A 72089-nucleotide genomic window follows, 5' to 3' on the forward strand; every position below is an offset into this window, starting at 1 on the left:
ATACTTCAAATTGGGGGAAATAAATACTGTTAATGGGCAAAAGTATAAAGAACATGCATCACCTCATGTTACACAGCTGACAGCTCACATTAACTTCCACATTGGCAAGAGGTTGTGTGCACTAACATCTGCCCTACTTACAACTCCCACTTCACATATTAAACTCTCACTTTCATCTGAGACTCAGGAAATACCATGACAGGAAAAGATGCCACCATTGGGGGTAGCAACGGAACTGATGATTCAACGTATTAGAGAAGAAACTAACTTTTTAAAAATAACAACAACAACAACAATTTCTTCTCCCATTAGATTCACAAAATGTTTAGGGGCATGCATACACCTGTGTCCTCCCAGAAAAAAAGCACTGGATATAGATGAATGAATTTGCAAGAATAAATAAAAACAGGTTGCTATATGGAATTTAGTGGGACAACATCAAAATTTCATATCTGGGGCTCTGGGTGGGTGATGGCAGCATGGCGCAGCCATGGTGGGTTCAGAGAGGCCACCATCTTCTGGCATGTCCAGGGGAGGGGTTGGTCACCTGGTGCCACCCCACTGCTGGCCACAACAGTTCTGCCAATATGGGTGGGCAGTGCCCACAAGGCCAATCAGTGGCAGGGGCTTGGGAGCTGCACCCAGCCCGCCCCTGGCCTATTTAAGGGAGCAGCCAGATGTAGGGCACCCTCTTGGCTGATCGTCTCTGGATTTTTCACCTACCTAGTCTGTTAGGGGTTCACTGTGTGGGTGAGCAGGAGAGTTGCATATGGACCTTGCTATGGTTTACTCAATCACCATATTGAAGGCTATGGAGGAGTTTCCCCTGCCAGCAAATTGGCCAGCTTGCAGGATTTCACCTACTTCATAACAATCATCACAACTTTGGCAGAGAAGGCACTGGGCTGGATTCTTAGTCACAGGGATACCCCATTAGAGGGGTCTAGGAGTGGTGACTCTGTCCGGGAGTCCACTGGGAGACTGATGGGCCAATACACCTCTCCCAATGGCAGTCTATGTGGGGTTGTGGCACCTAATCCATGTTGCAATCGACTCCCCAACACAAGGTCAATGCCACCAGATTCATATCAGGTAGCAGGTGGACTGCCTGATGCTGGACACATGCCCAATGCCTTAGCCAAACCTACTCTGTCCTGGAATCAATAAAGCTGTGGCCTAATGCAACCCAATACCAGTCTACAGTGTCCATTCTTGTGGCTCTCCCTGGAGCTGCCACAACTGTTATGTGCCTGTAACAGCAAACCATTGTGGAATTGTTTCATGCTAGATCTACATGTTTAGTCCATATAATGTCTCCACAGTTCATATGATTCTTCATTATAATGTTCAGTGAGGAATGATTCCATATGTTCTGTCTACGTGGGGATGCTTCTGTATTTGCATGTCCTTCAATAATTTATGGAGCCAAGTTAGAAAAATCTCCCACTGCCTATTTTTTGCCTGTACTCTGACTTTTGCCAATTTCTCTTGCAACAAATCGGAAGCTGCGCCTCGGCTTTCAAACGTTTCGGAAGCTGAACGGGCTTCCAGAATGGATTATGGTTGACAACTGAGGTTTGACTGTGCCTTCATTTGCTGGTCCTCTAAATCTCAAACATGGTGAATCACTCGTTCATTCAAGTACCCACATTCAGTCTGATTATATTTGTAATTGGCTTGCTTATGACCCATCAGTAATAAACCCAAGTACACATCTTACTTGTGGCATCTTGTAGATGCAGAGGATTGTTGCCATGTCAAGGCCTACTTCAGAGTTCGATCCTCCAATGACTGCAACTGGGGTGTCCACCACATCGCACTTGTAGTTAGGGATGAGTCGTCCTTGTCTAGAGAGAAGTTCCATGGAGGCTTGATAGGTCCAGCTTGCACTGAAATGGCTATTATAAATGTGAAATCCTAGAGTGACGTTGGGTAAGATTTGGGGATTTCCACTGATCTCTTTTACAGCAAATGCCATGGCCAGGATATGCTGGTAGAGATGTGTCATTGGCCTGCAATGAGAACTACATATTAAACAACAGCGCATCTTCACGAATCGTAGAATTGTAGAGTTGGAAGGGACCCTGAGAATCATTCAGCCCAGTGCTTCTCAAACTTGAGTCTCCATCTGTTTCTGAACTACAATTCCCATCATCCCTGAAAACTGGTCCTGCTAGCTAGGGATGGTGGGTGTTGTAGCCCAAAAACAGATGGAGACGATTGTCTGAGAACCATTCATTTAGCCCAACCCCCTGCAATGCAGGAATATGAAGCTGTCCTATAAAGGGATCAAACCTGCCACTTTGGCATTATCAGCATCACACTCTATTATTTGTCCATAGTATAGGGAGGTATGTGAGAATATATTGAAACACAAACCTGCACATTTGGCTTTCCTGAACAGCCAGCTCATGGCATTACTTTTAATTCTGATAACTAGAACCATCCCTCACTATCAGCTTCCAGAAAACTCAGAAAGGGGAATGTATTTTTTACAGGTTGAACATCAAAATAAACTTAGGTTGTATCCAGGGAAGATTCCCCTGATGGAAGAATCTGTGCCAGATCCTTTGGAATATTTTGTAGGTGTAAGGGACACTATAATTATCATTATCAAATTAGAAGGCAAATAAGCCACTGAGATATTATGTTGGTGATTAGAAGTTCCACAGATTTCTCACACAACTGAATTTGCCATATAGCCCTATTTTGTGCTTCTCTTTGCAAAATGTAAGCAGTTGTTAACAGTACTGCTGCTATTATATTTGCTGCCACTACTACTAATGTCAGATTTTTGAAATGAGTTAGAAAGTGTCAGATTATCCAGTCTTCTGAGTATTGTTCAAAGCTGATAATGAAATCACCTCCAGGTTTGAGTGGTTAATCGCTTTGCAATGATAAAAGTTAAGTGTGAAATCTAGAAATACAAATATTATCACGGCAAATCACAAGAAAGCCTTAAGAAACTGGATGTGGGTGTTATGGTTTTTTCTGCCTCATGGTCATTTAATGATGATGAAATGCTAGTTTTAGATCTCATTATAATCAGAAATTCTTAAACTAAGATGAACAGACCCTGCCTAAATTCCACCCCCACCCTTCATAAAAATCAGGACTGAAGGAAAAGGGTCTTGGTAATTATCATAATGAACATCACCCTCATCATATGGCAAATGCAGATATATATTCATTACAGAAAGATCCTATGGTTTTAAACTCACATGCTCACACAAACAATTCCTTACATAATGTCCTCAAGGAACGCAGAAGAGGGTGGTATATTGAAGGCTACACTTGAAGTTATATAGATTTGAGAAATAATGCCAGCAACAACGATGTCTCCGGACTGATAATATTCATGAAGAATAGGAAGAGGATGCCTGATGGAACATTGAGCAATCGGAATGTTGCCCTCATTTAGAGAAAATAGCACTAATTTCAATACTGCATAGAGTACCAGCTTGCAGGATTTTGGGGGGAAATAATTCCTCTCTTTGCACACTGCCATTTGAGTGTTCCTGAGCAGCAACAAGTCACTAGAATGGCCACAAAAGCCAGATCTCCAGAGTGTAAAGATTCATTGATCAGACTGACAGAGCACTGAGTGTCTGTCTGCCTAAGCTTGAATATAACAGGGCATATTAATCTTCCAGTCTTAGCTCATAGTTTTCCATGTTGGTACTGGAACCCTCTAGAGATACAGAGAAGTAGTGATTGTGATTAATTTGACAATTACAGAAAATATAATCCCTTGTAATTACTCTCTATAACATGGCAAAATAAAAATGTTTGTCACATCCCAGCAAAAATTTCAGCTGGTTCTGGAGAAAGCTCTAATGAGCATCAGCACACAAACTAGAAAATAACTCAGAAAGCTGATCTCTTAGAAAGGAAATATACCTTATAGAATAGCCACTTCGCTGGTAACTATTGATGTAAAACCTTGTGCGCAATTTATGAACATTGCCAGTTTATCAAGACTGAAAATACATCAGCTATTCAAACGAAAACTTCTGTTGTTTATGACTGGACCTAATGGTCAGGGGTCCCTTTACCTTTACCTTTAATCGGTTTCCCAGTATGCTACATTTCAGAAATTCATTGTTTTCTGTGTCCTGTTTTTTTTTTTTAATATAGTAAAATAATTGTAATTATTTTTACATACCCATCACAAAAATTTTGGCCCAGAAAAATAAAAACTCTCAAAAATGAGCACAAGAGGGGCAGTTCAGTGAAGAGTGTACATAAAAGTTTTCTAATGCATTTTAAGCTCACAGGAATCATTAAATTTCAATGACTTTTTTACCCCATCCCCCAAATTTATGATACCACATTCAAGACCAAGTATTGGCTAGGATACTAATATACATTTCTCCATATTTGATGTTAAAAACTCAGTTCTGCTCCCCTGCATTGCTTGGATCATCTTTCCCCTAATAAAGTATTTATAGAAGAATATCAGCAAATTTCAGGGTATAAGGAAATTATAAGGGAAAAGCTTTTGGGTGAGCAATCTGTTTTTCATTAAAGATAAGATGTATCCTAAGTCATTCACAGACCCACTGATGATCAATGGACAATACTCAATTAAAAGTCTATTGACCAGCTCTAGAATACCCTGATAAAACCCCAAATAATCTCCAAGTGTTTTGAAGGAAGGGAAGGGAAGGGAAGGGAAGGGAAGGGAAGGGAAGGGAAGGGAAGGGAAGGGCTGCTGGATAAGACCAAGGGCCTATGTTGTCCAACATTTTGTTTTCAGAGTAGCCAACCAGTTGCTCCTCAAAAGCCTTCAAGGAGGACATATTGCCTCTCATATTGGAAAAAATATAGAAAATGCCAGGGTAGGAAAACTGCAATGTAGCTCACAGGTTAGGCTTGTAATCAGAGAGAATATAATACTTTCAGGGAGGATGTTGACATAAATGGACAGACAAGCTCTTATGATTATTTATTTGTTTGTTTATTTAATAATAAATTGTTTATTTTCTACAGAACAGTATGTGTGTGATATCCTTATATGTATCACTCATTATTAATTGCATACTTTTGAGTGGAAAAATATTAAGTTAACATTGGAACCATTGATTCTCTAGTCATTTCTTCTAATTAGCTGCCCCTTGTTGTTCAACTCAGGTCTCATCAAAATGACATAGCATTTAGGAGAAAATATGCAGCCCAGTAACCCAAAACTGGAGGACAAGATGGAGAAGATCTCCACTGCCACCATGTATTTTCCCTTTGTGCTCAAGTAGGTTGGAACAAAGGATAACCACACACTGCAAAAGACCAACATGCTGAAGGTGATGAACTTGGCTTCATTAAAACTGTCCGGCAGCTTCCTAGCTGAAAAGGCCACTGTGAAACTGACAGCGGCAAGGACACCCATAAATCCCAAGACACAGTAAAACATGATAGTTGAACCCTCATTACATTCAAGCACAATTTCTTCAGTCATCGAGTGCATGTCAAGGACTGGAAATGGAGGAGAGGTTGTCAGCCACACACTACAAATTGTAGCTTGAATAAGGGAGCAGGAAAGAACAATGGAGGTAGCCAATCGTTTCCCCACCAATTTCCTTACCCTAGATCCTGGTTTGTTGGCCATGAAAGCTAGAACCACTGTGGTGGTTTTGGCCAGAATAGAAGAAACGGCCACTGAGAAAATCATGCCAAAAGCAATTTGTCGAAAGAGGCATGTAAACTTCTCAGGCTGACCTATGAAAAGCAAAGGGCAAAGGAATGAGAGCAGGAGTGAGATGAGGAGAGTATGGGTGAGGTTCCGGTTATTGGCTTTGACTATGGGAGTTTCTTTGTGCTTAATGAAGATCCAGAGCACCCAAGCAGTGACGAATGACAAGAGTAGAGTACAAACAGCCAAACTAATCCCCAAAGGTTCTCCATAAGACAAGAAGGTTATTGCTTTCACAATGCATTCATACTGGCCATTGTTTGGATATTGATCTTCAGGGCATTCAAAACAGTCATCTATATCTGGAAAAGAAAAGAGTCATTTTTATGCATGGAAACTCTGGTTAAAAGCAAGCATAACATTATGACAGCTTTAAATGACTGCTTCTATGGTGCTATTGAAATACATGACTGATTTCTTCTGAGGACATTGTGTTCAAGAGAACCTTAACAAAATGCAGCCCTTACAGTAATGCACCTATTGGGACCAACTGATCTTACAATAAAGATTCTTTCCCAAGATATAACCAAACAAAAGGTATCAATTCCTTTCTCATCTCTAGTTTTGCTGAAATCCTTCCCCCAGACCTATCATGAAATTGAAAACTTCTGCACCAAAGTGGACCCATGTCAACAGTAATATGAGACAACAACATATTATCTACCCTGTTCTTACACTTAAAACATCAAGGAAACTAGTTTCTGGTGTAAATTTACTAGATCATATCTGGCATAAATTATAAATAGTGTACACAACAAATCTTACCCTTCTGGTTAGAAATTCTCCCTTCTGGACATGGAAGGCAACCATAGCAGCAAAATGGCTCTCCTTCCTTTTTGGTCCGACTATAACCTAAAAGGCAATTCTCATTACACACAGAAAGGGGTTGTACCTGTCCATAAATGAAAGAGGAAATAATGTTGAAGTGTGTCACTCACTGACCCATCTTTAGATAACTACAGTTTATTGGTTGATACTGTGGAGGCTAGAGTTATTGCTTTTATTTGTTATTGTGTTCTGTGTTTTGTTGTAGACTGCCCTGTGATCCCTTTCACCTCCAGTAAAATCTGCCGTATTGGAATCTTTGTCATTTCTCCAGCAACTGTGCCTTCATAAAAACCTTTATCATAATCATATTGATTATACAACAACTCCCTCAAAGCTACTACAGTGTATTATCAATCACATCTGAATGATATTTTCCAAAATTCTCTGCCCTTCATGCAATCTCTCCATATTGCATCCTTGCAGAGTTAGCCTTTGCTTTACTATCTTTATATTTTTTAATTTAATTTTATTTTCAGCTACGACCGTTGCTTGGTCAGTTTCTCAACATATTAGTTTGCAACTAGGGGTCCTGATATTATCGACTTAGAATGTTATTAGTTCAGAGACCAAAACAGTGGGAAACAATGTTGCTTGCACCCTTTCCATAATACAGTGGAACCTGGGTTTTCGAGCATCTTGGAAGCCGAACGTTTCAGAAGCTGAATGCCGAAAACCTGAAAGTAATTACATCCGTTTTCGAACGCGTCTCGGAAGTCAAACAGCTTCCACTGCATGTTTTTCTTTTTTCTCAATGGATTTTGCCAACCACAGATTGCTCCTCAGTTTTCAAACATTTCAGAAGTCGAACGGTCTTCCAGAACGTATTATGGTCAAAAACCGAGCTTCCACTGTACTGGAAATGACTGATATGGATCTACTGTAGTCTTCATTATTTCTTAAGATAATTGTAATGAACTAATGGTTGACCTATAGAACTTTTTTGAATGTTACCTTTTCCCCAGTCTAAATCTTCTACCACCTTAGTTGTCTATAACTGAATATTTGCCCCTATATGTTCCCATCACCGAAAGAAATAGCTTCTTTTGCTCTACATCAAGGCAGGCCTGGGATCATGCCTTTAACATCATATATATATATATATATATATATATATATATATATATATATATCACTGAAGCAGTTTTGCATACACGTCTGAAGTTCACATGAAGCAGACCTTACCTGGTTGAACCTGCTAGGCCACACTATGGCATTATCATAAATGGTCAACCCTTTTTGGAGAGGAGCCAGTGGGTCCATCATTCCAACTTTGACTCTAAGAAATGATTCATTTGGGAAGGTGACCCAGTTGATAATATCAAATTCAGTTTTTAATTCCCCATTCTGGTCAAAAGAAACCTCTTTCCCCACACTATTGTTAAAGGAGACCCTTCTCAGAAATCCGTGGAGCTAAATTGTGGGAGGAGGGAAGGAATTAATATAGTATCCAAAGAATTGAAATATTACAAAATGGTGGTTGTTGGTTACATTTGAAGATTTTGGATTATCACCTATGGTACTTAAAAGCAGTATGTGTCAAGGAGGGGGTCGCTTTCCAAAGTCCTCCCTCCAAGCTTCTAATAACTCACACGTAAGCACTGAACGGCTTTATTGGCGTCTCCTCTGGCACCAGCTACAGACATCAAACAGCAGTCTAATCTATGGCTTGTTCTCTCCCCCTCTTAGCAGGTTAACTCAAAGATTTATAGGGGCTGAGAAATTTAGTCCTCCCCCTTTGAGGACTAAATAACACCTGCCTGAGGGGCCTTACCCAGCAATACTTGCTTACAGAATTTACAGAAATTCTGTCAATACAGAATTTACAGAAATACATACTTCATAACAGTATGAAGTTTTATTTTTGTACTTTTTGAATTAGGTACTGGGTAGAACCAAATATTATCTTTTCCCCTAAGGATGAATAAAGAAATGCAAGTATGGGACAGGGTGATAGTGTATCATAGTGAGGAATTGTTGCTTTTAATACTTATGGAGAATGTCACAGGAGGTTAAAGTCCCTTAGTGGCGTTCAAGTTGCACTAGTGAGATGGCTGGTGCTGGTGGAGTGGCTCACGTGAGAAAAGGGCAGGAAGTCGGCATGGTTCTTGTCAGGAATGGCACATCCCATTTTGCTGTTTGAGGAGAAATGAGAATGCCACTGTGTCCTGTTGTTGCTGCTGCGGTTGCTGCTGCTGCCACTGCCAGCACAACATAACTACTCCTGCTGCTGTTGCTGCCTGCTCTGCTATCACATACCCTGTATTATTATTATTATTATTATTATTATTAACAAAATAATTATACAAAATTCAAAATGAGAACACAAAAGACATAATAAAAACATGTCAAAAACAAATCTGTAACCCCCCTCCCACAAACACATTTAAAAGGACATAGAAAGGCCTAGAGAAATGAAAGACTGTTTCGTAGATGTTTCTCTGATCTGACTATGGTCCACCATTTATTTTAATTTGCTGTTTTGTGATCTTCCCTGCTCTGAACCCCACTGGATAATCATATTTCCTCCAAAAAAATGTGTTGTCAGGAGCTATTCCCCTTTCACTCAGTTTCAGAGTTTATTGCAAACTTCTGCATTAGAGCTCAACAACTCTGGGGAATTCTCCCCTTCCACCCACCCACCCCACACACGCTTCTCCTCCCTCCAACGGCAATGGGTAGATCACTGCCAGTTTTTTTCATACAGGGAGTAGATCACAGTCTCTTGGGAGGCGAATGTGCCTGGATTAGAACATTACCTGCCATGGCTGCTGGTCCACGTAAGCTGATCTTATTCCATCTTGCATAGTCCCATGTTTGAATTTGGAGGAATGCATGGAATGCACAGCATGTGCCACAGCATATAGAGCGTTGTAGATGCTATAGCTGTGGGCAGTCATGCTCATTTCAAAAACAGACGCAGGAAGCATGTCAACCCTCTCCTCCCCAGTGCAGGAGTCCTCATGTCTCTTATCTAAAGATGATTTGTGAAAAGAACAGTTAAATGCCTCTTCCCAGAAAACTCTGATGAAGCCATCTCCTTTTTCTGAGGCAGGGCGTCTTCTCTGAATAAATTTCTGGAATCCTAGGATACCCTCTGAGTAAATGGCAAAAGATAGAGCACCATGGAGGAAACCTATGTCCCAACAGCTTTGAAAGGGATATGAAGTGAAATCCATCTGGGCTGTCATAATCCAAACCTTTCCTAAGCTTTGCCTTGGCATATCCTGTGTCCCTTGCATCTTGAAGTACACTCTCATTTCCATTATCGTAAGAATTTCACCATGCACAATCACAACATTGGCCGTGCTTCGCACAATAACATTGATTATTTCAAGTCCTGCAGCCATCATTGCAGCGATCCCTCGAAAAACATTCAATTTAGTGAATCTCTTTACAAAATCAAAGCAGATACCCTTCTGCTCAAACATGGGTAGAACATTATGTACAAATCTCTCTGAACTGTCATCATCCTGACAAATCACCCCAATCCATATCCAATTGAAATGCTGCAGTAATTGAAGAATCCCCTCATATTGCTGAGCCTGGTTTGGGAACATTCGGTGAATGAAAACAGCTTGCATATTTATATTCAGCATGGGAGAAGAGCCAAAGACAAGCTGCGGGTAATAATTTACAAAAAAAGGAAGAGGAAAAACGGAATCCCTTTACTGATTTTGAACAACAGTTAAACTCAGATCAGGATTTGATTGATTGATGGATTGAATTATTAGTTAATTTTAATATCGCTTAGGATCAGGGTCGGATTTAGGTTTGATGAGGCCCTAAGCTACTGAAGGTAATGGGGCCCATTATATGTCCAGCTGTCCTTTGTCAACAACAAATTGTATATATGCTATATGGTAATTAATGGACCTAATAGGTATCTAAAGCCATTTGCACATAACAAAATATGTATTTTATCAAAGTAATTGTTGAACTGAAATACAGTTAAGAAGAAGTATATTAATAATCAGATACAATAAAGAAGAAGTATATTTTGGGGGACCCCCAAGAGAGTGGGGCCCTAAGCTATAGTTTGTTTAGTTTTTACATAAATCCAGCACTGCTTAGGATATTAAAACTATCTCTAAGTGACATGCAAAAAACTGAAGCAACGAAACACAACTTAAAATATTACAAAAAATACAGTTATGTAAAAAACTGTTACACCAATACAGTTACTAATATATATATAAACCAAGAGAAGAAAAGGCTAAGGAGTAAACCCAACACAAATCCAACCCAACTGGTGCCAGATATATTGCTCTGCTTTCCTTTGGACCATAGCAGTGAGGCCGAGAGGTCTTGTCACCTGGGCAACCCAGGATTTCCACGTACACTGCCCAGGTTTGTGCCCCAGAGCGGTCACTTTGTTGCTGCTAACACAGCAAAAACAATGCAGTTTGACTTCACCCCCTTTGTCTCTCAAGACAGATGGATGCCAACAACCATCAAGAGGGGACCATGCACCTGTGTGCATATCACATCCTGTGTTGATGATGCTCCATAGGACCAAACAAGTCTAGTGAATCAACAAGAATCCATACAGTTCAACATGTTTCCCACCCTCCAGAGAGTCAGTTAGAAATACACAAATGCGCTGGACATATACAAAAGAAACAGTCTAATCTTACCTCAAATTTCTATTTGATCAAATAACAGTTGTCACAGTTTTGTTTTGTTTTGTTTTGTTTACATTAAATTTAGTGGATTCTGAGATTTGGAACTGGTTTGACTATATGGGGAGGGGCAATAACATTATCTGAAGCCTGGTCTATGTTTTCAGCTGATGGGAATATTTTGCCATTTATATTCATTTAAAATACATTATCTGATAAAAAAAGTTTGTCCTTTCTACATGAGAAATAATAAAAAAGTTTTGTGTCTTAGAGACATGCTTAGCATTTATTATAAGTATATGCCCCCATTGCTCTCCTAAGCTTCCCCTGTCAACTTTTCTCTGTTGGAAAAAAAAGAGAGAGGGAGTCAAAAAAAAGAGAGAGGGAGTCAAAGGTAAGCAAATGGCTTGTTAATCACCCATGTTCCATGCTCCTCCAGTTCTTAAAGATGGTGAAATACACCAATATTCAAGCACCAATTCTCAGCCTGAATGGATATACAGGCACTTGCTTGCAGCTGGACACCGTGGCTCTACCTCTCCCAGACCTTGCTTGGGTTTGGGTTTGGGTAGGGGTAAGGACGGAAAGGAAGGACAGGAAGGTCAACATGCCTAGACCATCCTTGTCCCCCTGACACTTGCCTGGTCCACCTCACATCCCCAACCCCCACCCCACCACTGCTTCTCCACACTCTGGGGGAGAGATGCCCACCCTATTCCAGTGCCATCTCTCTCTCTCTCTCTCTCTCCCTCCACATGCCCTCCCTATAAAGTGGTGTGTTCCCCACTTTACACCCTTTTACTTATACACACGGGCCACAGAACGCAACCCCCATCTAAGTGGGGAGACGTCTGTATTCAAAAACAAATGTAAATATTTTCATAATAATCCAGGCTTCATGCACATGTCTTACTTGTGGCATCTTGTATGTGCACAGGATTGTTGCCATGTCGAGACATAAACCAGAGTTTGGTCCCCCAATGACTGCTGTTGGAATGTTCTTGACACCACACGTGTAATTTGGAATGAATCTGCCTCTCCTGGAGAGAAGTTCCATGGAGGCTTGGTAGGTCCATCTTGCACTGAAATGGCTATTATAGATGTGGAATCCCAGAGTGACATTGGGTAAGATTTGGGATTTTTCATTTATCTCTTTTACAGCAAATGCCATGGCCAGGATATGCTGGTAGAGTTGTGTCATTGGCCTGCAAAGAGAGTTATATATTGGATAATAGTGCACCCTCATAAAAATAAAAATAAAAAGATTGTATACCCAGAGTCCAGGGAAATGTGTGCATATATTGTCACACAAACCTGGGCATTTGTCTTCCTTGAAGAGTCAATTCCTTCCCTGGTTTTGAATGATGTTATTAACTAATACCATTTACACGCAGATACATGTATAATGTTTATAGAAGTTCCATGTAAAGTTGAGGTTCCTAATTTCTTCCAGTGGTTGAGATTTGAGTGATCAGATAAGACCCAAGAGACTACAATCAATTATTTTAAATACATTGGTATAAGGCAAGTGAAACATTTTAGTTTATCAAAGAGAAACCAAAAGCAAAAAACAATTCTTGTGGAAAGACAAATCTAAGAAACAATAAGGTTGTTATCATATGCAAGGGTTTCTGTATGCAAGATTTACTATTATTCAATTTAACTTTACTTGAATGCAACACTCAGCTCTCTAGTTAAAAAGTTTGCTACACAACTGTATCATGGCATTTTAGTTTAAGAGAAGAAGAGAGCTAATGATACAAAGTGATGCTCCTGTGACTTTAGATGTATGTTGCTAGATATCAATATGGTGTCTACCATATAGGAAACAGAATTGTCAGTAATGCTAGGAAAATTGTTATTTTCTTACAAAGGGGGAAAAAAACCCATGCTATTCTACTTTTATAATGATGAGTTTAACAGAAACCACCCCCTGCCCCCCTTGGCCATTTATTAATTGTGATTTATTAATTGTGAATTATTATTTTTTGTAATCTTACTTTGCCTCATAATGGTTTTGTCGTGACTATATGTTGGTTTAATGCTGATTAAAACTACAGTGGAAAGACCAGTCACTGGCAGTAGATCAGACTTCATTCCTATGAACAGAAGTCTGAAACCATCTATTTTCTCATATATAACTTCTGGAGAACTGGGGTTGAATATGAACATCCTGCTTAAACTGTTGCTAGAATCTCAAGTCATGCATATTGTAGAATACTTGTTACTATGAGCTACAGGAATTGATAAAATATTCTGAAGCAAAAGAAACTGGAAATGGGTGTGCTAAATGGTAAACCATTAAATGTAATTATTAAATATTAAATTTAACTGTAAACCATGGAATACACCATACCTTATAACAATAAATACTGAAAGTATAAATGACACTCCCTTCAGAAAGCAATGTAAGTCTCCCAGTCCCCCATAAACATATCGACTCAAAAGAAGAACAGTAGAGTAAAAATAGTAATGCAAAAACAAGCAAAAATTCTGCTAATGTCTCTTTGAACAAGGGGCAATAGAAAACAATGACTTAGAAGACAGAGAAATGGATTTCAGGATTAGATCTGTTCCCCTAGAAAAAGAGAAATTTTGAGAAGGTAAAGGGTGATGGTGACGATGATACACCAAATATAGCTAAATATTCAGTACAGATGCACATTATGATTCAAAGAAATACAGCTCCTTACAGAATTTCTCCAAAGAGGTCAGAAGAGGGAAGTCTATGGAAAGTTAGTATATTAGAAGTTATATACACCTGTGACATAATGCCAGCAATGATGACGTCTCCTGACCGATCATATTTGTGAAGAAAGGGAAGGGGGTCTCTGATGGAACATTGAGCAATAGGAACCTTGCATACAGCCCAGGGCAACAGCACTAATACCAACATTGCAAATACTGCCATCTTGCAGGAAATTCTGAAGTTCAGACCACAGTTCAGATCTTCAAACATTGCCATTCAAGAATTCCTAATTTCTACTGCCTAACCTGAATGACAACTCATTCAACACCAGATTTGTAACAAAAAAGGAATCATTGATCCAGATGGGCAGAGTTCTCTGTTATCTATAGCCCGAGCTCTGAATATCGCAGGGGATGTTAACAACATCTTCCAAACTTGGTTCATCATTTTGCAAGTGGCGCCTTCTGGAACACCACCCACCCCCAAGGATGGGAAGCAGAAGCAGAAGCAGAAGAGATTGTGGTTAATTTGGTAATTACATGTGACATAATTGACTTATTTGGGTTTAAGTTTTCAACAACACTTCAAAAGGAAAAAAAACACATGTGTGTCATATTGCTAACTTCTTTTAAATACACACCTCTCAGAAAAGAACAGAAAAGTTTTGATGTTCCATTATTATTTTTATTATTAAATTTCTACACCACAGAGGCCAGTTTACAATATAAAAACACCAAAATACATAGCATAGTAGTAAGCAAAAACAATACCCCCCACCCCAGTTTAAAGGCCTTAGATAGCTTAATTAGCCGAAGGCTTGTAGAGGCGGAATATATTTTTGCACAACTTCTAAAAGGGGAATAGGTGTTGTTTTTCCTGAAGCTAGAATACTTCACAATCCAAATGAAAACTTCAGTTGCAAAGGGGTAATCAAAGCTAAATATGAATTTCATGGCGTTGTCATATGCTATCAGGATAATTCAGCATTTTTGGATATAAAGAAAGCTAGCTGCCACATAAATCTCAAAGGAGTTGACATCAAGTGAAAGATAGTTTAGGGAGCTGTTTCTTTCCCTTTTTGACTGCAACCATTGCAGTTCTTTCTCTTAAAATGCCACCCCCCCCCCCGTAAACTCTGCACTTGCTTTTTTATCCTCTGTAGTCTAATTAAAAATAAAAATAAAAATAAAAATAAATTTATTTATACCCCGCTCATCTGGCTGGGTTCCCCCAGCCACTCTGAGTGGCTCCCAACAGAATATAAAAAAACACAAAAACATCAAATATTAAAAACTTCCCTAAACAGGGCTGCCTTCAGATGTCTTCTAAAAGTCAGATAGTTGTTTATTTCTTGATATCTGATGGGAAGGCGTTCCACAGGGTGGGCACCACTACCACTACTCTGCCTGGTTCCCTTTAACCTCACTTCTTGTAGGGAGGGAACCGTCAGAAGGCCCTCAGCGCTGGACCTCAATGTCTAGGCTGAACAATGGGAGTGGAGATGCTCCTTCAGGTATACTGAGCTGAGGCTGTTTAGGGCTTTAAATGTCAGCACCAACACTTTGATTTGTGCTTGGAAACATACTGGGAGAAAATGTAGGTCTTTCAGGAAGGTTGTTATATGGTCTTGGTGGCCACTCCCAGTCATCTGTCTAGCTGCCGCATTCTGGATTAACACTCTCATACCTAGAAGCAATAAATTTCACCACTTGTAAAAATAATGTCTCCGCTTTATCTGGTTGCTGTAAATTCATTAACAGGAGTGGAGGGGGTTCGTGCTGAGGGGTTTGTTCTGTTTGGCCAGATCTTCTCCCTGTTTGGCACCAGACAAAGGGTGGGGACGTCTTTTCCTGGCAACTCATTTTCATGAGTCCATTGCTTGTTGCATGACACGTCTTGTGCAGCACTAACTCCCTGCTCTTGGGTCGGGGAAAATATACACCCAACTATTCCAGCTGAACTATTTAAAATTTTAAAAGATGATGCTGCTAAGGTGCTACACTCAATATGCCAGCAAGTTTGGAAAACTCAGCAGTGGCCAGAGGATTGGAGAAGATCAGTCTACATCCCAATCCCAAAGAAGGGCAGTGCCAAAGAATGCTCCAACTACTGCACAATTGCACTCATTTCACACGCTAGCAAGGTTATGCTTAAAATTCTACAAGGAAGGCTCAAGCAGTATGTGGACCGAGAACTCCCAGAAGTGCAAGCTGGATTTAGAAGAGGCAGAGGAACCAGAGACCAAATTGCAAACATGCGCTGGATTATGGAGAAAGCTAGAGAGTTCCAGAAAGACATCTACTTCTGCTTCATTGACTATGCAAAAGCCTTTGACTGTGTTGACCACAGCAAACTATGGCAAGTTCTTAAAGGAATGGGAGTGCCTGATCACCTCATCTGTCTCCTGAGAAATCTCTATGTGGGTCAAGAAGCTACAGTTAGAACTGGATATGGAACAACTGATTGGTTCAAAATTGGGAAAGGAGTACGACAAGGCTGTATTTTGTCTCCCTGTTTATTTAACTTATATGCAGGATTCATCATGCAAAAGGCTGGGCTGGATGAATCCGAAGCCGGAATTAAGATTGCTGGAAGAAATATCAACAACCTCAGATATGCAGATGACACAACCTTGATGGCAGAAAGTGAGGAGGAATTAAAGAACCTTTTATTGAGGGTGAAAGAGGAGAGTGCAAAATATGGTCTGAAGCTCAACATCAAAAAAACAAAGATCATGGCCACTGGTGCCATCATCTCCTGGCAAATAGAAGGGGAAGAAATGGAGGCAGTGAGAGATTTTACTTTCTTGGGCTCCATGATCACTGCAGATGGTGACAGCAGTCACGAAATTAAGAGACGCCTGCTTCTTGGGAGGAAAGCAATGACAAACCTAGACAGCATCTTAAAAAGTAGAGACATCACCTTGCCAACAAAGGTCCGTATAGTGAAAGCTATGGTTTTCCCAGTAGTGATGTATGGAAGTGAGAGCTGGACCATAAAGAAGGCTGATCGCCGAAGAATTGATGCTTTTGAATTATGGTGCTGGAGGAGACTCTTGAGAGTCCCATGGACTGCAAGAAGATCAAACCTATCCATTCTTAAGGAAATCAGCCCTGAGTGCTCACTGGAAGGACAGATCGTGAAGCTGAGGCTCCAATACTTTGGCCACCTCATGAGAAGAGAAGACTCCCTGGAAAAGACCCTGATGTTGGGAAAGATGGAGGGCACAAGGAGAAGGGGAGGACAGAGGACGAGATGGTTGGATAGTGTCTTCGAAGCTACAAACATGAGTCTGACCAAACTGCGGGAGGCAGTGGAAGACAGAAGTGCCTGGCGTGCTCTGGTCCATGGGGTCACGAAGAGTCGGACACGACTAGACGACTAAACAACAACAAAAGTTTGGTGACAATATTCACTGAAGAGCATTCTGCTGCTGCATATCTTGGTAAAACATTCTTGTATTGAGGCTACCACTGCAGAATGAAAACACTCGACCCTCTGAAAAAACACACACTAGGACTATGGTATGAATAAGTACCCTTTATCATTAGAGTTCAGATGCTACCAATCAATCAGTAACCCATTCATTTAGCAAAAATGTATTTACTGATTGTTCACTAACATTTCTAAGCAGTTTGCATATAATATAAAATTTGCATTAAAAACTACACCAAAAAACCACATTAAAAGCCAATTGACAGGAAATTTATCAAGATATGAACAAAAACAGCATTTTTAGAATAAACATAAAACCTTAAAATTCCATGTCTGAGTAGGCTTCAGGATACAAAACATTGTTTACTGGTCACCGAACTCAAGATGGTGAAGATGCCTGACTATTCAACATGTCCCAGATGGAGTTATCATCTAAACATAATTTAGTATTTTGCTGAGGTAGATGGAGAAAAAGGTTTGGAATGAGCAAAGTAAAGAATAAGACAAAATAAGTTCCTTCAGTTTGGCCTCTTTATCAGCTGTTCTCTTTTGTTCAAGTCAGGCCTCATCAAAATAATGTAGCATTTGGGGGAAAAGATGCAGATCAGTAACCCAGCACCAGAAGTCAAAATAGAGAAGATCTCCACAGCCACCATGTATTTCCCTTTTGTGCTCAGGTAGGTTGGGATAAAGGTCAACCATACACTGCAGAAGACCAACATGCTGAAGGTGATGAACTTGGCTTCATTGAATGTGTCAGGCAACCTCCTAGCCAGGAAAGCCACAATGAAGCAGATTATGGCCTGGAAGCCCATGAAGCCCAGGACACAGTAGAACATGGTGACGGAACCTTCGTTGCATACAAGCACGATCTCTTCAGTCATCGTGTGCATGTCTAGATCTGGGAAAGGGGGAGATGTTGCCAGCCACACACAACAAAGACTGGCCTGAATTAGGGAGCAGGAAAGAACAACGGTAATGGCCAATTTATTCCCCACCCATCTCCTGATACTGGACTCTGGCCTGGTAGCCATGAAAGCTAAAATCACTATGGTGGTTTTGGCCAATATGCAAGAAACCGCCACTGAGAAGATGAGACCAAAAGTAATTTGTCGAAGGAGGCAGGTCACCTTATTAGGCTTGCCAATGAAGAGCAGAGCACAAAGGAAAGAGAGCAGGAGGGATATTAGGAGTGCAAAGGTGAGGTCCCTGTTGTTGGCTTTGACTATGGGAGTGTGCCAGTACTTAATGAAGACTCTGAGTACAAAGAACGTGATAACAGATAAAGAATGAGCAGAAACAGCAAAACATATTCCCAAAGGTTCTTCATAAGATAAGTAACTTATATATTTTGGAATGCAGGAATCACGTTGGTCATTTGGATACTGGTCTTCTGGACATTGAAAACACTCATCCATGTCTGGAAAGGAAAACATGGTTTTCTTTAAAATAAAAACGGCAATACATAGTGCACTAAAGTATTTAAGCAGTAATAGTATAAATCCTGAATCAAGGAAGCTCACATAAATCTAAAATCCATGCTTTTTTCTTCAAAAAATTAAGTGTTACATTGAGTGGAGTTTCCTCCAAACAGCCCCACTATCTACCTTGGAGGAAGCTGTTTCATTTGGTGGAAGAAGCATCTTCCTTGTACTAAGAAAGTGTCTTTATATTGGGGAAATCTTCTCAAAGGAACACAGGAGGCTGCCTTACACCAGATTAGACTATTGATCTCTCTGGCTCATAATTCTCTCTGCAGACTGTCCTTGGCTCTCCAGCATTTCAGACAGATGATGCTGGGATTGAATCTGGGACCTTCTGTATGCAGATCAGTTGCCATAACACTGAGTTATGGATGATCGCATTACCCAGAATTATGTCTGACAAAAACCTCAAATTAGCAGTGATCGAGGAATGCCCTCAGTCACCAGATTGGATATGATTAAATCCACCATATTTATCTAAAATCATGTGCTATATTAGATTTGATTAGTTTTATTTCACTTTATTACCAACTCTTCCCCCTAAGTTTCAGATGCCATACAACTAATTAAAGTACAACATTTAAAAACGTTTCTAAAAGTTAACACCTTTTATAAAAAAAACCCACCCACATAAAGCCCTTACAAAAATTGTTAGAAAAAGATGCAGTGCCGTGACTTGTTATATCAGCAATGGTTATATCACCTTTGAATTAGCAAAAATAAACAAATAAATAAATAATCAATCAATGCCAACGGAGCCTGATATATACATCAATATTTTGGATTAATTCCAATGGGCAGTCAGCATCAAATTAGATGCAGTGGCACAAGAATTTCTGGTTGTGCAATGAAATGCAAGGATCTCTTCTCTCTGTGTGCTCTCTCCACATCTACCTCTTACCTGCTCTGGAGAGCAGAGGGGAAAACCCAGAATAGATTTAGGAGGTTCCAGGGCTGTTCTTGAACAGATCTACGGGTATAGGGCAGTATAGAAATAATAATAATAATAATAATAATAATAATAATAATAATAATAATAATAGAGAGAAGAGGCAGGGCTAGGTTAAAAGTCATTGTCCTGGCACATCTAAATAGTTGGATACTGCCCATTACATTTGAACAAATGCTCTACATTGCATTTCTTACCACTCTGATTTGAAATCTTCCCTTCAGGACATGGGAGGCAACCATAGCAGCAAAATGGCTTCCCTTCCAACTTTATCTTACTATACCCTGGATGGCAATTGTCATTACACACAGAAAGGGGTTGTGCCTGTCAATAAATAAAAGCAGAAATGTTCTCACGTCCAGAAATTCTATTTGGGGAGTTTTATATTTCGGTGGTTTCTTCACAGTTACAAATGGTTTGACCAAATATTTTATTACTGATTTGCTTTACTAAAGAAGCTCTGCATCCTGTTTCTCACTATTTCTCATCCCAGGACAGCTAACACCTCTTAATACGCACCAGTGCAGATAAAGACACAATGAATTGTCATTATTTATTTATCTTTTTTATTTATGAATTGCTTCTCATGAGGCTTCATGGAGAAATTTGCTATACTATAAAAACAGATCAAGAACCACTGGATCTATAATAAAAGCAAGAGAGTTGTATAAATAAAATAACAAATTACCATTTAAAATCATTTTCAAATGCATTGCTCTCATAACACTAGAGCTCAGGAATATTCAATGGAGCTGAATGTTGAAACATTCAGGACACAGAGAAGGAAGTCTGTCTATCTGCATTGCTAGCTAAACATGTGACACTCATTTGTACAGGACACAATGATGGCTTTAAAAGAGGATAAGACAAATTAATGGAGGATAAAGCTAGCAGTGACTACTAGCCATGATTCCTGTGCTTTGACTCCACTGTTAAAGCCACAGTTAGACCCATGTATTTCCCCCCCAAAAAAGTGATCCTGGTTCTTTTACCCCAGGTTGAGGAAATGTTTCTGACGTACCTGGTTAAACATGCTTGGCCAAACAATGTCATCTGCAGAAATTGTGAACCCTTTGTCCTTGGCAGACAATGAGTCTACTTTTCCAACTTTGACTCTGAGAAAGGACTGGTTTGGGAATGTGATCCAGTTTACAATATCAAACCCAGCGACAGCTTGCCCACTTTGATCAAAAGCGACTTGTTCCCCAGCACTGTTGTTAAACGAGGCACTTCTCAGATAGTGGTGGATCTAAATGGAAGCACAGGAACACCATCAAGAATGCACAATGATAGGCAAATATACTGATGACAGATGACCTTTTGGAAACTATGGTTAGTGGTCTTGCCAATAGAAAACAAATCTAAGGAACAAGCAAAGTGAATTGGAAGAATGGAAAATACAGCTCTCTTTTACACATCCCTGGCAAATAAGATTATAAGTCTGACAATGGTGATTGGTTTCATAGTCTTCACTAGGAACTGAATGCAGGGGAGCAGTATCAAATTGGCTCAGAAGGAAAACTATGGCATAAAAAATAGCATTTAGATGTCAACAGTCTAGCTTTAAAACGTAGATAGACATTTAATGGCCTTCTGTTGAACATGGATTTATGATGGATTCCTCTGTAGTAATGTACTCAAGACATTAGCTGCCATGGGTGTAGAGTCAGAAGTATCCACCTCTTCCCATCCATTACTGTTCTTTAGAATTTTGATAAATAAAGGTATGGCTGTCAAATCATGTGCCTGGGTGTAGACAGCATTGCTGACATTGTGGCTTTGCCCAGTCATCCTCATTTCAAACAGTATGCCGATTCTCAAGCTGAACCTTCCCAGTGCTGACTTCTGTATTTTTTTTAACAAATATTGTGGAGTTGGGGAACAACACTGAAAGGCTGTCAGAATATTAGAATCATAGAATCATAGAGTTGGAAGAGACCACAAGGGCCATCGAGTCCAACCCCCTGCCAAGCAGGAATATTACCTGCCCCAACTGCTGCTTCAGAAGAATCCCTCTCCCATCATATGCCATTGCTCTGTGTCCAAATTTGGATGAATGCATGGCTTGCAAAGCATGCGCCACAGCAAAGACAGCATTGTAGACACTGTAGCTATGCCCAGTCATGCTCATTTCAAAAACAGAGGTAGGAAGAGTCTCCAACTTCTCTTCTCCAGTACACATTTCTTTATCTGTGGTGTCATTCATGGGGAAAGAACATTCAAATGCATTTTCCCAAAAGACCCTGATAAAACCATCTTCCTTTTCCAAGGTAGGGTTTTTCATCTGAAGATATTCAAGGAATCCTAATACCATCTTGGAAGGAACTGCAAAGCATAAAGCTCCATGGAAGGCCTCTAAGCCCATCGTTTTTTGAAAGGGAACTGATGTAAATTCCATCTGGGCTGTCATGATCCACACTTTACCTTTACTATTCATTTGTATACCCTCACATTCAGCAAACATTAGACTTGGTCTAAGAATTACTATGAGCTGAACATCACCATGTGCGATTACAATGCTGGCACTGCTCCTCAGCATAATTCTGAGTACTCGAAAAAAGCCATTCATTATTTCATCAAACTCACTGGAAAAGGATTCTTTCGGCAGTTCTTCTATGAAATCAAAGCATATACCTCTTTGTGAAAACATGGGGAGCACACTCTGTATAAATTTCTCTCCACTGTCAGTGCTTATATAAGCCACCCCAATCCATGTCCACTTAAAATGCAACAGCAACTGAAGAATTCCCCAGGTTTGATGGTCCTCATTTGGGAAAATCTGGTTGAAGAAAACAGCTTCAGGGTTGCCATTGGTCATTGGAGCAGAGCCATATACAAGCTTAGAACAATAAAGAAAATTGGGAGATAGGAGCGTTTGTGTCTAATATACAATTTCAGTATCACAACTGCATCTGAACCCTTAACTAAGATCTAGAAAATTAATCATATCCACGAGTGTCTGGAGCTGGTTAGGAACTACCTAATCAAGAGGAATAAATATTCATCAATTATAATATCAACACACACACACACACACCAATGAAATAATGAGAAGAATCATTTTCCTTGATTACATTCATTTTGACCTCTGAACAGCTGGCAAGGTTATGTCTTTGTTCCCTTCAATCCTGGTGCTTTCTATCTGCAAACACAAAAAATCATGTACAAGAGCACTGAGGAGTAAATTATTCATAAATCCTAGTTTTATATGCATATCCTACCTGTGGCATCTTGTAGATGTTAAGAATGTGCGCCATGAAATGACAGATGTGAGAATTTGGTCCTGTGATAACAGCTATTGCATTGTCTTGGGCATCACACTTGAAGTTAGGGATAAATCTTCCCTGTGTGGAGAGAAGGTCCATTGAAGCAAGGTAGGTCCAGCTTGCTCTGAAATAGCTATTATAGATGTGCGTGCCCAGGGTAATATTAGGCAACATTTGTGGATTTTCATTGATCTCCTTTACAGCATATACCAAAGCCATGATATGCTGATAGTTTTGGAAGAAGGGTCTGCAATGAGATTTGTATGCTGTGTCAAAGTGCGTCTGCTTCTGAATATGAAACGTGTAACATTCAGTTTCAATATATGCTTGCTAATAACATTGCTTGCATGTTCAGACACAAAGAAACACAAACAAAGATAATATATTTCCAGTGAAGAGAATTGTGAAGATACCATTCGTGATCAATCCTGTATTGGAGATTCATCTTGCTGTAATTTTAGAAAGTGCTATTCATATATACATATATATTTATATAGTTGCCTACCTACTGTACATATAGGGTTTACATATGCTGTATATCACACAATTCATTAACTATAAGGAACACAGTACACTCTTTGTGAAAAATATTGGGTAAAATGCAAACAAGCCTGAAAATTCCAGTTTACTGGAACAGGTAATGTTTTAATAATTTTAATTCGCTAGCACCTGTACTTTTTTTTACTTTAAATATTTAATTTGGTACAAGGGTAGCTTATTGCATCCAGATTTTTCTAAAAGTTTGAGAAGGATTTATAGCATATTGTACAGCAAAGGACAGCACTCCAGCAGAAAGCAAGAAAACTGTCATTGGTAATGGAATGATGAGCCGTCAGAGTTCCTGTGCTGGGAAGAGCCTTGGGGTAAGGGTAGATGGCTAGTAAGAATTTTTGCTTTTGCTTTTGCTATCAAATTGAATATTATATCAGCTGTTGCTGCTGCTGAACTACTGCTACTCCTATTACTACTACTACTACTAATACCGCTGGGTATAGGGCGGTGTATAAATTAATTTAACAACAACAACAGCAGAATTCCATTGTTAAATTAAATACTTCAAACAGCAATAAAACCTGATCAAAGTTTTGCCTATCTACACCTCACTAATGTATCATCCCAGTCAACCTCCATCAACTATAACATGTGGCATGGAAATCCTGAGTTCTACAATGAAATTGCATGGAAAGAGCTAACATAAAAAACTGAGATACAGCCTCATCCAAGAAGACTCTAAGAGCAGATTGGCTGTCTTTTCAACAATCACTTTCCACCCATTTAACCCAAAGACATCAGATCACCATGCCTGTGGATATTACAATAGGATTAAAAACAGCTACTTCATACAAGAGAGCAGCAATCAGCGTCTCAGATGGATGTCCTGTGAAATCCATTTCATCAAATGTCTTGTAGATCTGAGAAATAATTCCAGCAATGATGAGATCTCCTGAATGATAATACTTGTGCGTAATAGGAAGAGGAGTACCAATGGTGCATGTGGCAATAGGAGTGTCACATACCAAATCGGGGAGGAATATAAATACGGAGAGCACAAATAGTACCACATTGAATGAAAATCTACCTTCCAGCCACCAATCTGATTCTTCTAACATGATTACTGAAGTGGCAGGAACAATCACACCATAGGTTGACTTGGAAGCACCTGTCAGTGAAAAAAATCAGGTGGGTGGAAGGCTATAAATCTGTCTCAAGACCCAGCTCCAAATTGAGCAAGGAATATTAACAACATTATTCAGACTTCATTGTTTTTCCGTGTTCACAGGAAATCTATAGGGACTTGAGAAGAAGTAGAATTAACCATGGCAATTTTGATGATTATGGGCTGCATGAGTCAATACTGTTGTGGTTTCTCTGTGCTAGTACAGAGGAAAATGTAGTTATTACAGCTCAATAGAAGCCACCTGTGGTCATTTATGGGACTGCAAGAGGCAGGTGAGCTAAGAAAAAGCAAGATGAGGCCAACAGAAAAATAAGGCAAGAAGGAAGGGAGGGAGGGAAAGAAAGAAAGATTGTTAGTTTTTTTCAAACTTGGGCTGAATTTAAAAAGTGAGAAAGAATCCAAATCCAAATGGGAACTTCAATTGCCATGGAGCAGGGGCAGCTATCCCCTTGTATAAGAGTATGCAGAATCAGGCAGGGGCATTTTGCCACTTGAGACAAAACTTGTGGCAGTGCCCCCAACCCCTGATCCTGCTGCCATGTCTTCTTCCTTGCCTCCACCAGACACCTGCTTCAGAGCATCCAACACCCACCACTACTGGGTGTTTGCCTCTACCTAGTGCTTGCCACCTCTTTCTGCTCTTCGGCCATTGTGGACCCCCACACCCACTGCTTCTAGGCCCTATCACTCCTGCAGGCTGCACCATGGCCTGCCTGTTGTCGCCAATTTGCTACAGGCAACAGTCAAGCAACAGGCAAGCTGCAATGGAAGACATGGCAAGGCCATGGTAGTGGGGCACCACTGCACTAGCAGAGGAACAAAGCACCTGGCATATTTGGGAGCCTGCTGCCCTGAGGCAACCACTTCACAGTGCCTCATAGACGAGCTGGTCCTGGGAGCTCATAATACAGGAGAAGAGAGTGATGAACAGAGTGGCTTACAAGCATGGCCCTTTCTTCCTGATCTTTCTTACATTGTTAGCTCAGTACCTGCCTACCCAGCCCACAGTGTTTTAATCCCCCCCCCCTCTTCCAAGAACCCACCATTTTGACACCAGCTTAAATAAGACAACCCTGGGATGCACACAGCTTTTCAATCTGTTGGGGGTTCAGCTTCTCCCTCCCCAGTCATCTGGTCAGTCATTTGATGAATGGAGAGGGATAAATAATCTTCTTCAATTGATCCGCATGAATCAGAGAAGAGGGACCTCTGTCAAATAGTTTTTGTTTGGTCAAGGAACTCTCCAGTGTGGTGTAGTGGTTAAGAGCAGTGGACTTGTAATCTGCTGAACTGGGTTTGATTCCCTGCTTCTCCACATGCAGCTGCTGGGTGACCTTGGGCTAGTCACACTTCTTTGAAGTCTCTCAGCCTCACTCACCTCACAGAGTGTTTGTTGTGGGGGAGGAAGGGAAAAGGAGATTGTTAGCCGCTTTGAGACTCCTTAGGGTAGTGATAAAGTGGGGTATCAAATCCAAACTCCTCCTCCTCCCCTTCTTTTTCTTCTTCTTCTTCCTCCTCCTCCTCCTCCTGGTGGATCTGAATAAGTTTTGGGATTTAATAAAAGAAAAGAAAAGTATATCCATTGACTGGTTTAGGTCACAGCCTGATGGTACTTATTTCAGGGCATAGTGAGGTACAGGATTGCAGGGCATACTTCCAGGCCAGGGGTGTACAACCTGTGGCCATGGAGTCAGAAAATCTAAGTAACTACCAGCCAGTTGCCAATCTCCATTTCTTGGGCAAGGTTCTTGAGTCGGTGGTCATGGACCAGATCCAGGTGACTTGAAGGAAACTGGTTTTCCAGATCAATCTCTGATTTTGTCACAGAAACAGCTTTGGTTGCCCTGCATGATGACCTCTGTCCAGAGACAGACAGGGAAAATGTGTCCCTGTTAATACCCCTTGACTTCTTAGTAGCTTCTGATAACAGTGACCTTGGTATCCTTCTGGAGCAGTTGTCCGAGTTAGGAGCAGGTGGTGCCACTTTGCAGTTGTTCTGGGCCTACTTGGAGGGTCATTAGCATAGGTTGATGCTTGAGGAGTACTCTTCAGCCCTGTGGAGCCTTCCATGTGGGGTTCCTCAGGGTTCAATTTTATCTCCCACACTGTTTAACATCTACATGAAACCAGTGAGTGGGGTCATCCAGTTTTGGAGTACATTGTCAGCAATATGCTGGTGATCCACAACTCTACTTTTCCTTTACATCTGCAGGTGAGGCAGTGGAAGTGCTGGACCAAAGTCTTGTTTGAGTAATGGACTGGATGAGATCCAATAAACGCAATCCAGATAAAACTGAGGAACTGCTAGTGAGTGTGTCCCTAGACTAGATGTATGGGAGGTTACATGCTCTTGATGGGGTTACACTCCATAAGAAGGAGAGAATATGTAGCTTGGGGGTACTTCTGGATCCTTTGCTCAGGTGGCCTTAGTAGCACAGAGTGACTCATATCAACTTAGGTTGGTGGGCAGCTGCTCCTCTTTCTGGACAGAGATAGCCTAACTACAATTGCCTGTGTTCTGGCATCCTATATCTTAGATTACTGTAATGGTGTAATGGCTTGGGTCTCTCCCACACACGCAAAACAACTCCGTCGGTTAATTATTTCGGATTTATTAGCCAAATAACAAGCCCCAGTCAGAGCTAAGCTAATCTTCGTCATTCTCAGGTAGCATAGTTGTCGGAACTGAGCTCTGCCCCTTTTCCCCCAACAGGAAAACCCCTACCTTCTCTGCCTTTCCTTTTCAAGCTTCTCATAAAGTCTTGTGATCATACGAGATTGTAGAGAGGGCACTGCCGGTATTCTGAGTCACTCTCTGGGCTGACAAGCTGCATTCTTTCACTCTGGCTCTCCCTTCCGATATCCCTGTGCCCAGAGATCAAGTTATGGCTGCTCCCTGCTGCTGCTTCTTCCTCCCCTCCGCATTCTGTTCTTATCTGCTCTCTCTATATGCCAGCGTTCTCATTCCCTGTCAGTGAAGGAACGTAGGTGACAAATGCATTATACACAGGGTTGCTTCTGAATTCGGTTCTGAAGATGATGCAGAATTCAGTGCCCAGGTTGCTCACTGGGGCAAGATGATTTGAGCATATTGCACCGATACTAGCCTGACTGCACTGGCTGCAAATTATTTTCTGGGCCCAGTTGAAAGTGCTAGTCTTGACCTATATTGCCTTAAACAGCTCAGGACCACAATGCATCAAGGACTGCCTCTCTCTACAGTATATGAAGTGACCTGGATCTGACAATCATCTGAGACCCTTTTTTGAGTGCTTCCTCCATTAGAGGTCTACAAGAATGGGCCTCTTCTGTGGTGCTACCCAGTTGTGGAGGCCCACCTGACACGTTCATTATATATATTTAGGTTGTTCTCCAGGTGTCATGGACTTTGAAGACACTCAGAAAGCAAGGGAGAAATGTGCTAAGAGGAAGGCACACTTGGCAAATCCACACCGTGATCAACTCCCGCCCGGAAACCAATGTCCCCACTGTGGAAAGGTGTGTGGGTCCAGAATTGGCCTCCACAGTCATTCATGAACTCATTGTTAAAACAGTGTTTATGGAAGACAATCTTAATCGGCTATGAAGGATCACCAAAGAAGAAGACATATTTAGACACCAGGCGAAAATGTTTGCCTTCAACCAGACTTTCGGCCAATTAACACTCTATGACTTTTTAATGTGTTTGTTGGAGGGGTGGTTATTGGTTTGTTTGGTTTGGTTTGTGCTTTATTATGTATTTTGTATTCGAATTTTGTACTTTTCTTTTCTGAACCACCCTGGGATCTTTGGATGAAGGGTGGTAAACAAATTTAATAAATAATAATAGGAATAATAAAGATATTGGAAAACATTATTCAAAAGTTTCAAATGTGTCTGGTGAATGGCACTGTATTTGATATTTTGTTGGTTATAAAGATATTAAATTCCATCCCCCTTCTAGAAATAAATAACTTAAAATGTGATTCTTCTTTTGTCTTATTCTTAAGGCCTCGTTTTTTTGAAAGCCGTTTGGCATTGTGTACATTCCTGTCGAGGATGGCCAAATAAGATTTCTGCTTAGATAGGGGAAAACATGCTATTTTTCCTCCTTCCTGAAATGTCTCAGGGAACTTTTATCTCTGAGTGGGTGATTATCTCCTCTCTAATTACCAAATGAAATAGGATTATTTCTGTCTTTAGGGAATTCCAGTGACCACTAAAACAATGAACCAAGCCTGAAGCATAGTGTTTATATTCCATATGCCATTTAGAAGTAGAGAGCAACAGCATTGAGAGTGCTTTTCTTTACATTGCACACTCCTGTCTTTGAATATGTCTGATGAGTCTCCATTTAATTCAAATCTTTATTTTGGAAGAAATGAGCTGGTTGCTAGTAGAAAGATCTCCATGGAATATGGTTCTCATTATGGTGCTCTTAGTGCCCCTTCAGATGGAGTGCAGTGCTCCTTTTCCTCAGTGCACTGCCAGGGAACGTGTTCATCATCTTCACAGGTACCATCAGCCAGGAGACCTCATCACTGCCGGCATCCTTCCACAGATCTACATCCTTTCAAGTTCTTTATCCTTTCAGAAACCACCATCTGATGAAGACGTTGATGATCTCCTGTAAATAGATTTTGGTGTTTTTTTTAAAAAAAAACAACTGTATCTCACTACAGATAATGTTATCAAGCAGATCACCAGTAGTAAATAATTCTCTTTCTTTACTGTTTTCTAATATGAAGATAATCAGTGCTTTTTTTTTTCTTGGGGGATGCAGGGAGATGCATACCCCTAAACATTTTGTGAATCTAAGTTTGGCTTCAATATGAGTAGGAAAATGAGAACACCCCTAAACATTTTTTTTAGGAAGAAAGCACTGCAGATAACACATTTTCTGCTTCTTATTCCTCATTTTCCAATACATAAATGCAATACAAGTTACATGTCCCTAACCATCAAGCCAATGTGAATACATCAATGTATGCTTCATTCTGAATGCCATGTATGGGTGTGTGTGTGAGAGAGAGAGTGCTAGTTAAGATTGCCTTTTTGACCATTGATAGGTGCTTAAGAGTTTCTGAGACGAGAGTTGTACAGCCTATTTGGTGCATTGTTTCTCAAACATGTCTTGAAGTGGGCTATCTAAACCTAATTCATAATGATCAGGCTGAACATCTGAAGAGGGGTCTGGTGAAGATTAAATTTGTTTGTGAATATCATATTCAGTCGGAAGAGGTGAAGGTGAAAACTCTGTAGTGGATCAGGGGCTGTATGCTCCCACCCCAGCAACTCTGTGTGTACAGAGTGAGGAGGGTTAACTTCTAAGTGTGTTTGGTGATGAGGCAGAGTTCCTGGCTCCAAAGCTAAGCATGTTCGGCCACATACATTTAGAAACCTCACTCAGACCATTATAGTACAGCCATGAAAACTAGGAGCGGAGGAGTCATGGGTGGTTTTTGTGGGTGTCGCAGATGCCACTCTCCCCAGTTGCACACTTTGTGCCCTTGTGTGTTCAGGCTGAATGTCTGAGGAGGGCTTTTGTGAATAAAATATTCTGAACTAATGCACTGTGACACTGCATGATGATTTCACTACAGGGTACTGACTCAGGGCTACCAGCACATCCTGGCTTTGGTATTTGCTGTAAAGGAGATCAATGCAAATCAATGGATATTGCCCAATGTCAGCCTGGGCTTCGACATCTATAATAGTGAGTTCAGGGCACGATGGACTTACCTTGCTTCAATGGAGCTTCTCTCCACACAAGGTAGATTCACCCCTAACTATAAATGTGGCAACAAGAACAACCCAGTAGCAGTCATTGGGGGTCCAGACTCTGAAACTTGCTTGCATATGGCAGCTACTCTGTCCACCTACAAGATCCCGCAGGTAAGAGTTGCATCTGTAACATTAAGAAGCTCTTCAAAAGTTTCTTTCCTATAAGATGTGCTTTGCTGTTTTGGCATGAAGGTGAAGCCAATAGTTAAGTGTCCTATGCCAGATCTGTAATTCTACTGAGAAAAGATTAGCCTCTAGGTGCAATGATGCGTTTGGGACACAGGGAGGTACCGAGAACATTTGCCTTAAGAACTTTGATTGGACAGCTTCCATAGATCCAAGGTGAGTGCCTGCCGAAATCTGAGCCCCATATAATAACTCTGCTAGGGGGCAGGACAGAAGACAACTAGACCTTATTTGCCAATAACCTGATGAATTTCAGAGAATGTTATGAACAAATTATTAGAACAGTGTTACAAGGAAAATACTGTCCAGAGATTTATCATGGCAATGTCATGTCTCCCTTTTCATTTATTTTCTATAGCTCAGATATGGTTCACATTCAATGATGAAACACGACAACGAAGATGTTTTCTTCCACCAATTGTTCCCTCATAGCAATCCTCAGTATATGGGCATCCTCAAGCTGCTGTTGCATTTCAGTTGGATCTGGATTGGGGTCATTTCCCTAGAAGATGAAAATGGAGAGTTGTTTGTACAGAATGTGCTTCCCAGTTATTCCCAGAATGGTATCTGCTTTGAGTTCATAGAAAGATGCTCCAAAAAAGCTTTTTCTGCTGACACTGGTGAAGTACTCTCAGACTGGTTTCCAGTGTCTCGTCGCATTATGGGAAGCAGCGTAACTGCTGTGGTCGTATATGGTGAAATCCACACGATGATCAGTTTGAGAAGCTTGATCCAGCTACCGCAATTTGAAGATATACCAGTCAAAAGAAAAGTCTGGATTATGACAGCCCAAATGGATTTCTCATCTCTTCCCTTTCAAGCAGGCTGGGGCATAGATTTCATTCATGGCTCTTTATCCTTTGCTGTTCATTCAAGGGACATATTGGCATTCCAGACATTTCTTCAGATCAGAAACCACGTCTCAGAAAAAGGAGATGGCTTTGTCAAGCATTTCTGGGGACATGCATTTGGCTGCTTCTTCCCCACATCTGATATAGAAATAATGGATGGGCAAATCTGCACTGGGGAGGAGAAACTGGAGACTCTTCCTTCTTCTGTCTTTGAAATGAGCATGACTGGTCACAGCTACAACATGTACACTTCAGTATATGTTATGGCACATGCTTTACATAACATGTACACATCCAAATACAAACATGGAGCAAGGGCAGATAAAACGAAGTGGATGCTCCTGACTCAAAAGCCATGGAAGGTAATGTCTGGAACAGACTAATACAGATTAAGGCTCACCAACAGTCCAAATACCACCTCAAAACTTCGGTTTATACCATGCCCAGGATCTGGGTTTCACATAAAAAGGGCTCTGCTGCATCAGGTTATATGGCAATCTCACTGGTATTAAGAGACAGAGGGCAGATCTACACTTGTAGTTTATAACGTTAATAATGCATTATTAAAATGTGACAACAAAGGGTTCTGCAGAGCAGCAATAGGACAATAGGGAAACTGCATGTTAAACATAGAACAATATATCTAATATTATTCTAATAACATTTAAAAGGCTGCCTCTGACAGTGGTAGAACAGTCATTTTGTTTAGCAGCCACTGACAGCTTATTTTCCATTGATTTGTCTAATCCTCTATTAAGGCCATCCATTCCATCTCAGTTCTAGTTCTTTTATAATTTCCATTTTTTGAACCATTACCTAATGCATTGTCTAGGTGCATTTAGAACTCATACAACCCCTGTTTCAAAAAATGAATGGATCTCTAGTTCATCTCTGGACCTGGTTTAAAGTGTCCGTGTTAGTGTTTAAACCTCTAAATGATGTAATCCTCCATTATTTGAAAGATTGTCACCTTCCCTACATATTACAGTTAAGAACAGCAGAGGAACCCCAGACTCAGTAGTTTCATTTCCCTCATAGACTTTGTATAATCTTTAGGTGCTTCATTATCACAGCTAATGCTCTTTCAACTACATCTTCTGTCTAAACTAGTGGTGGCCAAACTTGCCCCTCCAGCTGTTTTGGGACTACAATTCCCATCATTCCTGACCACTGGTCCTGTTATCTAGGGATGATGGGAGTTGTAGTCCAAAAACAACTGGAGGGCCAAGTTTGGCCACCATTTGTCTAGACAGATAAGCCTTCCAATAGCTTCTAGCAAAGCTGTTAACTACATTCCTGTAGTGAAAAATATCACCATCCTGTCGTATAGTTGCATCCTTATCATTCTCTGCCTCTTCAGCTTCATTCCTTTCTGAGATCTGTCTCTTTTAACAACGGCGCTGGAGAAAAGGTTTCTTTTGACCAAGATGGGAATTTAGAAGCTGGATTCGATATTATCAACTGGGTCACGTTCCCAAACCAGTCCTTCCACAGAGTCAAGGTTGGAAAGGTAGAGCCACAGACTCTCCCAGATAAAGTATTCACCATCCATGAAGATGTGATTGTGTGGCCCAGCACATTCAATCAGGTAGGTTCTTGGGCACACAGATGGTGGTATAAACACTAGTTGTGAAAGGGTTCAGTGCTCAGAGGCCCAAATTGTTTTTATCTCTGGTAAAAGCAATTCAGACCACAATTTTCAGTATCAAGATCTCAGATCTCAGAATACTAGAATCCTATAAACTTTGCATCCCTTTCTTTCAGTTGAACTAACCTTGAATTTGCATGGGAATTTAAGTAATCAGTTGCAGTTAAGATTTCATATAATTACAATAAATAAATATAAATAAATAAATAAATAACATTTCAATAGACCAAAAAAGAAATAGAAATAAATGCCCCAGGGATCCAAGGAAGCAAATATGTTAATCACAGAATAATTGGTTCATCTTCTGAACCATTTTTGATTAATATTTCAATTTCAGCTTAATGAAAAGTTATTCCAGTCTTCATGATATGCCTTGATACTGGCAGATAATTCTTCAACAATTCTTCCAAAATCTAACAAAGTGCATAAAGTTAATGGTCCTCAGGTCCCATAGGTTTCAAAGGGAACAAAATGCCAATGATTCCACGTAGGACATCTGCTATTGCAGTTTAAAAAGTCAGTATGTAATTACTTGAAATTTAACTACATGTTAGAAATGCTATAAAACCTATCTTTAAAATACTGTTGTCTTGGAACTCATAATTTTATTCCCTAGGTTCAATTCTCCCTCCCTCCCTCCCCCCTTCAGAAAATGGTACTTTTTGGTACTTCTGCAATTGTTGGCCTTTTCCTAAATCTGCTGATACATAGAATAATAGAAGGGTCCCTGAGGAACATCCAGCCCAACCTCCTGCAATGCATGACTCTTCTTGTGGGTGGGAGCTGTTCCAAAAGTCCACTGAAAGAAGGTGCTCTCTAGAATAGTATCATTTAACCTTGAGCCCCCAGATGTCATCCACAGCCAACTGAGACAATGGTCAGTGATGAGGGGAAGTGCAACTCAACAATATCTGGAAACCCAGGGTTGAAGAATACAGTAGTACCTTGGGTTACAGATGCTTCAGGTTACAGACTCCACTAACCTGCCAACCTAGCAGTTTGAAAGCACAACGTGCAAGTAGATAAATAGGTACCGCTCCAGCAGGAAGGTAAACGGCATTTCCGTGTGCTGCTCTGGTTCACCAGAAGTGGCTTGGTCATGCTGGCCACATGACCTGGAAGCTGTACGCTGGCTCCCTCAGCCAGTAAAGCGAGATGAGTGCCACAACCCCAGAGTCGTCCGCAACTGGACCTAATGGTCAGGGGTCCCTTTACCCTTTACCTTAACCCATAAATAGTACCTCGGGTTAAGAACTTTGCTTCAGGATGAGAACAGAAATTGTGTGGTGGCGGCGCAGCGGCAACAGGAGGCCCCATTAGCTAAAGTGGTACCTCGGGTTAAGAACAGTTTCAGGTTAAGAACGGACCTCTAGGACAAATTAAGTTCTTAAGCCGAGGTATCACTGTACTGCTCTAGAACCAATGATCTTTTATGCTATGATACCATTATTATTTTTTAGCTCACTAGTAACATACAAAGTCCAAAGACTTAATGTTCTACCTCTTCTTTTTATGGACAGGCACATCCCATTTCTCTGTGTAGTGACAAATGTCATTTGGGTTATAGCAAAGCAATGAAGGAAGGGGAGCCATTTTGCTGCTATGATTGCTTTCTCTGTCCAGCTGGGAAAATTTCAAACCAGTCAGGTAAGAGATGCAGGACATAGCATTTAGCCCTGTTCCGTGCCCAATAAGCACGGGACGCCTTTGCCCAGCGGTACTGTGGCCCATAGATTGCAGAAAAATAGAGGGCAAGGTTTTGCCCAGTATCTTCTCTGTGTGATGGGCTCATGGGGAAAAAGCTGTCCCATGAGCCCTTGCTGAAGAGGGGAGGGGAAAGCCTATATAAGACTGCTTTCCTTGGAGCTCACAGCCATTTTGCTTTGAGAGCTTCCCATCCGCCCACCTTCACAGAGCATTCACTGAGCAATTTTGGGCCATTGGTTGACAGGGCTGGAAAGGATTTTCCCCCCTTTCAACCTGATTGGCACTTGGTTTTTTTGCCTTTCCCTCAGTAAAATTATGGCTTTCCTTTGTTAGGCGGAAGAACATTGTATGAGGACAGAAATGGCATTGGTCAGGATCAAAATAGTATGGGGTGGCATAAAGGGCAGGAAGGGAGGATTGACCACAGCAAACCCAAGCATGGGTTCGGCATCTGCCTGGTTGGAATCTGCACCCTGGTCCCCCAGTGAGACTTTGCTTGCTTGGCTTACACCACAGCAAGGTTCAACAATTGCTGACTCCTGCCGTATAGGTTTGGAGCAACCGAAACCTGGCGGATCTATTCCATCAACATGGGGCTTGTGGAATGATGAACTGATTCTGGGACCCAATGCCATGCCAGCCCATGCCCTGCCTGCTGCTGTCAATAAATATTTGGCCTGGTTTTATCCCATCACCATTGTACAGTTTGGTTATTTTGCTGCTCTTATGGGTCACATAATGCACCTGCCAGGATATTTTGGACAGCTCTCAAGAAAAAGCTTAGGAGGGTCTCATCAGTAATTTGTTTGTGTATGTTTGTAAATTCTTGGAGAGACAACAACTCCAAGGATGTGGTTGTGATTGAAATGGTTTTCTAGGAGATGAATTGCTTCCTCCATATGGTTTTCTGCAAGTGTGTGCATTTTCTCCATTCTGTTCCTGAGCCATTCTCTGCTCTCTTCAATTTGATCTGTGATTTGAATTCTGAGCTGTGTTGTTTAAAAAGCATATCTGTGGTTTCCCATTCATGATAATGGAGGAGATAAAAATAGCTATACCTTCCCCCTATTTTGCCAAAGTGGATACAGGCACAGCAGCCCCTTCAGAGTGCATTTAGCCTGTCAGTTTGCAGACAAATAGGATGAGGAGGATTTTGTTGTTTTTGTTTTCTAGCAAAACCCATGGATCTAGTGAAATATAGGCAATTAGGAAAACCAAAAGATGATAAGGGCCAGGGTGCATTTGGGGTGGGGTATTGACATTACATTTGATTTAAAAGGGGGGGACACAACCTTTCTTCATTATTTGGCCCCCACATACAGCCAATGTGCACCCTTGTTATTAAATATGAAAGACATATAAAAGATGTTTCTTTTACAGATATGAATGACTGTTTACAATGCCCAGAAGACCAGTATCCAAATAACCTCCAGGATTCATGCATTCTGAAATACATAAGTTATTTGTCCTATGAAGAACCATTGGGGATCAGTTTGACAATTGCTGCTCTCTCTTTTGCTTCCATCACAGTTTGGGTACTTCAGATTTTCATTAAGCACCAAGACACTCCCATAGTCAAAGCCAACAACCGGAGCCTCACTTACACTCTCCTTTTCTCCCTCTTGCTCTCTTTCCTTTGTACTTTATTATTCATAGGTCGACCTGAAAAAGTAGTATGTCTCCTTCGACAATCTGTTTTTGGTGTCATTTTCTCCATTGCAGTTTCTTGTGTGTTATCCAAAACAGCAATAGTGGTCCTAGCTTTCATGGCTACCAAACCAGGATCCAGCATGAGAAAATGGATGGGGAAACAACTGGCCACCTCCATTGTTCTTTCCTGCTCCATGATTCAAACCACTCTTTGCATTGTGTGGCTCTCAACCTTTCCCCCATTCCCAGATTTGGACATGCACTCTATGAGTAAAGAAATTGTACTGGAATGTAATCAAGGGTCAGTCAGTATGTTTTATTGCGTCCTGGGCTATATGGGTTTCCTGGCCATTGTCAGCTTCACTGTGGCCTTCTTAGCCAGGAAGTTGCCTGACAGTTTTAATGAAGCCAAGTTTATCACCTTCAGCATGCTGGTCTTTTGCAGTGTGTGGTTGTCATTTGTTCCAACTTACTTGAGTACCAAGGGCAAATACATGGTGGCTGTGGAGATCTTCTCCATTTTAGGCTCCACTGCTGCTTTATTAGGATGCATCTTTTCCCCCAAATGCTATGTTATTTTACTGAGGCCTGAACTAAACAGCAGAGAACAGCTAATGGGGAAAAAGAGATAAAGAAGTTAAAAATGGATGGTAAAGTAAATCTAAGTTTAGCACTGTGCATATTGAGTGAAAACAACTGGAAGTGAACATCTAACTGCTGACATGCTCCATAGATGTTAATGAGATATTGTGGTTTCAAGCATTGTGTGCTTATGAAACACTGTGCCTTTGCTATTGGAAATATGGTCTCATTAACAGAAAGTTTAGTGGAAACTCAATGAGTAGGTGTGAGTTTGAATTACTGCTTAAAATATATATGTTCATTTTATTGTATGAAATTAGAGATGATGCATGTTTTTATTGCTATTTGAATAAATACTTTAATAAATATTTTGACAAGCTTGCTGGTTATTACTATATTTTTGTGTGTGCCATGTTCACCAAGTTTTGTTTTGTTTTTTGTTTCAAAGCAAAATTAGGTTGTTTTTAGTTCTGGAAAGATATATCATACCTTTCAGTCTAGAATATTTAGACTATTTAGAAATTCCTTGCGCATGTAGTTTTGTTCTAGGTAAGTGATAGGGAGACTTCCTTAGCTCGGGGACCACATGACAGTAGTAGGTGGTGCCTTAGGCAAAAGTGGGGTGGGCAAGAAATGTACCTTTAAGCTTTATACTATAAGCTAATTTCACATGCACTGAAGTCTCTATCCTCTAGAAGGCAAAATACATTATCAGAGTTCAAGAACATATTCCAGCTAGAGGGAAAGGGTGGGAAGTAGAGTTTGTGAGAGGTGCACTCTGGGGAGAAGGGATGTGGCAGAGAGGGGTTGCAGTGTGGGGAGTTTCCCAATGAACAGTTGGAGAGCCTATGAGGGCTGCATTTGAACCCAGGATATGTAGTCCCCCACCAAGGCTCTGATGGAAAGGTAAAGAAAGTGTTGGTCTTAGAACTGCTTGCTCTCAGTACCCACAGGGATTGGACAACCACACAGAGCATACCTCAGTGAAATGATGCAAATATTTAATAGAATTCCATCTTCAGTGAGAGAATGTGTTCCAGCAGGACTCTCACTGTATTGTTTCACCAGAGTTACCAAGTAGGAAGTCACATCCATAAATCTGAAATTAAGCATATCTACGCGGATGGCGCTGTGAGTTAAACCACAGAGCCAAGGACTTGCCGATCAGAAGGTCAGCGGTTCAAATCCCCGCGACGGGGTGAGCTCCTGTTGCTCGGTCCCTGCTCCTGCCAATCTAGCAGTTCAAAAGCACGTCAAAGTGCAAGTAGATAAATAGGTACCGCTCTGGCGGGAAGGTAAACGGCGTTTCCGTGCACTGCTCTGGTTCGCCAGAAGCAGCTTAGTCATGCTGGCCATATGACCTGGAAGCTGTATGCCGGCTCCCTCGGCCAATAAAGCGAGATGAACGCTGCAACCCCAGAGTTGGCCACGACTGGACCTAATGGTCAGGGGTCCCTTTACCTTTTTATACTTAAACTGCATGTGTGCTTATGCCAATAAAGGTAAAACAAACAAACAAAACCCCTCCATGTGTGGGTGAAAGGTGCAGTGCTCATGAGTGATCTGTATAATACCCTGAGGTGGATTCAGAGTTTAGCATGCAGACAAGGCTAAAGGGGTTTCTTCTTCATACTCTCAAGAAACAGGAAATTAAATGTGAATTGAATCAGATTTCTACCTCATCCCTACCAGATGTGAATAAGGACCCAGTGAAGAAGCAGATATATTTGGAACTAAAATGATACCGTAGCACATGATGATTGGCCCAATGTTTGTGTACGAAACCATTCTGGAACTGTACGAAGTCCAAACATACATCTAAACTGTCATGAACAGGCTCCTTCCACTGTCCACTTCCAACTTTTTAAAAAGTCTGCAAAAATATTTTTACTAAGTTTCCCAAAGTAAAATAAATAGTTGAAACTCTGATGTTGGTTCATATCATCCATTTATTTGTAGGCCATTTTATAACCATGCTCTGCCTAAAGTTGCATAGTATGCAACACATTAAGCAAACTAAGGCAACCACTATGCCAACTGAAAACAGAATAGGAACAAATGTATCTGTAGCACAGTGGATAAGTCAATACACAACAACAGTGTCAACAAAATTCCAGTACATAATTATATGAAACTATAACACAAATCAAACATACTGTAATATTCTAATCCATCTGCTTGAAACCATTGGGAACAAGAAGAGGGCCAAATACACAAATTAATTAGATTACATGTAAGGTCTATTAAAGTTAGTTAGTTAGTTAGTTAATTCTATGCTGCCCTTCATTTTAACATCACAGGGCAGTTTACAACATAAAAACACAGAATATGTACCATAATAAACAAAAACAATAACTTGCCACACATCTGAAGGTAGCCCTGTTTATGGAAGTTTTTAATGTTTGATATTTTATTCTGTTTTTAATATTCTGTTGCGAGTGTCTGTGGAAACCCAGAGTGTCTGTGGAAACCCAGTCAGATGGGCAGGGAATAAATTATTATTATTATTATTATTATTATTATTATTATTATTATTAAAAAGGCCACATATTGTTTAATTAGCCAAAGGCCTGGGAGAAGAGGAAATTTTGCCTGGCGCCTTAAGATATGTAAGGAAGGCACCAGTGCCATAGGCTTGAAACATTTACTGTATTTTTTGCCCTATAGGACGCACCGGCCCATAGGACGCACCTAGTTTTTTGGGGGGGAAATAAAGAAAAAAAAATTATTCCCCGCCCCAGCTGCGGGGGAAGCCCGAGCTTTTAAAAACGCACCTACCGTAGTTTTTAGAGGAGAAAAGGATATCTGCCCGAAGCGCGGGGCGCTCTGCTTCAGCACGCCCCGGGCAGGAGGCTGCTATCCGCAGCCTAGGGAGCCCTGCGGGAACTCCCGTGGGCTCCCCAGGCTTACTGATAGCTTCCTGAAGCCTGGAGAGCAAGAGGGGTCGGTGCGCACCAATCCCTCTTGCTCTCCAAGCTTCAGCGAAAGCCTGCATTTGCCCCATAGGACGCACACAGATTTCCCCTTCATTTTTGGAGGGGAAAAAGTGCGTCCTATAGGGCGAAAAATACAGTAATCTTATGTGGTGGATGTTTTCACAGGTGAGATTAATGCCAGGAAATGATTCAATAGTCAACAGACAATGATTTCCTTAATGCTGTCTTCTTTATTAGTTGTTCCCTACTATTCAGCTTGGACCTCAATACTATGATATAGCATTTTGGGGGAAATATACAGAGTAGCAATGCAGCCCCAGAAACCAATATAGAAAAGTATTTGTTTTAATAGCAATAAAAAACATGCAACATCTCTAATTTTATACAATAAAATGAACATATATATTTTAAGCAGTAATTCAAACTCACACCTACTCATTGAGTTTCCACTAAACTTTCTGTTAATGAGACCATATTTCCAATAGCAAAGGCACAGTGTTTCATAAGCACACAATGCTTGAAACCACAATATCTCATTAACATCTATGGAGCATGTCAGCAGTTAGATGTTCACTTCCAGTTGTTTTCACTCAATATGCACAGTGCTAAACTTAGATTTACTTTACCATCCATTTTTAACTTCTTTATCTCTTTTTCCCCATTAGCTGTTCTCTGCTGTTTAGTTCAGGCCTCAGTAAAATAACATAGCATTTGGGGGAAAAGATGCATCCTAATAAAGCAGCAGTGGAGCCTAAAATGGAGAAGATCTCCACAGCCACCATGTATTTGCCCTTGGTACTCAAGTAAGTTGGAACAAATGACAACCACACACTGCAAAAGACCAGCATGCTGAAGGTGATAAACTTGGCTTCATTAAAACTGTCAGGCAACTTCCTGGCTAAGAAGGCCACAGTGAAGCTGACAATGGCCAGGAAACCCATATAGCCCAGGACGCAATAAAACATACTGACTGACCCTTGATTACATTCCAGTACAATTTCTTTAGTCATGGAGTGAATGTCCAAATCTGGGAATGGGGGGAAGGTTGAGAGCCACACAGTGCAAATGGTGGTTTGAATCATGGAACAGCACAGAACAATTGAGTTGGCCAGTTGTTTCCCCATCCAGCTTCTTATTCTGGAGCCTGGTTTTGTAGCTACGAAAGCTAGAACCACAATGATTGTCTTGGCCAAAATACAAGAAACAGCCACTGAGAAGATGATGCCAAACGCAGTTTGTTGAAGGAAACATGTCAGCCTTGAAGGTTGCCCAGTAAATAGCAATGTACAAAGGAAGGAGAGCACGATGGCGATAAGGAGAGTGAAGGTGAGCTCTTTGTTATTGGCTTTCACTATGGGAGTTTTCTGGTGCTTAATGAAGATGCAAAGCACCAAAACTGTGATGAAAGAAAAGAAAAGAGCAATAATAGCCAGAGTAAGTCCCAAAGGCTCTTCATATGACAGGAAGGTTACAGCTTTTGGGGTGCACATATCCTGGTCACTGTTTGGATAATGATCTTCTGGACAGTTGAAACAGTCATCCATGTCTGTAAAAGAAATGGTTGGTTACATTTTATGTACGTAGAGCACTATTGTCATCAAGTGCCAATATTACAAAGTCTTAAATAAAGGTTGGCAGATTGGGGGGGGGGAATTGCCTTCTCATGTAGTTATTTTCCAGAAGCTTTGGTCAGCCTTGAGCAGCAGTATCCAATATACTGAGCAAAAAAAGCTCAACTCTGTCCTGAAATCCAGATTTTTATCATTACCTCTTTGTTCCCTGAGCATAACATACCATTTCTTGGTTTCTGAGAATTATGCATGGGCTTTATCCATATAATGTATCTGGCTGATATCCAGATTGTGGACTCAGTTCTGAGGAACTCTCTTCTAGCTGAGATCAGCCAGACACTTCAGGTGCTTGACTAATACATTCCTATTTCAGCAGACATTTTAAGGATTTCCTGTTTTTATTATTAATTGCAATTTTATTTTACCCATGGTATGCTTTTTGTAATCTTTATGTACATTGCTTAGAAATTTGGGTGATTAAGCTGCATATATAGCTGAAATGGAAAAAGTGAAAGGGCACAAAATTAAGCAGCCAATATATTTGATATCTTCTGCATATAACATCTCGTACCCTTCTGGTTGGAAATCTTGCCCTCTGGACAACGGAGACAATCATAGCAGCAAAATGGCTTCCCTTCCTTCTTTGACTTACTATAACCTGAGCGACAGTTGTCATTACACTGAGAAAGTGGCTTTGCCTGTCCATGAATGAGAGAGTAGAAAGTTTTACCAGTCAAAACACAAACAAACAAACAAAAACACTGCATTGTTTTCAGTTGCTGGTCTATACGTAAACACCAAGTTGGCGATGGCATAGCACAGTAACATTGCTTCTAGATAGCGTTTGATATGGAATGGGCATTTGGAATCTCCACTGCTAATTAACTCCCCACCCACACATTTGAGTAATGTTTTGTGCAAATCTGCCCATTACCTTGAGGTTTCCTTCAGACTCTTAACCCTGAGAATAAATTAAAGTTGTGCCTTTTCATAACAAATGGGTTGGACCATCAGAAGTTCTGAAATTGCTTGAGTTTTGCTTCGCATTGTAAAGCAATAAATGCAGATACAGCTCACTTTGTTTCTTTTTTAACTTTGATCCAAAATGAAATCTAGCAAGCTGTATATGACCATTAGACCCATTAATTATGCTTTCTTAGGTAAAGGACTTAGTTCTATCTTAGGGTAAATAAATGGCAGTACATTGCTTATTATGTGGAAACTAATGGTGGAGGGAGAACTCCAACAGCTGAGGATTGGGATGCAGTGTATATGGTGAAACAAATATGGAAAGGATCAGAAAGTGTAGGCAACAGAGTAACATCAAAAAAATAGTATGTTTGGTATATAAAGGGGTAATAAAGCTCACTAAATCACATTACCTTATATATTGTTGGGTTCACTGTAATGTGTGCATACTCAAATATTTTACTTCATTATACATTTTTTAGTTTGCAACATAAAATTAAAATAAATAATAAGAGGGAGGGGGGATAAAGTGCACACAGGTGAACTAATGTCAAACTAAATAGGGAAGCTTCCCACTTTCCACCCTCCTGATTAAAAGAAACCCAGTTGAACTCCACCACAACAAGCAGGTGAGGGGGAAAAAGATATCCTGCCCAAGCCAGGAGACTGGGGAGTAGGGGCCCCAAACCTCTTCACCCCACCCCTCCTGTCCAGCATTCAGCTGAGCACATAGAAGACATGTGTAAGGAACATTTTTAGTACTGTGGGTCAGATCTGTCTCTGCTCCCACCCCCCACAAAGAAGTGGAAGGAAGTCTCTAGGGCAACACCAACCTTATGAAGCAAAGTACCAGCCCCATCTCGACTGGCCTCCCCTCTGCAGGCTTGGGACCTCCTCCTTAATCAGAGGCTGAAGCAAATCTGTCCCAGTCTTAAGATAGGCATGGCATTCTTGACATAATTGAGACTGCATTGCCAAGCTTTCTAAGTTATATAGGTGTGTTGTTGTTTTTCTACCTGAAGGTCAAACTCCCTCATGGATAAGCTTCTGGAAGCCGCATGCCAATGCTGGGCAGATCCAGAGGCCAAAGTGGGCGGAGCATTAGATGTGTCTGTACACAATATCATGCCCTCCAACATTTCTCTGATGAAAATAGGGACGTCCCATTCCATTTTATCCCATACATCTTACTGGGTTGCCCCAGCCACTCTGGGCAGCTTCCAACATATATAAAAACATATTACAACATTAAACATTAAAAAGACTTCCCTATACAGGGCTGCCTTCAGATGACTTGGGGGTCGGATAACTCCATACCCACCAATATTTCTCCAATGAAAATAGGGACATCCTAAAGAAAAGTGGGACATTCTGGGATCAAATCAGAAAGCAGGATGGCTTCTCTAAATCAGGGACGTCCCTGGAAAATAGGGACACTTGGAGGGTCTGCAATATGCTACATTCTAGCCATGAAAATGTCTGAGGTCTCTAAACACATACACATGTCTGTCCCTCCTCCACCCATACTCACAAGAGTTATGATTACAGTTCAAGGGCACATTCCAGCCAGCAAAGATACTCAGGAAGGGCAAGTGAGGGGTGTGGGAAAGTATTAAGGGGAGGCAAGATAGGAATGCATTCCTCTGTTCCTATGCTGAACTGTGCAGCTGTGGACAAACACTGAAAGTTCAGCTAAGACTGACCGATGTACCCTATGCTGAAACCAAATGTAACATTGTGACTGCTTCTAGTCACAGAGGAAATTTGTAGAAGGCATTCTGTTGCAGAGTGTGTCTGCGTTTGAGGTTCACCACCATAAAACTTTCAGTTTGCCATAAGCTTTTTTTCAAAAAAAGTATCTTTTTGAACATTGGGGAAGCTATTTGTTTATCGCCAAATGTACCTGGTTAAATCTATTGGGCCATTGGATGGCATCTTCACAAATGAATAATTTGTCCAGGGAAGCCTGTGATGCTATCTGTCCAACCTTGACTCTAAGAAAGGAGTGGTTTGGGAATGTGATCCAGTTGATAATATCAAATCCAGCAATTAAATTCCCCTTTTGGTCAAAGGAAACCTTTTCCCCAGCACTGTTGTTAAATGATAAACTTTTTAGATCATGGTGAAGCTAAATTAGAAGAGAGAGAGAGAGTGAGAGAGAGAGAGAGAGAAGTAGATCAAAAGTATCTATCATAAGTAACAGAGATGCATGAGGATAATGATCCTTTACTACAGAAAGGAGAACTATCAAAGTTCTGATTCTTATAAGGACTGTCCTGATCTGATCTGGAGGGATCAGTGTATACACTGGTACCTCGGGTTACATACGCTTCAGGTTACAGACTCTGCTAACCCAGAAATATTACCTCGGGTTAAGACCTTTGCTTCAGGATGAGAACAGAAATCGTGCTCCGGCGGCGCGGCAGCAGCGGGAGGCCCCATTAGCTAAAGTGGTGCTTCAGGTTAAGAACGGACCTCCAGAACGAATTAAGTACTTAACCCGAGGTACCACTGTACTTTGTATCTCATTTATTGTTATTTTCATAAAATTGATATGCCACTTGAATTTAAAAGAAACCATTAAGGTGGTTTACAAAAAAAACCCCCAAAACAGATTACTTTGTATCAGAGGTGCACTCCAGATCCTACACATTTCTGGATTCTCATTCACTTGCATGTTCCTAAATGACAGGGTGTGAAGGCTGTCTCTATGTTGTCTTGGTTGTCAGGTTGTCATAGCCACAGGCCCATGGCTAGATAGCTTGTGGAGCTTCTGCTACCACACTTCTTGACACCAAAGCAAGTCACCCTGGCACTGATGCATCTTGATCACATGTCATCTCTCTCAGGGGAAATTGTTGTGTGTGTGTGTGTCCAACCACTTTGAAAAAGTATGTTAAATATGTAAAAAAATCCCCCTGTAAGTAATATAATCAAGAACAATTGGTGTTTATGAGTACGGATGCATGAATTATCCCAAACTCATTAGGAATTGACGAGAGAGAGAAGTAAGGAAGCTATGTTACTGTCACTGCTAATGGTGAAGTCCATCATCACCAACTGATGGAGAATTTCTTCCTCTCCTGGAGAAACATAGCTTGGAGGAGAATAGAGTAGGATGGAGAATTTCAAGAGGCCATTTTACCTGAAACATCCTTACAGATGAATATAAAGTTAATACTAATATTACTTTTCTCTAATTATCACTCATGGCCAACTTAACCATCTCTAGTAATAAAATCTATGTATAGATTGTAAGTGATATGCTGAACTGAAACTTGCTGTTCAATGTCAACTATGATTAACCTACTGCTTGGATACCTAAAACTCCACTACGGTGAAGAGAAAATCTACGTATTACAGGGACCGCTGTTGCACCCATAGATATAATGAGTTCTCCTGCTTGAGGAATACCTGCCATGGCTGTTGATTAATAAGGTTCCATGTTCTTTCACTGACTTTTTTGAATTTAAATGAATACATAGCATGTAAACCTTCTGCCACTGCATGTACAGCATTGTAGATACTATAGCTGTGACCAGTCATTCTCATTTCAAAAACTGACTGAGGAAGTGTCTCCAGTTTTTCTTCTCCGGTGCAGATTTCACCAGCATCCTCTTCTAAGGTGGAACTATGGAAAGTACAGCTAAAAGCATTTTCCCAGAAGACCCTAATAAAATCGTCTTTTTTTGCTCTGGTAGGGTTTCTTGTTTGAAGAAATGTGTGGAATCCTGGAAGATCCTTTGAGTGAATTGCCAAGGATATGCTGCCATGGATAAAGTGGATGTCCCAACCTTTTTGAGCACTAAGTGCGGTAAAATCCATCTCGGCTGTCATAATCCAGATCTTTGTTTTTATGGGTATTTCCTCAAATTCTTGAAGATGCAACAGTGTTCTTAAAACAAGAATGGTGTGGATTTCACCATTTACAACAACTGCATTGGCAGTGCTTTTCATAATAACATTGATTGTGTGAATCCCCTCCAGCACCAAATCATGAATTCCGGTAGAAAATATTGCTTGTGGAAATCTTTCGACAAAATCAAAGCAGATGCCTTTCTGGGAGAAAGTGTGAAGCATTCTTGCTTTCAATCTCTCTCCACTGTCATCATTTATGAAAAGCACCCCAATCCATGTCCACTGAAAATGCAGCAGTAGCTGGACAATCCCCATATACTGTTTGTCTCCATTTGGGAACATCTGGTGCAAAGAAACTCCATGGATTTCATCATTTATCACTGGAGCAGAGCCATACGTAAGCTAAAGAAAATAACAGTGAAAGTTAGAGAGACAGTAAGGATAGCTCTGAATTAAAATGTGTTGCTGCAATTCCTAAATTGTAAGGCTTGTCCTCCAAAACTGTCCAATCCAGCATTCAATGTGCATTAGGAACCAATGAGATTCATGTAAAGTACAGCTTTTTATTTCAATCACAATCTCCAAGACTCCCGGCAAAACTATATATAACAGGCATACATTATACCTGGAGAATCTTATAAATGCACAGGATGGTTGCAATGTAGAGACATATATCAGAATTGGGTCCCCCAATGACTGCAACTGGACTATTCTTAATGTCACACTTGTAGTTTGGGATAAACCCGCCTGGTGTAGACAGAAGTTCCATTGAGGCAAGGTAGGTCCATCTTGCATGGAAATTGCTGTTGTAGATGTGGAAACCCATGGTGACATTGGGTAATATCTGGGGGTTTTCATTTATCTCTTTCACAGCAAATTGCAAGGCCAGGATTTGCTGGTAGCTCTGAGTTAGTACCCTACAATGAGAAATAAATGATGCACTATAGTTTATCTTCTTCAAAATTTGGTATTTGCTACATTTCAGTCCTATCTATACACTAAAAACTTTGCTCTAAGATAGATCATTTGGACATATTCTAGGAAGTGGGGAAAGACTTTTCAGCACATAGCCTGATGGCAAATAAAAGCTTGGATCCTAACCACTCCCATCCCCCAAATATGTCACCCTAAAGGATTAGGTTAAGATCCAAAGCAGGATGAGAAGTGGCAGTAGGAAGAGGCTGCAGGAAGAAATGCATTTACTAATAACATTCTGCTTCTGCCAGGAGTTTTAGACTCCAGTCACAATCTGGTATCATCTTACATTAAGTGAAAACTATTATTCTAGGTAAAGAGGTGCTGGAACTCACCACGAACATGTTGTACCCCACTCAATATTAGTTGTAAGATTTCTTATAAATATTCCAATGCAAAATAAAATAAAATACAGTCTTCTTGAAAGTAAATCTCACTGAAATCAGCAGGCCTTCCTCCCATTGTAGTGTGATTTGGATTACAGCCTGAGAGCTAAACAGCCTGAGAGCTATTCATGCAGTTAGTAATGGTTTCTCACCTTGTTTGACCTTTTGGTAGTTTACCTGGTCTATTATTATTCCTATTCAGTACAATGAAGAAAGTTGCCACTCTACAGCAGAATTCCCAACCCTGCGTGAAACAGATGCTTTGAACTAGAACACCCATAGTTCCCGCCATTGGCTGTGATGGTGTATAATGATGGAAGTTATAGGCCAAAAGGCTAGTTAGGTGGAGTAGAAGGATAGGGAAGGCTGCTCTTGAAAAAATCCTTAAATATATTTTACAGGAAGAGGATTAGGAGATGGACTCTCTCCCTGAATTTGCACTGCTGAAAATCACCGTCCACATAGAAACAGGGTAGGGTAGTATGATACAAATCTATACAATGATGTAGAGACAAGAAACCATTTGTAATGCACTGAAAATAAAGTTGATTGCATTGGCTTGCCTGAGAATGTACATTTTGCAAAACAACAGAACAGAACGAAAACAACACAACAATAATATGGTTCCTTACATGATATTGTCAAATGCTTCGTGAGAAGGATTTTCTTCAAATTTGATTGGATTAGGCAATATGTATATCTGAGAAATAATGCCAGCAATGATGAAATCTCCTACATGATAGCACTTGTGATGAGTAAGAATAGGGCGAGTGATGGTGTGTTTAACCACTGGAGAAATAGACATCATTTGGGTTAGCAACACTAACACCAGTATCACAAATATCACCATCTTGCATGAAAACTCTGCCTTTTGAATATCAGCTCATTCTACGTATATTGCCATCTGAGTGTCTTGGACTTTGACAACTTGACTTGAGTTTGCATGCAGTTGAAGCCAAACAACAACAACAACAGCACACAACACACAATGGAAGGTATCATAAAACAGACATGCAACCATCTCTATTCACAGCTCTGTGTGACAGATGGGATTTTAACAGCATCCTTAGTCTTGGTTCACAACTGTGAGAATGGTCATTGAATTCTCTGGGGACTAGCAGAATAACTAGATGTAATCATGGCTCACTGAAAATTACAAGGGAGACAATTACCTATGTAGCATTGCTGGATCTGTGTGACATAGCAGCAGAAAACATGTTTATCACAACTTGGGAGAAGTCTCCCCCAGTCCTGTTCAGTGGAACCAGCTCAGTTTGGTTCTGTGAGATATTGCAGAAGAAAAATTATTTAACACAACTGAAGAGGAGTCTCCTTTGGACATGCTCAGTGAGACCCAGCTGGTTTGTAATGACCCATAGTAAGGAATAGCCAACTTGAAGTAATGTATTCAAAAATGAATACTAACAGAAAAGTAGTTTGCAAGGTCTGCCTTTTCAAAAGTGGCATGAAGTCTTGCATAAGTTATGAACTTCTGCTATCAAAACTCAGTTGTGACGGCCAATAGGACTGTAATGAAAGCAGGGCCACTGATAAACAAGAGAGAGGTATCATGCTCAAAGCCACCCCAGGGTTTGTAAAAGTATGCAATCAATGTTTTAAATATTTGGCCTAAGGAGGCCAAAGCCCCTCCTCAAAAACATACAAAGCATACCTTGAATTTTTTTCCAGTTACTGACAGAGATTAATACCCAAATAATATTTGACTCTGTTGTTAGTGTTGATTTATAGTTATTGTTGTTGTAAGTTATATTTGAAAGGTGCACCAATTTACTTGTATTACTGTATGATTTCATGCCTAAGTAATAAAGAGCTGAGTAATGGAATGGATAGGTTTGCTTTGGGAAATGGCCACAGAAGCCTTGTTCCATAGGTTTTATTTTGGTGAGAAGACATGAATGTAACTCTGCTGTGTTAAGTTGGGTTCTCTCCTAGCATCAGTGTGCTGTTTCATGGCATTTGAAAATATAAACCCACACCGTAAAGCAAGCTTCTGTTAGGCACAAGTGAGGCATGGCTCAATTCACTTAAAACCATGGAACAAGTTATGCTTAATAATGAACTCCCAACATTTACAATGGGATCTCCCACTCTATCTCTGTAGAGTCTAGTTTGCTCCTGGGGTTTATTGTGTGTTCTCTCTCTCTCTCTCTCTCTCTCTCTCTCACACACACACACACACACACCAGCAAAATGAAGACATGAGACAATGAATGGCTTGAACTATGAGCCATAATATTTATTTATTTATTTATTTACATCTGTAACATGCTTAACTAGCTGAAGTCAATCACCCAAACTCATGATAATATCTCCTGCTACTAATGTGTTGGTGACCTCACCTGTGACTTCATGCATCAGATCGGTGACATCAGTGGTGCTGGTAGACCCCCCACTCAGCCAAATAAGCAGAACAGCCTTCAAATACAGTTGGTATTTGAAATGGGTAAAGTAGCATACAGTAGATTAACATCTAAAGGGGTGGGTGTGTTTAAGTTCAATACATAAAGTGCCTAAAATTAACTATGTGCACCATGTTTGCTCTCATGAACAGTGTACAGAGGGGCCCTGTCAGTGCCATAAACTCTTCAGCTGTTACATTTAACAGCCGTTGAGACTGTTAAGACTAAAGGAGTGGGAGACTCTCTGTTCTGCTTCACCTTGGATGAATAAGTCATTGAAACTTTGGTTTGGCTAATTCTGCATTAACCACTATGATGCTTCAGAATATGTGAACAATTTCCCTTCCAGTGGCAAATTTAGGAATAACAACAACAACTCTATTTCCACAGCTAGGGGAAAAAAAGGATGGGCAGAGTTTTGGAATCTTGAAATGCCAGATTAAGAGGAGGTATGGCTGCATCATGCCAATTCTCTACCAAGAAATGTAACTAAAATAACCATTACCAAATGCCCCATTATTCATAGGGGTGAGGAGACCCCCTCGCCAACAATATGGGGAACAACATAATCACAGATAACTTTATCTAGATGAGGATCGCAGACCTTTATGTTCCTTAATGCTTTATTCTAATGAGCTGTGCCTTGCTGTTCAGATCAGGCCTCACAACTATGATGTAGCATTTGGGGAAAAAGATGCAACCTAGTAATCCAGCACTAGAGGCCAAAATGGAGAAGATCTCCACAGCCACCATGTATTTTCCTTTTGTGCTCAAGTAAGTTGGAACAAAAGACAACCAAACACTGCAGAAGACCAACATGCTGAAGGTGATAAATTTGGCTTCATTAAAACTGTCGGGTAACTTCTTGGCTAGGAAAGCCACTGTGAAGCTGACGAAGGCAAGTAAACCCATAAAACCAAGAACATAGTAAAACATGGTGGCTGAGCCTTCATTACATTCCAGTATAATTTCTTTAGCCATTGAGTGCATGTCTGAATCTGGAAATGGAGGAGAAGTTGCCAGCCACACAGTGCAGATAGTGGCTTGAATCATGAAGCAGCACAGAACAATGGAGATGGCCAATCCTTTCCCCACCCATTTCCTCATACTGGATCCCGGCTTTGTGGCCATGAAAGCCAGCACCACAGTGATAGTTTTGGCCAAAATACAAGAAACAGCCATGGAGAAGATTATGCCAAAAGCAGGTTGTCGAAGAAGACACGTCAACTTCTCTGGCTGGCCAATGAATAGGAATACACAAAGGAAGGAGAACAGGAGAGAGATGAGGAGGGTGTAGGTGAGGTCTATGTTGTTGGCTTTGACTATAGGAGTGTCTTTGTGCTTTATGAAAATTCCAAGCACCGAGACTGTGATGGAAGAAAAGATAAGAGCAAAAATGGAGGTGCTCATCCCTAATGGTTCTTCGTAAGACAAGAAGCTTATATCTTTTGGAAGGCATAGATCCCGGTCATTATTTGGGTATTGTCCACCATGGCACAGTATGCAGTCATCCATATCTGAAAAAACATTTCTCTACAGCCTTGTATATGGTACAATTCTTAAACAAGCATAATCAAGGATTCTTATTTGAAAGACCTGAATTATTCCCCTGGTTAAAATCTGAAATATGTTATTGAGGCATTCACATTCAGTTGTATTTCAAAGAAGCCATATTGATGGCCCAGGAGAAAACTGACATTTTAGACCACAGTGACTATAGGAAACAGAATCCCATAACTGAAGAAATATGTTTTCCACTCACTATCACTAACTGGGAATTCTAACATGGGCCATCTGGTTGGAATGTGTAGTTCCTGTTCCCCGTCTTGTTGATTAGTTATGGGTGTGTAGGTAGCTGTGCATCTAGCCTGACAAAGAACAGGAAATTATGAGGGCAATATGAGTTGAGGCGTGTCCTGTTTGCCATCTGTTCGACCCCCTGGGAACCCTGCCAATCTAAATTTGCTGTACTTTGAAAGAGGGTGTGTGCAGAGAAGCTGAATGGGATTCAGATGTGGATTCAGATGTGGGCATTCTGATGGAGCGCCATCAACCCTGTTGCTTGTCACTGTGAACTCTGGGGATTATATCTGAATTTGTTTGGGCCCTGAGTGAAAGCCAGGTTCAATGGGAGGAGTCCTGGGTGAGAGCTAGGAGACTGAGAGGTGACTGAAGGAAGTTGTAGTACAAAATATATTGAGGACACCAGCTTGGGGAAAGTTGCAGTACAGCATGAAGTGCAATACGCACATGTAGGATCACTGTCAATAAAGTTCAAAAGCTTTATACACGACTAATCTTACCCTTCTTGTTTGAGATCTTCCCTTCCGGGCATGGAATGCAATCATAGCAGCAAAATTGTTTCCCTTCCTTCTTTTTTCTTCTGTAACCTGAATGACAATTGTCATTACACAAAGAAAGTGGCTGTGTCTGTCCATAAAAGAGGAGAGAGTAATTTATAATCCAATACTTCTGTGGGGTTTGCATTGCAATATCTAAACCACTCCTCAATAAATCATCGAAATCATCTTTGGATTCAGAAAATATAAGTACCGTATTTGCCCAAATATAAGCCGCACCCACAAATAAGCTGCACCTTTAAAATTCAGGGGCTTGGGAGCCCTGGATGGGATGGGTGCTGTTGCCCCATGCTCCAGGGCTGCTTTCTGGGGGGAGCGGCATCACTTTGCCGGTGGTATACGTTTGCGAATATAAGCTCCACTTTAACTTTTCACAGTCGGAATTTGGAAAAAAAAAAGAGGGCAGCTTATATTCAGGCCAATAAGGTAACTACAGGTCAGTTGCCAATCTCCCCTTCTTGGGCAGGGTTCTTAAGCAGGTGTTTGCAGACCAGAATCAGGCACTAGGAGGAAACTAATTTTCTAGATCCATTTCAATCGGGGTTGATTAAGGGTATTCCATTAAAGGAATCTGGGGGTGTGGATCTCGTCAAGCCTGGGGAGCAGCTAGGGCAATGCCACAACCCCAGCGGGAACCCAGGGGAGCTCGAGTCGATCCGCATCGGCGGAGCTCCCCCTACTGGTGTTTTGCCCTTACCAGACTTCCTGCAAGGCGGGCAGGAGTCAGATGTAGACTGTTGATGCCAATGCCTAAGCCAATACCACTCACATTCTGTAACCAATAAAGTTGTGGCCTAAATTTTGCCCATTAGCATTTAACCTAAAATTATGTGTCCTTGTGTCTTTATCTTCTTGGGGTGGCTGGGGGACCTTGACACGCAAACTGCTTTGAGCATATTACACTGATCCTGGCCTGACTGTATTGACTGCCAATTAGTTTCCAGGCCCCATTCATGCTGCTTTTGACCTATGAAGTCTTAAACATCTTAGGACTACAGTATGTCTCCCCATATAAACCAACCTGGACCCTGCAATCATCACCTAAGGCCCTTATTTGTGTGTCTCTTCCACAAGAGGTACAGAGAATAGCAACAGAGGAACAGGGCTTTTCTATGGTGGCTCCCCATTTGTGGAATGCTCTCTCCAGGGATGCTCGCCTGGTGCCTTCATTACATATCTTTAGACACCAATTGAGAACCTTCCTCTTTAACCAGGCCTTTGGCTGATTATCATTCAATGGACTTTTAAATGTTAGTGGTTAGTGGGGTTAATGGCTTGTTTTGCTTGTGCTTTGTTTTATTATGTATTTTGACTTTTCATTTTGTATTTTTCATGTTGTGAACCTCCCATTGATCTTTGGATGAAGTTCACAAAATTAATTGATTGATTGATTGATTGATTGATTGATTAAAAATAGGTGGGCGCTGTGGATTGGGAACCTAGCAGTGTCCAGATATTTCTGAATTTCAGCTACCAACAGCCCCAGGAAGTTGGAGGTTTATAGGTTCCTAATTCCTGTAATGGTATAATGCTTGAAAGCATTTAGCAGGCAATAGGCAGTTGAGCTCTATTACTGGAAGCATATTTTCAAGTTGAAATATGCACAGTCATTACCTGATTAAAGCTACTGGGCCAGACAATGTCATCATCTTGAAGAAAGAGGACTTTGGCAGGGGGAGCCTTCGGGTCTATTCTACCCACTTTCACTCTAAGGAAAGACTCATTTATGAAAGTTATCCAGTTTATAACATCAAATCCCGCTACTAATTCCCCTTTTTGGTTGAAGGACACCGTTTCCCCTGCGCTGTTGTTAAATAAGACACCTTTCAGAAAGTGGTGGAGCTAAAAAAGAAAAAGAGTATTACACAGTTCTCAACTCCATGACGTTCTATAATGAAAAAAATAAATACATAAAATCCATTACACTATACAATTGTGCTATTGCACCACATATTTTAGTCCTATCTGCTCCTTAGATAGCATGTCAAATAAGTACCTATGATCACCCGATAGCCTACCAATTGGTAGTGGATAAACTTCAATTCTATTCAAATCTACTTAACCTGGAATTGATTCATCAGCTGGGACAGAGCTTCTACCTGCTTCCTGGCAGGTGAAGACACTTGCTCAGCAGGAGGTAGGGAGAGAAGGCAGCAGAGAGGTCATTATGGTACAAACTGCTAGTGCTGATGTGTTTGAACCACACCAACCTCCTCACCCTCTCACATGGTAAGCAGCAGTGACCTATTTGCTGGGACTCTAGAGTAGCAGCTCCACCCCACCCGACAAGCCACTTCTGTCCCTGGCACTGGTGATATAACAATATTTTGAAAATGTCATTCTGGAAATACTTAAGGAAAGTTTCCGTAAGTTCTAAGCATCTAACACTTTTTAAAATGAATCTATGTGTGTGTGTTGCCAAAAACCTTCCAACACATATCTTTTTGAAGAATATATGGAAGAGTTGAAGTTAGCAACAGCTCCTTTTCAGCTACTATTGTTACTGAAAATAAAATACTGAATATATTCCAATGGTATAAAAGAGGTAGCCAAGGTGCTTTCCAGATGTTGATGACTACTACTCCCATTATTCATGAACACCATCATACTGACGGGCCAACGGAAGTTGAAGTTCAACAATATCTGAAGGGCATGACATTGGCTACCCTTATAGCATAGCAGAATGAGGGAAATAGCTTTTCCAACTTAGTTCACTTTTTAAAGAACAGAAGTAGAAAAGGCAGAATACCAAATGGGTTTCTTGAAAGGAGAAGCCTGTGTGTGTGTGTGTGTGTGTGTGTGTGTGTGTGTAAACCATTGCCATAACAAGATAATGCTCAGGCTTACACTTTTACTGGAGCTGGAGCTAATTAAGGCTTTCTCTGAGACTTTCCGAGACTTTCTCTAGGACTTTTAACTCAAGCCCTTAACTCAAGCTTTATGAATATAATAGCTGCCAAATGACAGAGATAAAATACTGCTGCTGTTAAAAGCTAATAAAAGACTGATAAAAATAATAAAAACCGCATCAACTGATGCAGAGCTCAAGTTGATGCTACCACTAATGACGCTATCTTGAAAACCTGGAGGTAGGCTGTATGAATTGTGCATTGCTTTGTAATGATTTGTTGGGTCTCTGGACCGTAATAAAGATTGATTTGACTTTTAGGTTTGCTTATGCAATATATTAGGTTTTTTAAAGGGTGCTTAACTCATTTCAGCAACTTTTCTCAACCAACCTTTTTTGGACTAGCACACATTTCTAATTTTGAGGAAGTACTATGAGTGCCAGTCACAAAATGGCTGCCATGGGAGCAGGACATAAAATTAGAGAGAATACATTTATTTCTGATCTTTTTAAAAGTTATATGTAGGCTACTACTAGTAGTAATAGTTACATACTCAGTTCCAATATACAACAATGGCATAACATACACACCTGCACACCCTTTAGCACACTAGAAGAACAATTTGATCTTTGAAGTAGTGGGGTTCCATTTTTTAATTAAAGGGCTACCATAGCATTAAAAAATGGCTTCAAAGGATAAAGCATGGCACAGCTATCCTAAAAAAGCTGGCTTCTATACTTAAACACACAGAAAGAGTTCTTTTTTAAAAAAAATCAATCAATCCAGAGTCATAGTAAAGATGCACAGAATTCTTTCTCTCATCAAAAAGAGGCAATATAGAAATGAATGGAGGCTCAGGAACTGAGCGTATAAGAACACAGGAAGCTGCCTGTGTCAGAGCATTGCTCCATCTAGTTCAGCATTTTTACGCTGGCTGGCAATGGCTTTCCAAAGTTTCAGATTTGGGTGTCTCCCAACCCTACCTGGAGATCCTGGGCATTGAACCTTAAATCTTCACCATTGAGACCACTCTTAGTGAGTTGTAAGAACAGTGTGATTCCCTTCATGCAATACATATTCATTAACTAATCACATAATATTATATCTCTTACCAATATATAATGGGTGGGATTCAACAAATGAATGTGAAGCTGACACAAGGACTTTTGCTTGCGTAACAGGGCTTTCCTCCTCCATGCCCCCAAATTAGCTCTAGAGGGCAGGAGAACCCTCAGTGCAAGGGGAGAGGAGATGGATGATAGTCCCATTTGGCAAGCCAAAACGATTGCCCGGACAGAACAATCAGCATAGCACAATGTTGAAATCTTCCCAAAATCGTGAGTTTTATAATATTGACATATACTGATTAGGGACGATAACCAAAACAACCATGATCATCACTGTCATCTTACTGTGAAGAGGAATGCCAATAAACTCATGACAAAAGTACATTTTGGTAGACAACATTACAAGACAAAGGTAGCCAATGTTGTGCCCCTCCAGATGGTGTTGGACTCTAACATACCATCCCTGGCTATTGGACATGCTGGCTGGGGCTGATGGAAGCTAGAGTTGCACCACACCTTCAGGGCACTACTTTGGCTTTGACTGCTCATGAACCCACAAACATTATGAGCTCTTTTGCATTCATCTGACCATGATGTTACCTGCCACAGCTGTTGATTCAGAAGCTTTTGCTTTCCTTGTCTTCTATGTTTAAATTCGGACAGCTGCATGGCATGAAAAGCATGAGCCAGAGCATAGGCAGCATTGTAGATACCATAGCTGTGGACAGTCATGCCTATTTCAAAAACAGATGTAGGAAGAGTTTCCAGCTGCTCCTCCCCAGTGCAATTTTTCTCAAACTGCTTATCTGTCTTCGAGTCGGGGAACAAACAGCTAAATGTCTGCTCCCAGAAGATTTGGATAAATCCATCTTGCTTTCTTGAGGTAGGGCTCTGGTTTTGAATAAATTTCTGGAAGCCCAACACCTTATTTGAGTGAATTGCAAAGGACATAGCACCATGGAGGAAGTCTATATTCCACAGTCTTTGTATGTTGACTGATGTGAAATCCATTGGGGCTGTCATGATCCAGACTTTGGTCTTTGTTGGCAGCCCTTCATATTCTGAAAACTGGAGCAACATCCTCAAAGTCATCATGCCCTGGATTTCACTGTGTAAGACTAATACATTGGCTGTTGCTCCCATGATGACCTTAAGTGTTCCAACTGTTTCATCCACCAATTGATAAAAATCACAGTAAAAAGGTATTGCTGGGAATCTTTCTATAAAGTCAAAGCATATACCACTCTGAGAAAACACGGGAAGCACATTCTGTACAAACTTATTTCCATTGTCATCATCCTGAAAAAGCACTCCAACCCATGTCCATTGGAAATGCTGCAGTAACTGAAGAATGCCCCGATATTGATAGGACCCTTCTGGAAACATCCAGTGAAAGAAAGCTCCTTGATTCTGGTCATTTAACGCAGGAGCAGAACCATATGTGAACTATAGAAAATAACAGAGGGTGGGAAAGATGACAAGCTTATTTCCATACTGAAGTTTCTCTGTTAATGCATACTAACCAATAAAATGGCCAAACAGTAATGCAATGTTTGTCCCCACACGCCAACAAAGTTCCAATCCACATTTCAATGAACACAGCAGAGGAAAAAATATAAGGTACAAGCACACAAATTGTGCCTTTTAAAATGGGGTTATAAGAAAATCCATGAACAACCATAGTTAAGAAGTGCATACTATTTTGATTCAGCACTCATATTGCCTTCAGTAATTGTTCCCTTGTTTTGATGGCCACAGCAAGGAACGTGGCTATATTTTCTTTGGGCTAATAACAACTTATGTAATAAGGAGAATTTCTTCATCTCTCTTATTGTGATGAGATCCCAAAACTACAGTTTTGGCAAATATGTCCTTTACTCCATAGAACAGTCATCCCCAAATCAGTGCTCACCAGGTGTTGACTGACTATTTTATTTATCTTAAAACATTTCTGTACTGCCTTTCATAAAATCTCCGTGTGGCTCTTACAAGTTTACAGTAGGAGATTCTGAGAATACTTGCATTCAGGGTCTGCTTGATGAGATGGTACAGACCCAAGGGGATTGAATCCTATATATCATGGAACTTCTTCAGCCAGCTTTCCACAGACACAAAGTCAAAATAATTTCCTAACACCACTGAGGGCTCATCCATACTGTCATTTATTCCTGTACCTCCAATAAACTTCTGCTGTCCATATGACTTTCTTGTTGCAACACATTCCCCTCCTTTAGTCCATATTTTCTCACACAAGGGGTACTCCAAAAGGAGATGGCATGAGAAAATATGAATGTAGGGAAGGGAAACTGTGGCAAGGCAGTGATTTGGAGGAGAATGTGATATGGACAACAGAGAATTAATGAAGGTACAGAAAGCTTACTATCCACATTAAATGACAGTATAGATAAAACCAAAGCTGCTTGCTTGGAATTAATTTACAACTCAGTGCCCAATAATGTAACACAGTATTGTCTACACTGACTGACAGCAGCTCTCCAGGGTTTCAGGCATAAGTCCTTTTCCATCCCTACCTGGATATGGCTGAAACCTTCTGCCTGAAAACAGATACTAAGCTGGCATCCTTCCCCTAAGATTCAGTTGGCTCCTAATGAGATTGAACATGTAACATCACACTCTAACCAGCAAAACTAACCAGCTCAGTGTTACAGAGCCATAACTAAAAGGAAAGAGAAGAGTCAATGGCTTGTTCAGCTCCCACATTTCATGCACACATCTTACCTGGGGGATCTTGTAGTTGCTCAGGATGGTTGCCATGTGGAAACCTATCTCAGCCTCAGGTCCACCAATGACTGCTATTGTATTGTCCTGACCATCACATTTATAGTTTGGGACTGACCTGTCTTGTGCGGAGAGCAGCTCCAGTGAGGCAAGATAGGTCCAGCTTGGACTGAAATGGCTATTGAAGATGTTCAAGCCTAATGTGACATTTGGTAAAATCAAGGGATTTTCATTGATCTCGTTTATAGCAAATAACAAGGCCAAGAGGTGCTGGTAGTTCTGCGTCAAGATCCTAGAATGAAGAGTTGCAGGCTGCATCACTTTTAGAATATGCTACTTGCTGCATCTCAATTCAATATATAAATAAGTAATAAATAAATATTACTATTCAAGGCTGTGTGTGTGTGTGTGTGTGTGTGTGTTCGGCATGTTTTGGTGTGATAGTTAGAACTCAGTATATATCATTTATTATAGGAAACCTCATACCTGCACTGAACAAGAAATGGAATGTAACTATGGAATGTAACTATGGACTGCAGGGTTTCAAGGGAATCAATGGGGTAAATTGATCTATGATTGCAGGATGCTAGCTAAATCTACTACTACTACCACCACTTCTACTGGTAGCACTAGTACTCCTGCTACTAGTACTCCTGCTACTCCTGCTACTAGCAGCAATTGTAATAATAACAGTGATATAGCTTCAGGGTGGATGGAATAGGTTAATAGCCAACATTAGTCATAATCAGAATAGACTTCACTCTATTGGTTTCAGATGCTCTGCTCTATGACTTAGTTGGCTATAATGCACTGTTTTTCTGGCAAGAGGGGACAATGAGCTGTAGCGTTGCATTTAAAGTGATTTTGCATCACATTGAGAGTAAAGCCAGTATTCACTCGCTAGATAATAGTATCTGGAAGGATGACATGGTGAAAGAATCAAAATAAGTGCTTACACAGTCTGATCAAGCAGTTCCTCAGAGGGATGCTTAGTGAAGCTTATCGGATTGGAGAAAATGTAGATCTGAGAAAGAATGCCGGCAATGAGGAACTCTCCTGCCAGATAATACTTGTGAAGTATAGGAAGGCTGCTGATGGTACAGTTAGCAAGGTGAATATTGCATGATACCTGAGGCATCAGCACTAACGCAACCATCACAAGCCCCACCATCTTGCATGAAAATCTTGCCTCTAGGCATCAGTTCATTACTTATAGTTTGCTAGTTGCTAGTAGAATTATCTGAGGAGAAGATTAGGCACAATCCTAGTTGATTGAATAATTACAGGGAGGATAATCATCTCTTGGCTATAGCATGCTCTATGTGCCATTGCAGACAACACAGACCTCTCATATCTCAACAGGATGCTGATCTCATCGCTGTGGTGGCAGGGTGTGGTTGGGTTGGAAGGTTCCTTGGCAAACAGCCTCTGGCAGGGCCTACCTTTGGCCACCCTCCTACATTGTTACAACCCATCTCATGGGACACCATTTTAAACTACAAGGCCTCAGAGAAACACTGCGTAAGAGGATTGCAGGAAATGAAAATGACAGCTAGACCCACCCAGTTGTCCAGACGTTGCCAAGGAAAACATGTTTTTCATAGTTCATTAAAATTCTCCTCTGATCTCCACCTAGAGGAACAGAAACAGTATGCAGAGAGACCAAAATAGAAAACAGTGTTGCAAGAGCTATATTTCTGGGGGTGGAGTAAAACATTTATTTATTAATTTATGAAATTTCTTGGCTGCCCTTGACCTTAAGTTCACAGGGCAGGTCACAACTATATAATCAGGTAACATAAAAATCTAATAAAACTAGCAAATGAATGTACATTTAAAAAAACAACAACCCAGCAGTGGTCCCACATTCCAGATTGTCATTCAGCTTTTCAAATCTAGAATGCTTTTGCATTCAGTCATCAATTTTAATTGTCATGGGATATCTGGGGTAGCTCAGATGGTACGGCATCTCGGGGTTGTGGGTTCAAGCTCCAGGTTGGAAAAAGATTCCATTGCAGGGGGGTTGGAACAGATGATCCTCCTTATCCCTTCCAACTCTACAATTCGATGATTCTATGACATACTGAAAGTTTTTCATGCTGTACAGCCATTTCAAGAACTGCACAGTGTTAAACTCTGTTACAGTAGTAGCAGTAGTAATAGTAGTAGTAGTAGTAGTACAACAACAACAACAATTATCACCATCATCCTGGAAAAGTCACTATTGGCCCCCAAATAGGAAAGCTCTGAAAATCAATATATGGTGGAAAGGAGTCAATAGAATAGTAGAGATACAAGTTTTGTTAACCAAAACCGAAATACTTATCTGGCCAGACTCTGGAGCACAATAAATAGTATATGCTTAAATCTGCATATCTATGGCATACTCTATTTTGATGACCTAGGTAAAAACCATATTAGCTCTTATATGCTGCAAAGTTTAATAATAACAAATAAAGAAATACAGAATTAACTAGGATATATTTTCCCCTACTTCTTAATTTATGATGGCAGCTTTCACCCAACTGCAAATAATAATAATAATAATAATAATAATAATAATAATAATAATAATAATTCCTCCCTCATTTGGCTGGGTTTCCCCAGCCACTCTGGGCGGCTTCCAAAAGAATATTAAAAACACAACAAAGTATCAAACATTTAAAACTTCCCTAAACAGGGCTGCCTTCAGATGTCTTCTAAAAGTCAGATAGTTGTTTATTTCCTTGACATCTGATGGGAGGGCGTTCCACAGGGCGGGCGCCACTACCGAGAAGGCCCTCTGCCTGGTTCCCTGTAACCTCACTTCTCACAGTGAGGGAACCACCAGAAGACCTCAGTGTCAGGGTAGAGACGCTCCTTCTGGCTGAGGCTATTTAGGGCTTTAAAGGCCAGCACCAACACTTTGAATTATGCTCGGAAACATACTGGGAGCCAATGTAGGTCTCAGGACCGGTGTTATATGGCTTGACCTAATCCCCAGATTTCCTAGGCACTTTATCCAAAACTGCAGGCAGAATCCCCACCCCCTGTGTTTTTTTCTGGGGCTACTCAAGGGTGCGCACTGCCCAAGCCCAACACAGATATCCCACCCTGGGACCCAAATGCATGCTTCGTTTGTCTTTCTAGTTAACCATCCCTGCACAAGCTAATATAACAGGCAGAGAAGCAAGCTTTCAAACACATCAAACTATCTTATTTTATTTTAATAAAGCCAGTGTGGTGTAGAGTTGGAACAGAACCTGGGAGAGTTCAGGGTTCAAATCCCCATTCAGCCATGAAGCTCACTGGGTGACTTTGGGGAGCCACTTTCTATCAAACTAATATACCTCACGGGGTTTTGTTGCATCAGTATGCTGATGACCAGAGCCCATGAGGCCGGGTGAAGCACTTGCCTCAGGTGGAGAAGCACAAGAGGTGTCACTCTGTCCTCTCCACCACAGTGAAAAATTGCTCCAGGCTGTGTATAAAGGCATGGACCTCTGTGCACTAACTGATTCAGGCTATGAATGTCTAGATGACCTGTTTCGGCAATTTTTAAATAAAAAAAACACACACAAGAAAAAACATGTCAGGGATGTTCCCATTCTGATAAGCAGTGAGGGCTCTGAAGAGGAGGAAGGGCAAGCTGAGGGGAGTAGAAACTTGAGCCTTTCACACAGCAAGAGCGAAATAAGCCTCTCTCGCTCTGAAATGTTGCCTGTCAGTTCTCAAAGCAACGGAGAGCTGACGAAGATAACAGAACTGGCTGGAGGAGAACAGGCAGGGGTAGAGTCCACTCCAGGACTGGCCATCCTAAGACCAGAAGGAGGACAGACTGGAAGAAGGTGGAGTAGAAAGTGGAAAGTACCCTGCCTTGGCAGGAAACAATAGTTGAGTCAACTGACTCTGACAGAGATGGATGAGTTAAGGAAGCTCTGACTGCTGAATCCTGTAATTGCTGAATAAATCTGAAAGTAATAAAGCTGACAGTGTGCTGTGACTTGTGTGAGACGTACTAAACCTGACAAAACACTACCAGGCAGAGGCAATGTGGCAGTCTCATAAATGGATCCACAGGGCTCTGATTTCTGAACTGGACTCAGGATCCAATTGAATCAGATGAATCCACTATAGAATCCACCTTCTGTGGAATCCTCTTCCACCCCTCGGATTCTGGGAAACTTACAAAGAAATTGGGCAGGTTTTTATACCATAGGCAAAGTCAACTACTAGAATTTGTTTAGTGTGTGCTACTTTCTTCTTATTAACATATCTTTGTTGTTCAGCTCAGGCCTCAGAATAATGATATAACATTTGGGGGAAAAGATGCAGCCCAGTAAGCCAACACTGGAGGTCAAGATGGAGAAGATCTCAACTGCCACCATGTATTTTCCCTTTGTGCTCAAGTAGGTTGGAATGAAGGACAGCCAAACACTGCAGAAGACCAACATGCTGAAGGTGATGAACTTGGCTTCATTGAAACTGTCTGGCAATTTCCTAGCTAGGAAAGCCACAGTGAAGCTGACAAAGGCAAGTACACCCATGAAACCCAGGACGGAGTAAAACATGGTGACAGAACCTTCATTGCATTCCACTATAATTTCTTCAGGCATGGAGTTCATGTCAGATTCTGGGAATGGAGGAGAGGTTGCAAGCCATACACTGCACATTGTGGCTTGATTAAGAGTGCAGGAAAGAACAATGGAAAAAGCCAGTCTATTGCCCACCCACTTCCTCATCCTGGACCCAGGCTTGGTGGCCATGAAAGCCAGAAACACTATGATGGTTTTGGCCAAAACAGAAGAGACAGCAACTGAGAAGATGACACCAAACTTGGTTTGTCGAAGGAGACACATCACCGTCTGAGGTTGCCCAATGAAAAACAGAGGGCAAAGGAAACAGAGCAGGAGGGAGATGAGGAGAGTATAGGTGAGGTCCCGGTTGTTGGCTTTGACTATGGGAGTGTCCTTATGCTGAATGAAGACCCAAAGCACCAAAGTTGTAATGGAAGAAAAGGAAAGTGCCAGAATGGCCAAACTGGTCCCCAAAGGTTCTTCATAAGACAAGAAGCTAATACTTTTGGGAATGCAGGAATCTTTATTGATATTTGGGTATTGTCCTTCTGGACATAGAAAGCAGTCCGCCATGTCTGAAAAAGATAGAAATCTTTATTGTACATAGAATCCCACATTGTAGCTTACTGTACTAATCAACCTGGTTCGTCAAAATCTGTAAGAGACATGTGCCATCTCAATAGGGTTCTACAAGCAAGTATGTTCCAAAAGCAACCAATGGTGTAGATCTCCTTTAATCAAAGGAAATTCAACCAAGCACTGAAGCTGTCTCTCTTATTGGAGAGCAAATGCACTGTAGTCGTGTTAGACTAGAGGTGTTTAGAACTGTGTCTATCCTAAAAGAAATGTCCTATCAGCCTTGAAGCTCACTGAGTTATCTTACACCAACAACTATGTCTCAGACTAACCTTCTAGCAGTTCCCTCACTGCAAGAAGCAAAGTTACAGGGAACCAGGCAGAAGGCCTTCTCGGTAGTGGCGCCCGCCCTGTGGAACACCCTCCCTTCAGATGTCAAGGAAATAAACAACTATCTGACGTGTAGAAGACATCTGAGGGCAGCCCTGTTTAGGGAAGTTTTTAATGGCTGATGTTTTAATGTATTTTTAATCTCTTGTTGGAAGCCGCACAGAGTTTCTGGGGAAACCCAGCCAGATGGGTGGGGTATAAATAATAAATTATTATTAAAATATTATTATTATTTTTCAACCCAACCATCTCTCATTAATATGTTTCTGGTATTTATAGTGTTACTAATGTGTTGTATGTTGCACACTGATTTGTTATATTTTCTTTGAAAGTGTAGTTATAAATGTGCAAATAAAATAAATAAAATTAACACCCAGAATCTATGCATAGTTGTTCATTAGTTTCAAACCAGGTCTCAGATAATTTCAAATAGGAATCTGAAGACATAAATTTCCATTTAGTTTGGTTAGGGTATGATATTTTTCATTATTTCCATCAAGCTGTTGAACTGACCACTCTTTGTTAAGCATGAACATATCACTAGGTGTATCCTACTGTAACCTTTTGTCAGCACACACCACCCCTTTAGGATTCTGAACAACCTTTTTGATAGAAGGCAGGTGACTATAAGCTGATAAGTTTTGGAAAAGGCTTCTCTTACCCTTTTCATTGGAGATCTTTCCTACTGGACACGGGAGGCAATCGTAGCAGCAAACTTGTTCACCTTCTTTCTTGGTCTTACGATAGCCCAAATGGCAATTGTCATTACATATGGAAAGGGGAACTGCCTGTTCATAGATGAAAGAGATAAAGGTTTAAGGATTCAGAAAGTATGTATCTGCCTTTCTGTTTTGAAAATGCAACAACAACAACCAGATCCTATTGAATATTTAAATAATGGTCCAATGCACCCCAAAAGAAACATAGACCCTACCTGGTTGAAACTTTTAGACCACACAATAGAATCCTCACAAATGTTGAACACTTTATCAGGAGCAGCCTGTGGGTCTATCCTTCCAATTTTGACGCTAAGAAAGGACTGGTTGGGGAATACAATCCAGTTTCTAATATCAAATCCAGCTCCTATTTCCCCATTTTGGTCAAAATAAACCTTTTCATTCACACTGTTATTAAATGAGACTCTCCTGAGATACTTGTGGACCTTAAAAAAACACATGCATAATTATGATCCAAGTGATATACCTTGACCACTAACTGTGTTGTCTTTTTATATTATTATTAGTATTTGTAATCAGCCTTTATTGAGGATCTCGGACAACAGAAACAGTAGTAATATATTTTTTTTAAAGATAGAGATACTTCTCCCCCCTTCCTCATTCATATTATTAAAAGCCCAAGTCAACTAATAAAGTTGAATATTGTAATATTCAGGACAGATAAGCACAAGTATTTCCTCCTCAAATACAAAAGAATTCATAATCATAAATTTTGGTTATTGACACCACTGGAAAAGCTTTAAAAGGGGACACGACAAATTTGTGGTGCATAAGGTTTCAAATAAGTCTTCTCATAATGGCTATATACTACTTTGGGGTTCAGAGTCACAGTGCCTCAGAATATCATGGGCAGCAGTGGGAGTTGACTGCTGATCTACTGTTAGACTTTCTGTAGGTATCTGATTGGCTATTGTAGGATATTGGATGCTGAACTACATACACCAGCAAAGTTCATTTTCTGCATTTAGAAGACAAGAAATACTTAGGAACAAATTTAGCATTAAGCCCACTCCACATGCTGCAACTCCCAACCTGATCCCAAGGTTTTGATAACTTGCTTAAAATAAACAAACAAACAAACAAACAAACAAACACTAATTGTAAATGTTATCATGTGTTTGTAATAACATGCAACTTTGCCATTAAGTTATACCCTTTCAGAATGACCAGCTAATCAAATCTGATACTAGCTGTTGTAAAATGGGTGATAAATCAAAGGTAACAGTTTTCAGCCATCACATGCAGATTTAACAGAGAGGAAGAGTGATATATATAAGACAGACATACTGAGGTCTATCAATATAATAGTGAGTGCTCTTGTTTTCACCTGTTCAAACAGTTACCTGCCATGGATGGTGATTCAGAAACTTCCAGTTACTTCCACCCACCATTGGTCTGTGTTTAACTTGGGATGGATGCATGTCATGCAAAGCATGGGCCAAAGCATAGACAGCATTGTAGATGCTATAGCTGTTGCCACTTATGTTTGGGTCAAAAAGAGGCTCAGAAAGAGTCTCCGGCTTCTCGTATCCAGTGCATAATTCCATATCTTGACCATCTGTCACAGAGTTGGGGAAAAGGCATTTGAATGCATATTGCCAGATATCCCTGATAAAGCCATCTTCTGAATCTACAACTGGATTTCTCATCTGAAGGAATTTCTGGAATCCTAACAACTCTTGAGAATGAATTGCAAAGGATAAAGAACCATCAATGAAGTTTGCTTTCCATCTGCTTTGATGCCCAACTGATGAGAAGTCCATCTGGGCTAGCATAATCCAGACTTGACCACTTAATTTCACTGGTATATTCAATTCAAACATGTAAAGTAGTGTTGTCAACATGATAATATTCTTGACATCACCATGCAAGATAAACACGTTGGCAGTGCTTTCCATTATAACTTGATTACCCTTATTCACCTCTTTCAGCATATTTATAATGCCACTGGAAAAGGATAGGTTGGGGAATCTTACTATGAAGTCAAAACAGATCCCATTCAAGGAAAAGAGGGGAAGTATGACATTTACAAATCTTTCTCCAGTCTCATCATCCTGAGAGCAAATCACTCCAATCCACGTCCACCTAAAAAACAGCAGCAGTTTGAGGATTCCCCTATATTGATGGTTTTCATTTGGAAACATCCGGTGGAAGAAAACAGCTTCAGTTACATCATTTATTTCTGGAGTAGCACCATAGGTAAGCTAAGTAAAAGAAAAAGTGTGGCCGAGAAGTAGAGCATGTGCATTTATTTCCATATTAAATTATACAGATATGATTTCTTGATAACAGCAAAAGCAGAAAAAACTTATGGTTGGCTGCACATGTCCCATATTAACAATGATTCCGGATCATACACTGTGTAAAAAGTTACCCATATGTTTTTACCTTAATGAAATAGATTCCACCACAAAGGTTCTATTATGGAGAACATGAAGATAGACAATTGCAGTACATGTAACCACCAGGAGGGGTTCCTCCAAATAAGTCAGTGAATGGGGATGTTCATATGACAGTAAGATGACCCAAGGTTGTAGACAGAACTGTTTGACCATTGTTAAAAAGTAGCATATGTATACCGGATATTTTTTAAATAAAAAAATCATATGAATCAATAAACCTTTCCCCCTATTTCATGATTAACTGCAGCATGCAAGTTATGCCTTTCTGCAGAGCTTTCCAAACTGTGTGTCACAATAGGTTAGTGAGTTGGCTGCATGGTGTAGGTGTGTTGCATGATATGTGTCCATATCTCTTATAAGAGGTTGGTTTTACCTCCGGTTTCCTAGTAAAACTGAATTATTTTGTTGCAAAATGATGAACTTTCCAACATGGAACATTTGGAAAGCTCTGCCTTTCTGTTTGTATAATACAATTTTATATCCGCAAACCACAAAAAGAGATGTATTAATAAACTCCCATGAGCACATCTTACCTGGGGAATCTTGTAAATGCACAGATTAGCTGCCATGTGAACACCAACATCAAAACTGGGTCCCCCAATGACTGCTACTGGATTGTACTGGGTGTCACACTTGAAGTTAGGGATGCATTTTCCATGTGCAGAAAGAAGTTGCATTGAGGCATGGTAAGTCCAGCTTGCACTGAAATAGCTATTGTAGATGTGAAATCCCAGGGTTATATTAGATAAGAGCTGTGGATTGTCATTAATCTCTTTTACAGCAAATACCAAGGCTACAATGTGCTGGTAGCTCTGAAGCAACATTCTGCAAAGAAAGGCAAAGTGTGTGTCATAGATCATCTCCTCCAGAATAAGGCATTTAAAAGTATGTATCACATCTATTTATTGTTACAAACGTTGGGTGCCTCCCTCTTTCTCTGCCATGCGGTAGGAAGATTACAGGGGGTTGCATGCCCCCACCCAGGGTCTGTGTTCCTTTGGAGAACTGAAATATGGAGGAGAATATCATAGCTTTCATAAATATGGTTTACTCCCTGATTTAAACCTTCAGTGTGCATAGAGGGAGTCCAGATCTTACAGCATGGTCATTTGCAGAGGGGATTGTCCCCCACAACACTGCAGCCCTGGAGTCCAAGGCATCTTTCCCAGCCAGCCTTCAGCCAGCCTCCCCAAGATGGACCCCAGTCCTTTTCTCTGCCTTCTTCTTCACAACACACCTTGCTAAAAGCTCTCTTTTCCTGACACCTCACACCCAGTTACCCGGACAACCTTTCAACACACACAGCCTGTCTTTGTTCACACCTCAGGGTGGGGAGACGGGGACACAGTTCTCTTGTATTGCCAATGACCCTGTATTCTTCCTTAATGACCCTAACTTGGCCAGGTCATTTTGCTTAGCCTGGTTTAGGAATTCCTCTGCAGCTTGTATTTCTTGCTTCACATCCCAAATAATAATAAACATACCATTTAATAATTTTAGGGTTTAGTGGGGGGTCCCCCCTAAATCTATAACAATACGTTTAATTAGTGTACGGCACAAAAATATTATATGGCCACAGTTCAGAGGTGAAGAAACACTTATAAGGAAGGGGAATGAATTCAATACTGTTCTTATTTTTATGCCTAATCTGCAGTTTCCAAAACAGTATATGGACTGAAAACGCGACATAATTTGAATTTTGATAATATCCAAATTTTACAGTGTACAATTTTACATTTTATATTTTTATGAGTTGGCAGTTTATAAGTATTCTTACAAATATATAAATACAATTAAAAATGCTTTTGCTGCTTTACAAAATATCAGAATTGGATGCTCCTGTTTGATTTTAATAAGGGGGGGGGGGGGTAAAGTGACCATTCATAAGGGAGATGGCAGAGCTGATATACTGGGAACCTAGATTGCATTCGTGGAAAGGTGGAATTGTAAAAAAAGAATTATTTTTACAGATGTATATCTGTTTTTTTAAAAGAAGAAGAAGAAGAAGAAATGAAATTCTTACAAATAATCATTAAAGCGTTCATCAGAAGGATGTCGTTCAAAGGTTATTTCATCAGAAAATATGTAGAACTGAGAAACGATGCCTGTAATGATGAGGTCTCCTGACAGATAATACTTGTGACGAACAGAGAGAAGGTTGTTGATGTTGCATTTATTAACAGGAGTATTGCAAGACATCAGAGGCAGCAAAACTGATAGCCACACAAAGAACAGTATCTTCACCCATGAAAATGTCTTAATGAATGTCATTTTCTCTATTTCCATATCAACATTCACATGTCCTTGAGTAGCACAGTCTGATTTGAATGGAAATCCATTTGATTTTTTGCAGTGAAGGCTTATTCAGGGAAAAGTATCAGGGATAGCCTGTCTTACAAAATGCTGATTCTCACTAGTCCTGATTCTTCATGGAAAAGTCTATATTAATGGTTGTGTTATGTCCTGCTAGTTGTTTTCCTGTGGTTATCAGAAGTCCACTGAGATTTGAAAATGTAGTGGAATAAATTGTGGTGAACTTGATCATTACAGAGGAGATAACATCTTACTCAGAATTGCAGGTTCTCTGAGACATGGCAGAGGAAAACATGCTTATCACATCCCAGTAGACGTTGCATCCCGTTCTCTTCATTGGGGCAGCAAGTGATACAGGAACTTGCATTGCTAACTTCTTTTTACCCAGACTGCATCAGAACCAGAATATTGTTTGCAATGCATTTTTGGAAAGCGGAGATTTTGGAGGCAAAAAACCCATTCAGCAAATAGGACTAGAGCAGGACACTTGGGCAATGGTCTCCTTCCTGCCACTGTATGTATCACAAGCAGCATAGACCCAGCATTCCATGTGATTGTGCCAGGCCCAGCAATTCCATATGTAGAACATAGCTATCAAAATGTTGAATGTGATCATCTGAATGTGGCTGTCTGTAGGCAATAAAAGAGCTTGAGAAAGAGAACTGTCATTGTCTAGGAGAGGTTGTAAATCTCTGATGTTGTAAATCTCTGGTGTTAACTTGGGAGCTGTATATGATTACTAGTGGTGTTCTGTTATTTTTTTCTTTTGAGTCTGTCTTAACTTGCTGTAAGACAGACCCAAAAGAGAAAAAGCTCTGGGAAGAAGACCTGTCATTGCCTACAGACAGCCACCCAATCTTAAACAACTCCTCACCCACAATATTACAGCAACCAGGCTTAACATGGACACTGGCCTGCAGTAAACCCAGATGCCAACTTTGCTACCACATACACCCATCACTGGACCATAAACATCACTGGACCCAAAAACATACCATCTCAGGCTTATTTAAACGCTCATCTTCTAACATTGTGTATGCCATCAAATGCCAGCAGTGCCCTCTATATTGGACAAACAGGCCAAACCCTACACCAAAGGATAAATGGACATAAATCTGACATCAGAAATCACAAGACAGAGAAGCCAGTAGGAGAAAAATTCAGTCTCCCAGGACATTCAATACAGGATCTCAAAGCAGCTGTCTTGTTACAAAATAATTTCAGAAATAGACTTGAAAGAGAAGTTGCTGAATTACAACTTATTACTAAACTGAAAACTATGGAGAGACCTGGTCTGAATAGAGATATTAGATTCTTGTCTCATTACATATGCTAAAACTAATTTTGGTTCTCTGCATACTATCTCATGCTTTTTCCTGTAGGACTAATTACAGTCATTAACAGTCGTCAACAGGTTTACCATACCCATTGAGTCAATCACCCATCTCCTACTACCCTTCTGAGAAAAACCCCACCCCCCCTTCCACTATATGCTGTATAAGGGTCTGGTGACTTCTGTTTCAGTGTACCTGAAAAAGTGTGCATGCATATGAAAGCTTATACCCGGAACAAACTTAGTTGGTCTCTAAGGTGCTACTGGACTTTCTTTATTTATTTATTTATTTATTTATTTATTTATTTATTTATTTATTTCGACTGCATTGGACCAACACGGCTATCTACCTGAATCTAGAAACTTGCAACGTAAAACACGATTTTCCTGGTTTTAAAAAAGGTTGTGTGGGTGGTGCACCTACACCTCAGTGTCCTTGGCTGGAGTCCTCAAGGGTAGAGATAGTAGCCACTGAACACTCAGCCAATAGACTGTAAGCTTGCTCCAACTAGGAAACAAAAAAAGGCTGCAGGAACAAAGCATGGGGGAAGGATGTGTTGAAGGATCCTGCATTCAAAGGTTGCTTCAGAACAGAAATCACAGAAACTTGCAATGTAAAACTCACATG

At 40.7% G+C, this 72089-nt stretch overlaps 2 protein-coding genes across 2 annotated transcripts; both read right to left on the reverse strand.

The window, feature by feature from the left end:
• Positions 1-17778: 17778 nt before the first annotated feature.
• Positions 17779-24569, reverse strand: LOC310748533 (vomeronasal type-2 receptor 26-like; the record flags this gene model as incomplete). The annotated part of the gene is made up of 6 exons (XM_083584364.1): positions 17779-18680; positions 19891-20017; positions 20715-20942; positions 21678-22532; positions 22915-23037; positions 24276-24569. 6 exons carry the CDS (start codon positions 24567-24569, stop codon positions 17779-17781), a joined length of 2529 nt encoding a protein of 842 aa, XP_083440490.1.
• A 29249-nt stretch (positions 24570-53818) lies between these two features.
• Positions 53819-68527, reverse strand: LOC310747098 (vomeronasal type-2 receptor 26-like). Its single transcript, XM_083581432.1, has 6 exons — positions 68349-68527; positions 65338-65464; positions 60717-60786; positions 59155-59446; positions 55663-57861; positions 53819-55347 (listed from the first exon to the last, which is right to left on the reverse strand). The coding sequence occupies exons 1-5, from the start codon at positions 68490-68492 to the stop codon at positions 56815-56817; spliced, it is 1680 nt and encodes a 559-aa protein (XP_083437558.1). The 5' UTR covers positions 68493-68527; the 3' UTR covers positions 53819-55347; positions 55663-56814.
• Positions 68528-72089: the final 3562 nt, after the last annotated feature.

The sequence above is a fragment of the Podarcis filfolensis genome, assembly GCF_964270895.1.
Source record: "Podarcis filfolensis genome assembly, chromosome: 13".
NCBI lineage: Eukaryota > Metazoa > Chordata > Lepidosauria > Squamata > Lacertidae > Podarcis > Podarcis filfolensis.

Coding starts and splice junctions, on each gene's coding strand:
- LOC310747098 (XM_083581432.1), bottom strand. CDS start 68,492: ATGCAACTTCTTTCTGCACATGGAAAATGCATCCCTAACTTCAAGTGT. Junction 60,787..65,337: donor AAAGATCTCCAATGAAAAGG/GTAAGAGAAGCC, acceptor CTGTTCCTCTAG/GTGGAGATCAGAGGAGAATT. Junction 57,862..59,154: donor GCAACTACAAGATCCCCCAG/GTAAGATGTGTG, acceptor TATTTTCTATAG/TTCACATATGGTTCTGCTCC.